General features: G+C 37.6%; 1 protein-coding gene and 1 pseudogene across 1 annotated transcript; both read left to right on the top strand.

The window, feature by feature from the left end:
* The first annotated feature begins 34,251 nt into the window (after positions 1-34,251).
* LOC104607621 (phenylalanine ammonia-lyase pseudogene) lies at positions 34,252-37,192 on the top strand (annotated as a pseudogene).
* A 6,419-nt stretch (positions 37,193-43,611) lies between these two features.
* Positions 43,612-44,879, top strand: LOC104607589 (chaperone protein dnaJ 11, chloroplastic-like). The gene has a single exon (XM_010273257.3). The coding sequence runs from the start codon at positions 43,673-43,675 to the stop codon at positions 44,207-44,209; it is 537 nt and encodes a 178-aa protein (XP_010271559.1). The 5' UTR covers positions 43,612-43,672; the 3' UTR covers positions 44,210-44,879.
* The last annotated feature ends 27,210 nt before the right edge of the window (positions 44,880-72,089 follow it).

Below are 72,089 nucleotides of genomic sequence, written 5' to 3'. Positions count from 1 at the left end.
TCTATTTTCCCTTCTTTAGTTTCTGACATTCTGTTCCTTTTCTTTTTATAAAATATCTTCATTTTTCCGATCTTTGAGCTTGAGATCTATCTTCATATAGCACTTTGCAGTTTCTGTTATATTATATGTATTCAGTTTCGGCTGGTTTGTTTGCTATTCTGATTTATTTATTTATATTTTTGAAAACGCCCTAAGGCAAGTACATTTCATTTAATCAAGAAACTTGAATTACAATCGGTAACAGTACCAAGTGAGAAAGTCGTAGACAAATTCTTAGAAAGAACAAAATATACATGATTAGTAGAGAAAAGAGAAGAAAAGAACTTCCGCAAATGACAAATGGTGAGTAAAGAATCATTAACAGAAGAAACAACAATCCAGTGCAACTCCATCCACCAAACGTGAGAGAAAGAGACAGGAGGGACGCTCAAACAAAATGGTGAAGTGTCAGTAATAGCGCGACCAAGAAAGCCGCAAAAGACGGCAGAACCCCAGCCCCAAATAACTGCATCCGTTTCCAACAATGCAACTGCCACCAAAATAGCCACCAAGAAACTGCAACCGGCGGCGAAAATAACCCTTGTACCAAAACTACAAGGATTTGGGCTTCAAGAAACAGCCATGGATGGCAACCAAAGTAGCGATCATGGCCATTGCCCAACAAGAAAAGATTGAATAGTGCACCCCCTGCACCAAGTTCCCTGCACAACAGAAGCAAAGAAATAACAAAAACAACAAAAGAACAAAGAAGAAAAGCATGTAAGGGGGAAAAACGACAGAGGATGTAAGAAGGATGAAGAACTGAAACTGATGGTGCGTAATCCGGCCGGTCTTAGCTGTCAATGACCTTGTCTCTGATTGGAGCAACAGGGGGGCCTGAAACGGAGAAGTGGGGAATTTCCGGGGAGGAACCCGGTGAGATCACTCCGAAGCTCAAGTTAGTATTCTCTCAAAGTCAAGATAAAACCAGATGGCGCAAAGTTCACATACCTTGTCCTCGGGGGGTAGAGAGCCTTTTATAACCACTTCGCGCACTCACTCCTAGGCTCTTGTCAGGTCGGGTATGATTACTTTTGTGCTTCTGCCAGTTCGGGTGTCATCACCTCTGCTGGGACAGAACCGCCACTGCTCTTTGTCGGAGCCGTCTCTATGACTGGAGATGGCGGTGGCAGGTGGCGGTGGTAGGTGGCCGTTGGAGTGCGGCTGTCAAGCGTCAGATTCCAAGTCAGTCAGGTGTGCCGCCCCTAGATATGGACTCTTTCGGTGTCAGGTACGGTGTGGTTTGCCTAGTTCGGCGTCCTGGGGGCGAAGTGCTAGAGTGGTGTGCAAGGTGAAGTCCTGAGTTCGGACAGAGGTGTGGCCCGAACTGCCGTGGGGTAGGCCAGTTCGGGTTGTTGCCCTTTGTGTTCGTAAGGCTCGGGGCCTAAGGGAGAGCTCGGGCTCCTTACTGGGAGTTCGGGCTCCTTGTAGGGAGTTTGGACTGCTGGTTCTTCCTTTAGGAGCTCGTGCCTTGGCGAGCTGTTGTGCTGAGCTGTTGCCTTTGCCATGTGTTGAGTGGTTACGAGGTCGGGCCAAATCTTCCTTCATCAATTGCCCCCCACTCCTCGTGCTAAGGATCGTGCCTTGGCGCGGGGAGTTCGCGAGGTGGCGGGTGGATTTGTCCCGTACTTCGATTTGGTTGACTGATAGCGCAAGGTGCGTCGTCAGGATTCTTTTGGGTTTCTCGAGCGCCCAAAAGACGGGAAACACGTCGATCTGCCTACAAATGCTGACAGACGTGACAGCGCACGCCTCATTTCAAAATTCAAAAAGCGCGCCGCTGGGAGACATGACAGCGCGCGCTTTATTTCAAAATTCAAAAAGCGCGCCGCTGAGAGATGCGACAACGGGCGTCTTTTCAAATTTGAAAACGTGTCGCTGCCACCTTTAATGTGAGGAGACGTGCTCTTTCAGTTTCGAGAGACGTGTGGCCAGTCACGTCTCAGTCTCAGGAGACGTGCGGTCAGCGCGACTGCGGGCCGTCGGATTGGCTGTGATCTGAGCCGTTGATTCTCGATCACTGTGGGTATAAATAGTGGGGGACCCCAGTCGTTTTGTCACTTCTGCGTTTTGCTTCTTGAGCTCGCGTCCAAGCCTTTAGTTCGCATCCGAGGTTTTAGCTCGTGTTCAAGTTCCCATAGTCCATTCAAGCCTTTTTTCCGGGTGAGTACTATCCTGGAATCCATCTTCTCCTCCCGATGTCTGGCTCAGATAGCTCAAACAGTTCTTTAAGGGGGTCAGATGCAGGTTCTACGAACCGAATTGCATCCCCTGATGGTCCTAGCGAACCGGAGGTAGAGCTCAAGGAAGAGTTCGAACCCGTAGGCCGAGTCGCCTTAGGTAGTTTGGCATTCACCTCTCGTCGAGGTCGGACGTTGGGACAAGTTTGGACCCTCGACCATGACGCCTGAGGGGCTTCAATCCCTTATTACCCAGTTCAACTTGCTTGGGGAGTACGCCTACTTCATACCTTCGGGTAGTTTCCCTTGGGAATACGGTCCTGATGAGATCGTGATATTCTGGGAGCAGCTTGCTGCGGGGTTGCGCCTGCCTTTCCACCCCCTCCTTGTCGAGGTCATGAACCACTTCGGCGTTACTGTAGGTCAGCTTCACCCGAACTCCATTCGTAACTTGGTGGGGACAATCTCCCTATTTTGCGAACAGGGCTTTCCTTTAGACTTGGAGATCTTCTCCTCTATTTTAATGCTTAAGAAGCAAGCGGGTTCCCTTCCCGGGCGTAGGCAGGCATATTACCTGTCTCCTCGCCCGGGTTTTAAGCTTTTACATGAACTTCCCAACAAGGTCCCGACATGGAAGCAGGACTCTTTTGGGGTGAGAAGTGTATTGGGGTTGGCCGCCCCTGACTCCGGTGTTACGCTTGATAAAGAGACGGCGAAGGGCCTCCGGCAATGGGCACAACTTGGGATAAAATGCCATCATTATCTGTCGGAGGCCAAGCTCATTGAGGCCGGTTTGAGTTCGGGTAGGTTCCTTACTCAGGTTTGTCTTTTGTTTTGCTTTGTTTCTTTCGTTTTTTTCTTGATGCCGAGCTCATTTTGTAGGTGTGATAGACTTAGAGAGGACTCGTGGTGGGCACCTGTTTCACGGCATGAAGAGGAGGAAGCGAGTTGCCAAACGAACTCGTGCCGAGATGCCCCAAGACGCGGAGCCCAAAGCACCAGACTACCCGTCTGTGGATCCGCCCAGGGAGCCTGAGATGGCCCCTTTAGTTCATGAAGCGGTAGGGGCCCCTTATGCCGAGGCTACTTACACGGGGCTCCCGCTTATTCTGAGTCCGCTTACACGCGAGCTGGGCCCTCAGGCTCGGGGGCCCAAGGCGAGTTCAAGAGCGTGTTGTCGCCGAACCATGCTCTTCAGAAGAGTAGGGAGGCCATCTATCCTGAGGAGGTCGCGGCATGGTCCGAGCTTCCTTTGAACCAGGTAGCTTGTCGTGCTGTCACTCATGCCATGGTGGTAAGTTAGATTTCTTGTCGAGCTCTTTGCTTTTATCCTTCTTGCTGTTGTTTTTTTGATCATTTTGTTCTTCCCTTTTGGTAGGTGAATTCTTCTATCCATGCCTTGGCGGCCCAAGTGGAAAGGAGCTCGAGGCAGGCGCGAGCTGCCGAAGAGGCTTTTCGTGCTGTCGAGGCGGCTTCCCGAGCTGCTGAGGCGGCTGCTCGCGCTACGCAGGCCGGGTAGGTGAGGTCTCAGAGAGATGTCGAGGCCATGGGAGTTGTGGTGAAGCACATGGCGGACCTGAGGCTGGATTTGCAGCATCAGGTTGAATACCTTCAAGAGGATATCAGGGAGAAGACACAGATCTTTTCTCAAGGCATTGAGGACGCCAAGAAGAAGGCCATCAATGAATACATCGCCTTGCTGCGCTTCGATGACCTGATGGTGGACTCGTACAGAAAGGGCTTTAAACTAAGCCGGTGGATGATCGGGAATACATACCCTGAGCTTGATATTAGTGCGATATCCACTTCGCGCATTACTCAGGAGATGGCCGACGCTGCTGATGGTGAGCCGGATTTTGAGGGCGAGGCAGGACCTTCGGGTGTTGTTGAAGTGCCTTCTGATGAAGAATAAGTACCTCCGGGCCTGTGAGCTTGATATGTTTTTTTTTTTTTGAAATGTACACTCCCTTATTTTGAAATGGAATGACTCTTTTGGTTAAGTGTTGGTTGTTCTTTCTTCGAACTGACCATTTTTGCCGAACTGACCATATGCCCGATTTGTTTCTTGCCCGGTTTACTGCACTCGCACGACCTGTTTTGGTGTTAATACTTAGTCTCTGAGATGCCGATGTCCCTATTAGTTCGTTGTCACCACTTCGCCTGAGCCTTTGGTTGACATTTTTTTTTGCTTGCCTATGCCGAGGTTTCTTTGTTAGCTCGGCATCCTAGCCCTTAGGCTTTGGTAGCGATTTTGTCCACTTCGCTTGGTGGTCTATAGGTAGTATCGCCTTAAGTTGACGATGTTCCACGCTCGGGGTATTTGTTTGCCCTCTAAGGTTTTGAGCTAGTATGCCCCCCCAAGCGCTCTCTTTACTCTATAGGGCCCTTCCCAATTTGGTCCAAGTTTGCCCACGCTGGGTTCGGGTACCATGATCTTACGGAGAACCAAGTCGCCGACGTGGAAGCTCCGCTTCTTTACTCTAGCATTGTAGTACCGAGCTACTTTTTGCTGATAGGCTGCTGTCCGGATGCGCGCGAGGTCTCTTACCTCGTCTCCGTTTGTCTGATCGTCATATGCTTCTAGTCGCAATGTAGGTATTTCGATCTCCGCCGGGATTACCGCTTCAGTGCCGTAGGTGAGGTTAAAGGGGGTCCTTCTCGTGGCGGTTTTTTCCGTAGTTCGGTGAGCCCATAGAACACTTGGTAGCTCGTCCGCCCACAACCCTTTAGCTCGATTTAGTTGTGCTTTCAGTCCGCGGAGGATGGCTCTGTTCATTACTTCTGTCTGACTGTTTGCCTGTGGGTGTGCGACCGATGTGAAGTTCTGACGAATTCCCATATCTTGAAACCATTCCTGGAACTTGATATCCTCGAACTGCTTGCCGTTGTCGGAGATCAGTACCCGAGGTAGCCCGAAGCGACATACTATGTTCTTCCAAAAGAAGTTCTGTATGTTTCGGGCTATAATTGTTGCCAGAGGTTCAACTTCTGTCCACTTTGTGAAGTAATCTACCGCCACCACTAGGAACTTCCTCCCACCTGTTGCTGGCGGGAATGGCCCCAAGAGGTCGATGCCTCATTGCGCAAAGGGCCATGGACTGGTGAGGTACTTGAGGTCGATAGCAGGCTGATGGTGGATATTGGTATGCTTATGACACTTGCCGCATTTTCTGACGAGCTTGACGGCCTCTGCCTTCATTGTTGGTCAATAGTACCCTTGTCGAAGTGCCTTTTGAGCAAGGGCCTTGCCTCCCAGGTGTCCGCCACACAGACCTTCATGAGTGTCGCGAAGTACGAGTTCGGCTTCGGTGGGTCGCAAGCAGCGCGGGTAGGGCAGCGTGTAGGATCGTCGGTACAGCCATTCGTCTATTATGACGTATTTGGCTGCTTGGCGCTGCACCCTCTTGGCTGCATTGTGGTCTGCAGGGAGGGCTCCATCTAGCAAGAAGCTCGCGAGTGGGTCGATCCAGCTCGGCTCTGCTTCAAGGACAGGAGCGACCTCCTCTGCCCCACCGAGAATGCTAGGCCGAGGTAAGTCCTCTATGTACACGGTTCTCATGGTGTTGTGACTCGTGCTGGCTAACCGAGACAGGGCGTCAGCCTCAGTGTTCTCTGATCTCGGTATTTGCCTGATGAAGTATGACTGGAAGTTGAGTAGAGCCTCCTTTACTTTTGCCAAGTAGGCGATCATAGTCAGCTCGCATGCTTCGTATTCGCCCGTAACCTGGTTGACTACAAGCTGGGAATCGCTACAGATAACTAAGTGTTTTGCCCTTACTTTTTGCGCTAGGTTCAGTCCGGCTTTCAGTGCCTCATACTCCGCCTCGTTGTTGGATGCCGCGAACTCAAAGAGTAGTGCATATTCCAATTTCATGCCACTTGAGCCGCGTAGTACTATTCCAGCCCCACTGCCTTGTTGGTTCGAGGAGCCATCTACTTGAAGGATCCAGGGCTCCTCATCCCAGTTTGCGTTTGTCCTAACCAGGAGAGATGCCACACTGTCTGCTACTTCACGGGGTTCAGACTCTACTGTCTTGGGAGCTCCGTGCTCACTCGAACTGGGGATCTCAGGCTCGACCAGCTTGGGGACTTCGATGCTGAACGTGCACTCGACGATAAAATCAGATAAGGCTTGGGCCTTAATAGCAGTTCATGGCTTATACTGGAGGTCGTACTCGTTGAGTTTGATGGCCCACTTCATCAGCCGACCGGAAACCTCGTGCTTGAGTAAGACTTGCCTCAGAGGTTTGCCAGTCAAGACGATGACAGTGTGAGCCTAGAAATATGGGCGGAGTTTCCGAGCTGCTATCACCAGTGCGTATGCTAGCTTTTCTATCTGCGGGTACCTTGTCTCTGCTCCCTGCAAAATTTTACTAACATAATAGATGGGTCGTTGGACCCGATCTACTTCTTTTATTAGTACTGAACTGACCACCTCGTCGCTTGCCGAGAGGTACAGTTCCAAGACCTTGCCCTCCTCGGGCCGGGCTAAGATCGACACACTAGCGAGGTAGCTTTTTAGCTCGTCGAACGCGAGCTGGCAGTCTCGGGTCCATTCGAACCCTTTGCCTTTGATTGCTTTGAAGAAAGGCAGGCAGCGGTCTGCTGATTTGGACATGAAGCGGCTCAGAGCGACTATGCGGCTGTTTAGCCTCTAAACCTCTTTTACTTTTCTGGGTGGTTTCATATCTAGGATGGCCTTTATCTTGTCTGGGTTGGCCTCAATACCGCGCCGGTTGACAATGTACCCTAGGAACTTACCCGAGGTGACACCGAAGACACACTTGTTTGGGTTCAGTTTCATGCTAAATTGATGCAGAATTTGGAAGACAGAATCTAAGTCTTGTATTAATTCCTGTGAAAACTAAGTCTTGACGACCATGTCGTCTACATAACATTCTATTTTCGTGCCAATTAAGGGCCGAATCAGCCTATTTACAAGTCTTTGGAAGGTCGCCCCAGCATTTTTCAATCCGAAGGGCATGACTTTGTAGCAGTACAGGCCGAACTCGGTTATGAAGCTGATTTTTTCCTCATCGGACTGGTCCATCCTGATTTGGTTGTAGCCCGAGTAGGCGTCCAAGAAGCTTAGCAACTCATGTCCCGAGGTCGCGTCCACTAGGCGGTCAATTCTGGGGAGGAGGAAGCAATCTTTTGGGCAAGCTCGGTTCAGGTCGGTGTAGTCGACGCACATGCGCCACTTGCCGTTTGCCTTTTTCACCAGCACTGGGTTGGCTACCCAGCTCGGGTAATGAACTTCCCTTATGAAGTCTACTGCGAAGAGCTTTTTGACCTCCTCGTCGACCGCCCTCCAGTGCTCTGGGGCTGAGTTGCGTTTCTTCTGTCTAATGGGTCTGACTACAAGGTCAGTATTAAGTTTGTGAGTTATAAGGCTGGGGTCAATACCGGGCATATCGGCCGTGGACCATGCAAAAATATCTAAATTTTGAAGTAAAAAACTCACCAGTTCGGTTCGTAGAGGTTCCTTGACAGAAGCACTGATCTGTAGCGTGCGAGCTGGGTCTGTAGCCGAAGTCGGGATTGCGACCGTTTCCTCTGTGGGCGAAGCTCATTCCTCGCTTTGCTCCGTAGGCCGCTCCAGTTCAAGGTCGTCGGCCGCCTTGGTTTTTCCCTTCAGGGCGACAACATAACACTTGCGGGACTCAAGCTGGTCGCCCCATGCTACCCCCACACCGAAGTCTGTAGGGAACTTCATTGCCAAATAGTAGGTGGAGACCACTGCCCGCAGGATATGCGTAATTGGCCGCCCTATTATGGCATTGTATGGGGAGGGGGTCGCGACCACCAGGAAATCGTGGTTGAGTCTGACCGCACAAGGCCATGTGCCGACTTCCATAGGTACTGTTATTTTTTCGAGGGGCATGACTTTCTCTCCGCTAAAGCCCGCTAGAGGAGTGTTCACGGGCTTCAGATCGCTTCTCTACAACTGTAGCTGGTCAAATGTTGACTTGAAGAGGATGTCTGCTGAGCTGCCCGAATCCACGAGTACACGCCTGACCTCGAAGTCGCTGATCCTTAGTTTTATGACAAGTGCGTCATCGTGGGGGTAGTGGACTCCTCGCGCATCGTCTTCCGTGAAGAAGATCGGTTCTTCAGTCTTCGGTCTCTTTGGAGGGTTCTGTTTTTCTCGGGCTGCTTCGCGAACTGACGTCCGGGCCGTTGCCGAAGTACACCCTACTACTACCGAACCTCCCACTATCACATGGATGGTTCCCCGAACTGGCCTCTCTTCCGGAGGCTGTCGTTGCAACGGTTCGGCTGGCCTACTGCTGGATTCGGGGGCATCCTTTCCGTGCTCTCCTTGCTGACCTGCCTTATTGTTATTATTATTATTATGTTGTACAAAATTTCTCAAGTGTCCGCGACGGATGAGTCCCTCTATCTCGTCCCGGAGATTATTACACTGTTTAGTACTATGACTGTGATCTCTATGGAAACTACAGTACAAGTTTTTATTTCTCTTGTTTGGGTTTCCCTTTAGGCGAGGTGGCCATTTTACGTATGGGGCATCTTTTATCGTCATCAAGATCTCGGTCCGCCTCGTGTTTAACGGTGTGTAGTCCGTCTGAACTGCTAAGGGAGCTCGTAATGGCTGGCTTGGCTTCGGCTCCCGGGCCAGGTTTTTTCTTTTGTCGACTGGGTTGGAGGGCTCACCTTCCCTCTTTCTTTTCTCGATCCCGCTTTTGGTCCTTTGGTTGATCTCTTCCTCTGTTCTCATGAACTTATCTGCGAGCTTGAGGAATTTGGCCACGGTTGCGGGCTGATTAGCTACCATGTGCCATTTGAGCTCCTTGTGGGTTACTCCTCTCTTGGCCACCGCGAGCTGCATCGCGGTATCTGCAAGCACGCGTCATTGAACCGCTTGATGTAGCCCCGGATGGACTCTCCTTCCCTCTAGACTACTCCGAAGATGTTTTCCTCGGTTCTGGGGCACCGCTTGCTGGTGACAAAGTGTGCGGTGAAGACCTGCACGAACTGGGCCCAGCATCTTATCGACCCGGGGGCCAGGTTCCTGTACCAAGTGCGAGCTACCCCTCTGAAGTTGGTGGTGAAGGCCACACACATGCACGGTTCACTGGCCCTAGCTAGGTGCATTTGGGACTGAAAAGCATCGACGTGGTCGTTGGGGTCAAAGGACCCATCATACTTGTCCAAAGGTGGGAGCTTGAAGTCTCTGGGCATGGGGACTGCCAGGAGTTCCGATGCGAGGGGGGAAGGAACTGAGAGAATCGGGGCAGCTTTTACCTCTTCTGAGCTTGTCTCTTCTTTACCTCTGAGCTCAGGCAGGACACAGGTGGCAGTTCGGCAACTTCGCCGGCGCCTTCGTTGCTGAGTGGGCCTGGTGTTGGCGCTGCTGGCCTTTGTGTTGTCGAGCTCGATGAGCCCGGGCTGTTGGTAGTCTGCCGCTAGGACGCTGAATCGATTTTCTGTCAGCGGGAGCTCAGACTTGGAGTGTCGAGATACTGACTTGGCGGGCGAGGTGCCCGACCCGTCAGCGAGCTGCGAGGCGGGGGTGATCTTTCTTTGCCCTCGGCCCGGGGATGAGGCCTGGCTCTTGTGGGGGTTCTGAGGTTGGGAGGCCTCTCCTCGGTGACAGCGTCCACCCTGAGGGGAGGGCTTAACCGGCTTTGGAGCAAGGTGCTGAGGTGGAAGCAGTGGTTGGTTCAGAGGCAGTTGGGGGAACTGCTGCTGATAGTGATACTGGGAGATGTGGTGCAGTACTTGGTGCTGCTGGAGCTGATGTTGCTGGAATTGTTGCATTCGGGCTTGCATTGCCCGCATGCATTGCATCAGGTCGTCCAACTAGTTCTGGCTGGTCGCCAGGGGGACAACAGTTGTCTCAATAAAGGTTGTTTCGACAGGGAGAGGAAAGGGGACGTTCATGGCAGGAAGGTTTACGGGCGCCACTGTTTGTGGCGCATTCAAGCTGGGGATCCCATCCACTAGAAGGAGGATGGTGAACTGTCCGATGCACACCACGGGGACTTGAAGTTGTTCCCCGATGGTGTTCACCTCCGTGCCACGTCCGGCATTGCTGGAAGAAGCCATGAGTGTTGGGTTTTTTGGAAAAAAGAGGTTATGAGAGTTTTAGAGGGAGGCTTTTAGAAGCGTTTCCCACAGACGGCGCCAATTGATGGTGCACAATCCGGCCGGTCCTAGCTGTCAACGACCTTGCCTCTGACTGGAGCAACAGGGGGGCCTGAAACGGAGAAGAAAGTGGGGAATCTCCGGGGAGGAACCCGGTGAGATCACTCCGAAGCTCAAGTTAGTATTCTCTCAAAGGCAAGATAAAACCAGATGGCGCAAAGTTCACATACCTTGTCCTCGGGGGGTAGAGAGCCTTTTTGAACCACTTCGCGCACTCACTCCTAGGCTCTTGTCAGGTCGGGTATGATTACTTCTATGCTTCTGCCAGTTCGGGTGTCATCACTTCTGCTGGGACAGAACCGCCACTGCTCTTTGTCGGAGCCGTCTCTGTGACTGGAGATGGCGGTGGTAGGTGGCGGTGGCAGGTGGCTGTTGGAGTGCGGCTGTCAAGCGTCAGATCCCAAGTCAGTCAGGTGCGCTGCCCCTGGATACGGACTCTTTCGGTGTCAGGTCTTGTGTGGTTTGCCTAGTTCGGCGTCCTGGGGGCGAAGTGCTGGAGTGGTGTGCGAGGTGAAGTCTTGAGTTCGGACAGAGGTGTGGCCCGAACTACCGTGGGGCAGGCCAATTCGGGTTGTTGCCCTTTGTGTTTGTAAGGCTCGGGGCCTAAGGGAGAGCTCGGGCTCCTTACTGGGACTTCGGGCTCATTGCAGGGAGTTCGGACCGCTAGTTCCTCCTTTCGGAGCTCGCGCCTTGGCGAGCTGTTGCCTTTGCCACGTGTTGAGTGGTTACAAGTTCGGGCCAAATCTTCCTTCATCAGAAACGAAGGATAGAAAAACAATAGAGGATGTAAGGAGGATGAAGAACTGAAACAAAGGAACAGAAACATTAGAGAGGAGTGGGAAAAGGAGAGAAGGGGAGAAGAGAAATAAGAGGACTAGAGAGAACAAGGAGGAAAAGAAAAGGGAGATGGGGGGCTCCCAATGAGAGAGAGAGAGAGAAGAAACCTCTGGAAAACCTATTCTGATTTATTTTAGTTTCACTGTGTCAGCTTTTACTTTATTTAGTTTGTTTTGTATCTTCATTTGCATTCTTCTCGTTTGAACTATCATGCATGTGTATCTGTGCAAGAGGGCTCTCACGAGGTTCTTCACACGAGTACCACTGCTCTCTCCCTTCTCACATGTGTGATATTATTTTGTTTTAATTATAAAAGCAACCCTTAATGTTTTTTTGAAGGCTTAAAGCATATTTCATTCATTCAATAAATTGGTTGAAGAACAAAATATAGAAACGGATGAAGGAAAACCGAAAGAACTTCTACAACCCAACAAATGTGAATAAAAATCACCAACAAAAATAGACAAGCACATCTCCAATCGACATGTTGATATAGCCACATGTTGGGCTATTAAATTCTTTTTCATTATTCCCTATTTACAAAGAAATTTATAATTGACAAATGGAGACAGTAATAGTCATTTACCGTGTTATTAATGTGTTTGCCTAGAGAGATTTTATTCCCCTAACTTGAACTAATTTCTTCTACCCAATTTTCCCTCTATTTTCTCCTACCCTCATCCGTTTCTCTAAACCCAAATTGGTAAGCCCCTATATTTCAATTTCTATTTAAATCCTTCCTTAATGGCTGCCTACACATATGCCTTTGTAAATGGATCATTACAAGTTGATATGTTTAGCTCTCTTAAATGTGTAAACACTCTCAAATGAATATGTTCTAACGCTTTTTCCAAAGCCAAGCTAATTTTTATGAGCATTTAATTTGTTTTTTTTTAGATTATTGGTTAACCTCACAAATACTTCTCTCCAATTGCTCAATTATGCTCTCCATACAATAGGGGTTTAATTTTCAACTTTTCATGGTAGAATATGTATTTTGATTTCACCCGATTCAACTATCATCAATTTCTACATGCTCTCGGGATTGCATGGGTTTCTCGCTAGTATGTATATATATATATATATATATATATAATATAGCAAGACAGTCCACGCTCCTTGCTCCAAACCCCCTTCTTAATTTCCTGTTTTTTTTAATTTTTAATTTTTTAATTCCATATAATTACATGTTAAACCATTAAGGAAATAACATACGCCTAATTATTTCTAACAACCATAATGAAGGTGGGATTTGTTTTTCTAATGTTTAGCCAATTGGCACCACTTCCCCCACTTTCTCCTAAATTGTCTCTAATTCCTATTTATCTCCTAAATTATGTCTTACTCCTATTTATCTCTTAAATTATCTCTAATTTAATAAAGAGATTATCTCCTAAACTATTTCTAATTCCTATTTATTCTCTCTCCCACTTTTTATCTAAATCTATCTAAAGGCAGTTTCAATTAAAAATTTTCAGAATTATTTAAATATTATAACGAAATTATATACTAACTTTAAAATATTTATTCAAAACACAAAAATTAATTATAATAGATTTTAGAATATTCATATTATTAATAATTCTATATTTTTACAAAATTCATCATGAAATTATGTAGTAACAATATAAATTATAATTTTATGAATTATTCAAAATAAATGTTATTCAAACAATAAGAAATTAACATTAAAAAATAAAATATTATTTTAATATTTTAACAACTAAATATCTTAAATAAAAAACATTAAAAATATACATAGTAACTTTTAAAATAAATAGAATTCAAATCCTGAAAAAGGATTTAAATATTTTAGATATTATTTAAATATTTAAATAACAAAATATTTAACATGACTAAATTTTAAATAGTTAAAATAAAGAAATTATGTAATAAATTAAAAAAAATCTTAATAGTAGAAAAATTATTATAATAGATTTCATATATTCAAATTAATAATAATTTAATATTTAAAAAAAAATCATAACGAATTATGTAATAATAGTACTAATTATAATTTTATGGATTATTAAATTCAACAAATAATTAATATCTTAAAAATTTAAATAATTGAATAATGTTGTAAATAACTAATTTCACTTTTATCAATTAATAATTATAGAAAATAACTTTCAAAAAAGTAATATTTATTAGTAATAACTTTTCAATAACAGTGTGTATTCATTATATGTTTATATATATATATATATTACAATTAATATTTATTGTATTTTTAGTAATTATTTATTTTATTTTTTCATAAATATGTTTTCAATAATAATTGATAAATCAATTTTTGTTTTGTTATTTAATAGAAAATTTTCAATAATCATTGGAGATTAAGAAACTATTATTTAACTTTTGAATATTTATTAGAGATTAAACTATTATTTAGATTACACTATTTATTGACTAATTTAATATATTTTCAATATTTATTATATTTTTGTGACTTTGTATTTTTATTAGATATCTATTGTATTTCCATTATAAATTTATTTTCAATAATTGTGTATTTTTGCTATAAATTTTCAATAATTATTGGAGATTAAACTATTGTTGTTTATTAGAGATTAGACTATTAATTTAGTTGAAAATAGGAGTGTTCAAGGATTGGTTCAGTTCAGTTGAAGGTTGTTTCGCCAACCAATTCAACCTGGTCAGGTTGGGAGTTTGTCACCTGAAACTGACTGACCGTTAGTGAAAACCTGCCAACTTGGGTCGAGTTCAAATGGGTTAGTTATTAAAAAGTTAAAATATAAAATAATTATATACTCTTATGTATTTCTATTGTTTATCTTTCGCTTAATAAAACTTGTGCATCGCACGAGTCCCTGCTAATACACACACACACACACACACACACGGAAACTCGATGATCTAGAAAATTTTTTCCTTTTTATTTTTTTATTCCATGTCATTTTTTAAACAACTAATGAGATGTTTGCCTTTCCCATAAAAAATTTACCTATAATTTCTCTCTCTCTTTCTCTCCCCACACGTCCCAATAACCTAAATAATATAATCTCCTAAAATTTCTCCTAAACTACCTCCCCATTATCCCCCACTTTCTTATAAATGATCTCTGATTCCTATTTATCCTCTCCCTACTTTTAATCTATATCTACCTAAAGAAAGTGATGAATTAAAAAATTTAAAAATTCTAAAAAAATTATATAATAAATTTTAAATATTTATTCAAAACATAAAAATAAGTATAATCAATTTAATAATGTTAATATTATTAATAATTTTATATTTTTACAAAATACATCACAAAATTATGTACTAACAATATAAATTAGGGTTTTATGGATTGTTCAATTTAAATGTTATTCAAATAATAAAAATTTAACAGTAAAAGGTATAAATATTTCAAGAACTAAATATCTTAAATAACAAAATATTCAAAATAGCTAAGTGATTATATAACTAAATATTTAATATTATGTAATAACTTTAATAGAAATAAAATTCAAATAACGAAAATTTTTAAATATTTTATATATTATTTAAATAATTAAATAACTAAATATTTTAACTAACGAAATATAACATATCTAGATTTTAAACAGTTGAAATAATGTAATTATGTAATAAATTTAAAAATTTTCTTAAAACTAGAAAAATAATTATAACATAATATTTAAATTAATAATAATTTAACATTTTACAAAATTAATAACGAAAATTATGTAATAATAGTATAAATTATAATTTTATGGATTATTAAATTCAATAAATAATTAATATTTTCAAATTTAAATAATGAGATTATTGAAATAACTAAATAATATTGGAAAACAATTAATTTCACTTATATTAATTAACAATTCTATAAAATAACTTTCAAACAATAATATTTATTAATAATAATTTTAAAATCATAACCTATATTATTATATTTTAATATATAACTAAAATTAAAAATATTGTATTTTAATTAATTATTTTTTGTTTTTTTATAAATATATTTTCAATAATTATGTGTAAATCTATTTTTGTTTTCTATTTAATAGAAAATTTTCAAAAATTATTGTATATTAAACTATTGTTGTTTAGATTTTTAAGTTTAATTGATTACACTTATTGTATTTATTGTATTTTTGTTATAATTTATTGATTAATATTTATTAAAGATGAAACTATTATTTGATATTACACTATTTATTTACTAATTTAATATATTTTTAGTATTTATTGTATCTTTGTAATTATTGTATTTCATTATCAATATATTTTCAATAATTGTGTATTTTTATAATAACTTTTCAATAATTATTGGAAATTAAACTATTATTATTTATAAGAGACATTATTAAACTATTAATTTAGCTAAATTTTTGAGTGCTCATGGTTAGGTTTTGTTTGGTATTAGGCTGGCTGGCCAACCAAATCAACTTGGTCAAGTTGGAGAGTTGGTCACCCGTAGCCGACTGACCATTAGTGAAAACTTAACAACTTGGGTTGTATCAATTTGGGTTGTTTTTTTCGATTTGGTTGGTCGGTTTAAAAGATTTAAACTTAAAATATTAAATTTAAATTAAAAAATTATAGTGGCATTTTTAAAAAAATAAAGTTTAAAAATAAAATTTCTGCTATAAAATATTTTAGACTAAGAAATATGAGAATTTTTCCACTTTTCCATACTAAAAAAATTATATGTATGTATGTATGTATGTATGTATGTATGTATGTATGTATGTATGTATGTATGTATGTATGTATGTATGTATGTATGTATGTATGTATGTATGTATATGGATAGGTTGTTTGATTTTGGTTGATTTACAAATGGCCAAAGCGAAATTGATCCAACCTAGTTAGGTTGGTCGGTTTCATCATTTTGATGAACAACCCTAGTTGAAAGTTATTATTATTATTATTATTATTATTATTGTATTGTATTGTAAAATAATTATTAAAAGTATTATATAGAACATAAGTATTTAAATAACTAAATATTTACCATAAGTAGATTTTAAATAATTAAAAGAAAGAAATTTCGTAATAAATTTCAAAAATATTTTGAAAAGTAGAAAAATAATTATAACACAATATTGAAATTAATAATAATGTAATATTTTTACATAATATTGTAAATAACTAATTTCACTTATATCAAGTAATAATTTGAGAAAATAACTCTTAAAAAGATTAATGTTTATTAATAATAATTTTAAACTCTTAATCTGTATTTATTATATAATTATATATACTAAAATTAATATTTATTGTATTTTAGTAATTATTAATTGTTTTTTATGATAAATGTATTTTTAATGATTATGTATAAATTTGTTTGTTTTGTTATTTAACAATAAACTTTCAATAATTATTGGTGATTAAACTACTATTATTGAAATTTTTAAATTTAATTTATTGTATTTTTGTTATAACTTATTGATTAATATTTATTAGAGGTTAAACTATTATTCGAGATTATACTATTTATTGATTAAGTTAATATATTTTTAGTACTTATTGTATTTTTGTAATTATTATATTTTTCATTATCAATATGTTTTCAATAATTGTGTATTTTCGTTATAAATTTTCAATAATTAATGGAGATTAAACTATTGTTATTTATCAGAGATGAGACTACTAATTTAGCTGAAATTATTAGTGTTCATGAGTTGGTTCGGTTTAGTCATATGCTTTTTCACCAACCAAATTGACATGGTCAGGTTGGGGAGTTGGTTAACTGAAACCGACTAACCTTTTGTGAAAACCGACCCACTCAAGTTGTATCGATTTGGGTCAATTTTTTGGTTTGGTTAGTTGGTTCAAAAGATTTATAGTTAAAAATTAAATTTAATTTTAAAAATTAAAGTGCAATTATTAAAAAATAAATTTAAAAATTAGATTTATGATATAAAACATTTTAAACTAAGAAATATAGAAAAATTCCCACTTTTCCATATTAAAAATTATATTTAAAAATATATAATATTAATATATGTCCATGGTTAGGTCGTTCGATTTTGGTTGGTTTACAAATGGCCAAAGTGAAACTGATCCAACTTGGTCGAATTGGAAAACTTTTGAACCAAAGCCGACCTAAAATACTAGAATACTGACCAACTCAAGTCGAGTTGATCGGGCCAAATCACCCTTTTTATACGGGGTGTTTTAGTAAATGATCCTTTCTATTATTTAGCTTTCGTTTAATAAATCTCATGCATCACAAAGGTCCTCGCTAGTATATATTAAAACAAGGAAGTCTAGAAAAAATTTCCTTTTTATGAATTTTTAAAATTTTTAATCCATGTCATTTCGAAACTATCAATTAGAAGCTCTACTTTCCCCAAAAAATCTTCCTAAAATCTCTCTCTCTCTCTCTCTCTCTCTCTCTCTCTCCCCACACACGTTTCAATGACCTAAATAATCTAATATCCTAAAATTTCTCCTAAACAACCTCCCCCACTATCCTCAACTTTCTCCAAGTTATCTCTAATTTAGTAGAGAATTTCTCTCATAAATTATCTCTAATTCTTATTTATCTTCTCCCCCACTTTTATCTGCATCTATCTAAAGAAAGTTTGAATTGAAAAAATTAAGAATTATTTAAATATTCTAACAAAATTATATAATAACTTTAAAATATTTATTAAAAATACAAAAAATAATTATAATTGATTTAATAGTATTCATATTAATAATAATTATATTTTTGCAAAATTCATCACGAAATTAGGTACAAACAATATAAATTATGATTTTTGGATTATTCAATCTAAATGTTATTCAAATAATAAAAATCTAACATTAAAAATGAAATATTATTTAAATATTTCAATAACTAAATATCTTAAATAACAAAATATTAAAATTAACATTTTAAATCAATTAATAATATAATTTAAATAGTCACCGAATATTTTTAAATATAATAAATAGATTAAAATTTTAAATATTTACTTAAATAACTAAATATTTTAAATAACAAAATTTTTAACAAAACTAGATTTTAAATAGTTAAAATAACAAAATTATGTATTTAATAGTACTATAATTTTATGGATTTATTAAATTCAATAAGTAATTAATATTTTAAAATTTAAATAATGATATTATTTTTATAAATAAATAATATTGTAAATAACTAGTTTCATTTATACCAATTAATAATTCTAGAAAATATCTTTCAAAAAATTATTGTTTATTAATAATAATTTTAAAAACTTATTCTTTATTTATTATATATTTATCTATACAAAAATTAAATTTTATTGTATTTCAGTAATTATTTATTGTTTTTTATGATAAATGTATTATCGATAATTATGTGTAAATCTATTTTTGTTTTGTTATTTAGTAGAAAATTTTCAATAATTATTGGAGTTTAAACTACTGTTGTTTAACTTTTTAAATTTAATTTATTATGTATTTTTGCTATAAATTTTTAATAATTATTGGAGATTAAACTATTGTTCACGGGTTGGTTCAATTCAGTTGTAAGTTGTTTGGTCAACCAAATTGACTTGGTTAGGTTGGGGGGTTGGTCACTTAGATTATATCGATTTGGGTCAAATTGTGGTTTGGTTGGTCGGTTCAATAGATTTGAACTTGTCAGTTTCATTAGTTTGAATATTTGATAAGCAACCCTATCTAAAAATTAATTATTGTTATTTTTGTATTGTAAAAAAAATTATTAAAAATAGTGTATAAAATATAAATGACTACTAATTATTATATGAAACAATTGTATACTTTTACATATTTCTATCGAGATATCATCATCGATCTTAACCCACTTCCTTTTATTGGCGCCAAAAGAATTTAAACCCTGCTCAAAATGGGACTGATTTTGTGATGGCTTCATCATCATCTCCTTGGATTCCTGCATTGCTCTGTTTGTTGACCAGACTCCAGAGTAGATTAACGTTATAACATATGCATAGTAAGCTTTCTAATCTTTCCAACCATAAAATCAATTCTGAAATGTTTTTATTCTGTTTGCTTTTCTTTCCGAAGTCCGAACCATTCCAGAGCAAAATCAGGCATTCTGCCAACCAAGCCTGGGAGAAGCTGATTAACAATTCATTGACTAGGTGTAAGTTCTAAACCGACTGCAACCTTCCAGGCCGGAGATACAAAGATCTGTATATGCAGTTTCATCTAGTTCAGGCCAAAGATAAGATGATAGTTTTTTAATAGATTATTTAAGAAACCATAGCTTTCTGATTTATTTTAAGAGATGGAGAGATGGGGAGATGCTGATTTGGATATTACTTACTGATGAGGGATGATTTGACCCAACCTATGAAGCGTTGATACGTAGGCACCAACTTAGCATGAGCGACAACTTAGCATTGAAGCCCGGAGCGACCAAGTGACGGGCCCCCGAAGCAGTCCGCTACGTTACAGCTCACGAGGGGAGGAGTCCGCCGCAAGGCGAACTCCGGGTTCCCCGTGCTATCTTGGAAGAGATCCCTCGAGGCAACTGTAGCTCGCGAGCTAAAGTTGTTAGCTCGCCCGAGCTCCCTAATAGAAATCATTCCGAGGACCAATTCCACTAAGGCAATCTTGGAGTATCCCAAGCTCGCTACGAGATAGCTCGCGAACGAGCCATGCTGGCGCCCTCCAGGAAGCTTCCGACTAACAGACCATACCGGTCAAACTGCGCCATATCCTCTACTGACGGCGCAGTCCTAGTCCTTCTGACAGTCTGCATCCACGTCTCTCAACAGGCGAAGGCGTGCCTGCCACTCTGGAAACGTGTCACTCACCCGGGCGAAGCGTACACTACAACGACCACTTGCGCAGCCCTGGCAGGTAACGGCTGTGGCAGAAGCCCAGTGGCGGTTATGCCCGACCTAATGCGAGTGTCCCTATAAAAGCCCTTTGGATAGAAGGGAAACTTCTTCTGAAAAAATCTTCGACCTCCTGAACATAGTGATAACGCACCATCCTCACTCTTAGCATTCGTTCTCCTTTCGCTTCTTGCACACAGTACTAACTTAAGCATCGGAGCGTCTCCGTTGGGAAACCCTTCGGGAGTTCTTCCTTTTTTTTCTCATCTCAGGTACCTCTCAGGAGTCACGTGAGCGCTAGGTAGGAGTGACCAAACCGTGCTACATCACTTACATTTGTAGCCGATTAGCTAATAGAAAAATAGAGGGAAATACGAGGATACATGGATTTACAATACCTCCCTTAATTATAAACTAATCTTTGTAACAATGAGGATATTTTAGTGTAAAATGTTTACGAAAAATAAGGATTTGTGAAAACTTAGGACTTACGGGTGCCCGATTTTAAAATTTTGCACTGCATTGGGCCTGGGTTTTCGGGCTGGGCCCTTGTACCGTACAGCTCAATACCATTATAATATTTAAGGGGGCCAATTTGTATGGTTTCTAAGAAAACAAAAACCAGCCACATCAGCAAAAAGTATCGTTTTACTGACCAGGCAGTAGTTTTTCTAGAAAACACATTGGTGAACACCCCCATAATCACTAAATACGATAGAACATAATTTATTAAAATCAAAATCTAGGGTTTACTTTCTAAAAAAAAAAAAAAATCTAGGGTTTAATTGCAAATAAGTTGGAGAAAAGTAAGTAAAGTAAGAAATGATTAGTAAACTTATGTCATATAATTATAAGACGAAAGATGTGTTAGTGCATCTTGTGAATTTTGAACATCCCGAACACCATTTTATGTTGTTCCAATGGCTTTAATTTGATGCTATCACCTTGGGTTTAATTTGGAACCCAGATTTTCTACTCACTCTCTACCCGCACCCTATCTACAGTACATTGCAGCAACACATCTTACAATAGAAAATGACGCAATTCAAAATGGGTAAAGTGCAGTGCTAGGAAATCTGATTTGCTTAATTTGGCTCCAGACCTCACCAATGCCCAAAAAGCCTGTACACAATAGGGCTGCAATTAGGGAAAATGACCATTAGGACCCAATAGCGCTGCAATTAACTTGGGCTGGGTTAGCTCTAATCCAACCTGAACCCAGTTCAAAAAAAATTAAGATTGGATTGAAGTTTGAGTTAGGGTTAGGATTGAAAGTATAAACCCAATTTAACTTAGGATTAAGTTTGGGTCGAGGATTTGACCAACCTCCAAGCAGAACCCAATTTGCATGTATAAATATATAGCTATGTATTTATGTATTTAAGTACTTTGTATATGTATTTCATTATTCATGAATGCATGTACAATTATGTATTTTTTTTTCATTGTGGGTATGTAGCTATCTATGCATTTATGTATATACATATTTACCTATCTATATATGTATGTATGCATGTATATTTTATGTCAAGAAATTTTAATTTAAAGGCAACTTTTTCACTGAGACATAATAATGCTAACATGAAGCCCATGGAATCTAAGAAATAAGTATATTTGGCAAAATGAAGCAGAGAAGTCGAACCCAACCTGATCTTAAAACCAACTAAACTTTTAGGGTTGGGGATTCAACAACTTGGGTTGGATTAGGGTTGACCTCAACCCGTCTTAACCTGGCCAGGGCAAGTTATATAATTTTTATTTTTTGGTTTACAATTATGGAAATGTTATAATAAGTCAATTGCATTGTAGAGGTTCACAATATAAACAATACAAATATTATAGAAAAATAGAAAAATGCATAAATGATATGAGGGATGAGAGGACAGCCATATCTTTAGGTTATAGGCTTTGTGGCAACTCCCAAATCTTGCAAGTATATAGCTTTATTAGAAAATTAGAGGACTTTTTTCTACCGTATCGTAACTGTATCGGGCATGTATTGGTGGGGTATCAATTGATACACTACAAAAAAGTTGATTGTGCAGAAGTGGCAAGGCATCATTTCTCTCCATACTAGGCAACTAGTATAGTTGTAAATCATCTTGTTCTCACTTCCTACTTCACCATTACCGTGGTTGTTTAGAGTCTATATATACTGAAGGATATGGATCTGCTGACCACAACACATTGTTGGTTAATATTCATCTAATCACAAATCAAGAATATAGGAAATATAAAATATAAGAAATATTCTCAATGTGTTGTTGGGTGAACGTGATGAGCAATATGTAGGGATTAGCATATCATAACTTTGGACTGAGCGACTGACACTACAAAAATAAATGACTTTTAGCAACAATAAAAAATCGTTGCCAAAGGTAAAGAAACAGTTGCCAATTGATTTACTGATGCTAACAAAGTTGTGGTTAAAAATATTTAGCAAAATAGTTTCTTTAGCAATTGCTTTGGGAAAAATAATTTTGTGCAACAGCTAGTCTGGATTGTTGGCAAAAGCTTTATTTCAACAAAAATTAACTAACATTATTGCCCATAGGACTTTTTAGGAACACTTTATTACATATTGTCTAATAGTCCATTTGAAACAATCATATGAGTATTTTTTTTCTTATAACTATTTTAAGCAACAACCGTTGTGGACTGTTGTTGATTGTTGCTAAATGTCAATAAAAAATAATTCAGTACTTTAAATAACAGTTGTTGATTGTTGTCAATAATCATTTTATTATTTCCATTAATTTATCGAATTGTTGCAAATAATGTATAGCCTATTGTTTAAGAATTATTCAGTTGTAGCCAAAGAGAAAAAATAAAGACATGAACGATGGAAATAGGAATGAAGATCCTCTTTGCTAGCAAGGTTTTAAATTTCAATACGATACATCTGATACGAGGCGTATTGTAATGCATCTTTAAAGTTCAATATGAGATATGGTGGACAATCAATGGTATTGTCTTTCTCTACCATATCATATCCATATCGAGCAGGTATCAAGGGTGTATTAGTGGCATATCGAGCATATTGGTCGATACACTACAAAAAAGATACAGACAAACAACTAAAAAATGAGACATAATAAGCTTTCTTTCACCCCCAAGAAACAAGTGTGAATCATCAATGTTTTTGAAGACTTTTCAAGTTTTGAAAATATTACAAAAATAAGTAAGTTTTTCAAATTTTCATATTATATTATAATTTCTTTTATTGTTTTTTTTTTTGCTTGAACGCTTAAAAATGTTCAAATCCATGTTGATCTACATTTATTATGTTAAAATCTCTTTATTTTTGTGTTATGAGTAGATCTATGAAAATTTTATGAAGAGATTTTGGAAAAATAGAAAATAACAAAAAAATGAAAATGTATTTCTTTTATTTGCCTATAATGACTTAGGCCCTGTTTGTTTGCTCTAAAGTCTGACATCTGAAAGTGCAATAACTACATTAAGAGGTATATTGGTATTGGTGAACTTTTCTTTCCTCTGAACTTTAAATGCAGAGAATGTTGTTCTGAATTCTGAATTCTGAAAATGATCAAATATCCATTTTGACCCCATATATGAGAGTTTTTGTTTGTCTTTTTGGGGGTATCATTAAAAAATAAAAAGTTGTATGATTGCACTTTAAGAGATAAGAGGAAACGAACAAACATTTTTCTCTTAAAGCTAAAAGATTCCTCTTAAGAGATAAGAGTTAAGAGGAAATGAATAGGCCCTTAATATGTTTTAGATTTATGGATTATCTATCATGCCCATGGAGTAAATAATAGTTAATTATATTTTATGATCTAATCACAAGGATTGAATGTATTTTAAATCTATGGATGATCTATCATATGTACAAAGCAGTTGAAAACTTTTCTTTAATAATTATTATTTTTTGAATATGTTGTATAATGTTTATTTATTTTAAAGTAAATAGATAATAGTTATTTAAATAAAAAATAATTAGTAATTATATTTTTACTTAGAAGTTGTGCCAATGCATGTTTTATGGTTGGATAGGGTAAGTGGATTATTTCCATCCCTTAAAACTTAAGAATTATAATTTATAAATTATAGTTAAATGTAGTGTTTTGTAATAAAATTATAATTGACTATGATGTATTTCTTCATAAAACCATTAAATATATATATATATATATATATATATATATATGTATATATACCTTAATAACACCTTATATTTAATATTATTGATATATTTTTAAAATTTATTAAAATATTTATAGTGCTTTCACATATATCTTAATTTTTCCCTGATACACATACATATTAAAAAGTATATATCTTAATATATTTCTTAAAATTGTCTTTTCGATATACTTATTTCCAATACTTTGAAGCTTACCTGCCGGTTAGCTAAATAATGACCAACCGTATCTTTACCTTCACAAATAAAAGTTAACATTCAATGAATTTGGATCTTGAATGCCGACTAAAGATATTTGTTACATCAATATGAAGGAATTAACTGATAACCGTCCAAGTTGCCGCTCTCCGACCTTATCCAAATTAGTATATTTCCGTGAACATCATGGAATACTGTCCCAGATGTCAGTAGCTCATGTTCCCAACTTTGCTTTTGAATAGGACACCTAGCTTGCTGGCACAGAATTATCCTAAGTAGCGTTGAATTGTCTAATCTAATTCATCCTGCAGGAGTTTACATCTCTGCCTCACAAAGGGCCGCCCCATAATACATTTTCGCTGTGTATTAAAAATATAGTTATCGGGGCCGATATTATCATCGGGTGATGTTTTGAATTTAAATTCTGAGCGATACAATCATACAATATCGGTTTTTTTTTTTCTTTTTTCGCTGAAAGTTGTGGCCAATAGAAGATATAAAACCCTTAAGTTTAATTGGCGGGTATGAGTCCTTTCAACTTGCCTTAAGCAAGGGCCACTACGACAAAGACATGGATTGGATCTTTGATTTTTTTTTTTTTTCTTTTTTTTTCCCGCTGATAGGGACCCATTTCATTTCCTGGATGGATCAGCCCGCCACCCCCGGCTTTTAAAATTTTCCAATTCGAGGGTTGGTTATTACTTTTCAACCAGCTGTTTGTTTTAATTATTATCTATAGAATGGGTCAAAGGAACCCTACCTAGCCCAACCCTTTCATTTTAGTTATGCTTTCAGGTGAGGAGTGAAACTGATGAAACTGAAAGGTGGAATAAAATAAAAGGGGTTCAAGTTTGCAACATAGATCTTGTTTACCACTGTGTATATTATATCTACAGGCTTCAAGTTTGCAAGAAAGCAACTGCTATGTGATGCTGGGCTCGTACTAACGTGACATTGGACGTGATCTTTGAACTTGGGTAAAATATTACTTTATAGAGTTTATGTTGGCTCATTAATTCCATGAAGGATAAAATAAAAAGTAAAATTTCCAGCTTAATTTGAAATTAATAAAGCTGATTATATTCCATGACTAGGGTGGAAAAATGGTTGCGTCGTTCATGGAATGAATGAATGAATTTCCTTTATATTTTAACTATACATAGACATCAAGGCCAACGCACTACTTGATCGATTGATAGAGTCCTTAATTACACAGCTATAGCCATATGTAATTCAAGTTTATATTAGAATAGTGCATGTTAAATACGTATGTGGTGTGGGATGAACGCGCACTAGCTGTTGAAGTGTGTTTGAATTGAACTAATGACCTCAATAAAAGATTATTAAGAAACCCATCGATCGATATCAGAGGGCAGGTTTTTTAGCGCTCCTAGTCATGCGCGTGTGACCCTTGGTTCCTTAGAAAGCTAGCCATCATATATAGAACCTTCAATTCAATTCATTGTTCCTTTTTTGTAGTTAATTAGAGAGAAAGGGGCCAGTAGAGGAGGAGGCCGGAGGGTCATGCATATATATATATATATAGGTCCAACACGTTGTACGTTGTGTGACTTTTGTCTCCTCCGTTCAAAATTCAAATAATTAAGCTTATACATTAGAAAGCTGGAAACTTTAATTAACCTGTCATATGAATGCAATTTTGTCCTATGTAAAGAGAAAGATGAGGAGAAGATTTGTTTGGCTCTTATGTGATGTTTGAGATTATGAAGGGAATTTATATCTGAACAATAAACAAATTAATTAAAAATCCCTATACTACATAAGAAGAGAGGGCAGACATGGATGGATTCCATCAACTTTAATTGATGGCAACTTTAACTTTGTTTCTTATTTACCGTCCATAATTTCATTGTCAATCTGAGGTAGACCACCCTTTGACGTGGGATCATCTCAATGGTTGGTATGAGAAAGTACTAGTGTGGATTTATAGAGCAGAGCAGCCGAGGTGAAGTGGGAGTGGGAGCGAGGTGTGCCTGCTTCTACAGTTATACTTATATGGTCAAGTTTGACTACCCAAATCCCATCACTGATCCAAAACTAAAGTAAAGTGCACACTGGATGATGACGTTGATAAGGTGGGTTGAATAAAAATAGTTTAAATACACACACTGATCCGTGTATGACACTCACACATATCCTGCAATTTAGCGTGACTCTCTCTCTCACTTCACCACATTTATGGACAACTGTATTACACTGATTAATTGTGCTTAATTAATTACCACCAGATCGATCCGGACTCTTGTTCATACTTATCCAAATTCATAGCGCCGTAGCCTGTAGCTGATTGATTGGATAGTTAATTTGGAAAACGACGTTACTGGTTAATTGTAACTCTGCTTATCTATTAATTGATCTCCAAAGTGCAAAAGAAATAAATACCAACTCATAAAAGTGAAAAAGGCAATAGAGATGGTCACTCAGCCTCCCTCTGAATATATATATATATATATATATAGTGCATCCTACTCTGTCCTCCATCACTTAATTCCTTGGGTAAAAATGTATCATGTGTAACATCAGATAGAAAGAAAAACATATACTTTTGTCAATGAATATGTTGAATTAATAGTGGATGGTGGATGGATGATTCAATTGCATGCATCAACCACGTCAGTGAGATGTTTGATTATGAAGAGAAGAGAGACGACTCATCCCACCAAATTGTGGATTCCAACTCTCTACAAATCCAAAGCCCATCAATATACGGTTGCATACAGAGCACGCATCTTTTTCATTAAGTCATCACGCAATTGAGTTTTCCACTAGCTTAATAATCTATTACCTTTTTCTTTTCTTAATTAATTTACTATGCACATAATCTAATACGTTTTGAAAACGTACTCTACATGACATGCGTGACAGTGATGCCCTTACTTCTTCAACCCACCAGCATTATCAACTCCCACATTTTGTCGCTCAGTTTGTAAGAAGTATAAATGCAAATATATATAATATAAATACATATAAAATAATACAAGACACAATGTTGTGCATTCTATATATTTATATTTGTACTTCTTCCAAATTAAGCTTAAGTTAACCATATTAAATACATTTCTATACGGTGTATGTTTATTTTATATCACCTGAGATGTTACTAAGTAATATTTAGATATATAGAGCCAAGGAAATTAATAAGACAATTATGGAGTGGTTTTTGGTTAAATTAATCCATATGGACCATATCAACAGCTGATAGGTTCGGCATTTCAGCCGGCCTGCAGGGGTTTTAAATTGCTGCTGAAACACATGTATGGTTCATGTGCTGGGTAGCCCGAAGGGTTGGCTTGGCCCGACTGTTATAAGTTGGGTTTGGTCATAATTTTAGGACTGTGGGCACGGGCTTGGGCCTAAAGCACCAGGCCCACTTTTTTTTCGGTTGGGCTCAGGCTTTTTCAAAGAGCCCCGGTTCGAGTCTGAGCCCGATTTGATACTATATATTAAATAATAAAAATATATTTTATTTAATAATATTTTTCTTTGTTTTTTTTTTCTCTTTTTTTTTCCAAGTAATAGTGAGATGTTTATTATTTTTGAGTTTTGAAGGTTTTTAATATAAATAAAACATTTTTTATTGAATAAAAAAAGAAAAAATTATATTTTCAAATTTCTGGCCGAACTCGAACTCAGGCCTAGGCCTGAGTGTATTCTACTGATACATATACAAAGTCCAACCCGACTATGAACAGGTCTAATGAACACGCTAATGTTCAGTACAGGTGGGGCTCGAATGGCGCCTGCAATTGTGTGTTCATTCATGATAAATAGCCGAGCTCAGTGTGCATAATTTATCTCCAGTTCATCCAGACTCGGTTCAAAGTTCAAACACATACGTTGATGAGCTAAATTGCACACAGAATCTTTTGCTCATCATCAACATCTGCAACTTTATTAGGCTCAGTTTGGACAGAGTACGAATACAACTTTGTAGAGTGCAAAACCTTGTATTTTGTATTATTTTGTATGTATTTGCATTGTATGTATTTATATTCATACTCCTTCCAAACTGAGCCTTAAGTGCAAATGTGACTATCCATGCAGGTTGCAGCCAATAGGCTGTGTTTGGTTTGAAAGAAAAGGTAGGGATTCCTTCCTTTTCCTTCCTTTTCTTTCAAACCGAACATAGACTAAACGATTCCAATTTTACCAACTTTAATCCTTCTTAGAAAGTAACGTAATCGTCGTTTTAAACGTAGTTCCATGGAATTTGTTAAAAAAATGTGCATGTATATTTGCTATATAGCATTAGTATCCTGTTAACCGTAAAGGGGTGTTCTTTTTCTGGATTTGAAGAGAAGAAAAGTTGGTCAATAGGATTTTGATTCTCATTAACCAAGAATCCCAAGTTCTTTTTTCAGCTTTATGTGGGGAGTAGAAAAAGTTTATTTTCCTGTGTATCACATACCCAGGAAAGTGGTACCCATCTCCTAGGTGGATAAACAACTTTCCCACATAGGAAGAAAGTTGTTAACACTTGAATGAAACAAAAATGCCCTTTTTAATAATAGATTTCTATGGCTAAAATGGTCATTGTCTTATTTACCTCGGAAACAAAAGAACATGGGCAAATAACTTACCAAAAAACAAATGAGGCCTAAGTATCATTTGAATGGACTTTGCATTTTTGTACTTTTGAGAGTATGAAAATATAAAATATAAATCATACTTCTTTTTTCATACTTTGATTGTATAATGTTTTTCGATGAAAAATTTTTAAAATAAAAATAAAAATAACACATGCTATTTAGATATAAGAAAATGTAATACATCATATGGTTTATCTAAATGCCATGTGGCATTTATATATATGCTTCATGTTGCATCATATATTCTTCATGCGGTACACAATCAAATGGCATGAGACATTTATATATGCTAATGTGTGCCAATAAATATATTAAAGTGTTATGTATATATTCAAATGCCACATAACATCCATATATCTCATGTGATGCACATGTATTATTAATGTCACATGGCACACATATGTCATTGAATATATTCAAGTGTTATACAACATGTCATTGATGCCAAGTGACACTATTATTGAATACATTCTAGTGCCAAGTGGGTAACTGAATACCAAGGTTTTAAAAACTGACCTCAAAAAGGAACCACTCTAGCTACCGGTTTCTGGGTCAGCAGTTTGACTGTTCGGGTTGTACGGTTCGGACGTTTACATTAGAGCAAGATAGCAAATGCCAAATAGTATATGAGAAACAAAGAATGGACTGGAGGAGTGGAGAAGAGTCTTTTGTCGGTTGAGAAAGAAGAGAAGAAAGAAAGAAAGAAAGGAGAAAGGAAAAGAAGAGAAAGAAAAGGGAGGGAAGAAGAATGAAGAGGAGGAGAATGATTTGACGCTCATTGGCGACGGCGACAACGACGACGAGATGGCGACGGCAATAACAAAGCAGGTGACTGATTTGAGATCTGAGATACAAGTTCTCGGATCTCAGATCTGAGATTGATTTTTCATTTTTTTCTCTGAGAAAAAAATGAAACTTTTTCTCAGATCTCTACAACTTTTTTCTTCTTCTTCTCTCTCTGGATATCAGATTTGAGTTCGTGTCTCAGATGCAGAGTTTCTCCCCACTCTGCAATTTCTCAAACCATGAACCACTGTCCGGGTCAAACGAATTGACGGTTCAACCACCCGGTTCAGCGATTTTCTAACAAAGTCAACGGTTTTTTATCCAAGAGCGGGTCGAGGGTGAAATGGAACCAGTTAGTTAGACGATTTCCAAGCGGAACGGTCCAATCGTTCGGGTCAACGGCGGTTCAAAATCATTGCTAAATACACTCAAATGCCATGTGACATGCATATGGCCACCACATGACATATATGTTAGTTACTGAATACATTCAAGCATCGTGACGTCGACATTCATATATATTGCCACATATCACACACATGTTATTAAATATATTCAAATGTCATATAAGCTATGTGGTGAAGTTTAAATATCATATGTATAATTGATGCTTAGATTTTATAAAATATAAAGTATTTTAAAAGCCTTGATATTTTTATATTTTAAATATGCAAAACAAAAACAAAGAAATCGTGTTTTTCATACTTTCGTTTTTGTCAAAAACATGCAAAAGAGGCACCTCTCCATATGCTTGTTTGGATAAGATATTCTTTTTTTTTTTTTTTCTTTTTTATACTTTGCTGCCAGGATGAAAGATGTTATTCGGGCAATAAACTAGAGACATTGAGAAGACAATGATTTATTGAGAGATTTTTTGTTAATGTATTCACAAAAAGAGTCGTATTCTACATAAACCTGTTGTTCTTATAGGAATAAGACCCGTAAGTCATGGCGTCAAACATAGTTTTCAAAATCAGACCGGACCGAACGGTCGGATCGGAAAAATTGGGAATCGATTACGTAATTGGTTCCGTTTTTTTTTAAAATTGAATTTTCTTCAAAAATCGTTGATTTAGTCAATAAACCACTGACCTGAACAGTTAACCATTTGAATGGTTTTGACCGTCTTTATGTTTTAATTTTTTTAAAACTTTTTATTAGAATGGACCAACTATAAGTTCATTCTCCGGATCAGTTTTAAAAACCTTGGCGTCAACCCGCAATACCATCTCCCCTACCCAAAACTTAATCTTTATTGGAGCAAGAAAATTGAAAGATTCTACGTTTTAGAACATGTCACGTAGATAAAATTGCAATTAGTCATCTAATATTTGGAGCCACAAGTTTGTAACAATGATTTTTTCCCACTTCATGGGGATACACATTAGCCCATCCCCCAAACCTAATTAATTAAACTCGATTGCATCCCATGGACTCTTTGGTCCACTGTTTACATGATCCCTCCTTCAATTTTTTTGCCATATCGTGCAATGCAAACTATTTTAAAAAAATTAATGTAAACTTGTTATTTAAAACCGTGTTTGGATTGAAAAAAAGTCAGGAAAGGTAGAGAAATTTATATAAAGTTGTATTGGCTTTTTTATCTTTCTCTTTTTTTCCCTACCTTTTCATACTTTTTCTTTCAATCAAATACAGCCTAATGTAAGCTTTTACATTAAGACTCTCAAAAGTAAATATTTTTATTTCAAAAATCAAATAATTTCTTTTTCTCAAATTCAGTATATGTAAGACAAAAGTCATTGGCCTCTAAGACTGCATTTGGCATTGCTTATTTTAAGGACTTACCTCTTTTTTACTGTTAAAAACTCATTGTTCATTTTTCATACTTTATAGGAGCATTTTAACAGCAAAAAGGAGATAAGTCCTTAAAATAAGGAATGACAAATACATTCTGGTATGAGGCTAGAAAATTAAACCCTTGCAAGTTGCAACCCAAGGAGCGGTGTCTCATTAGTAGGTCGAAACTGACAAAGCCCATGAAAATTATTCTCTAGTAATATTCATGGCCTCATGGGAATTAGGGGTGTCAATGGACTGGGTTTGGGTTGGATGACTGGATCTATCTAAATCAAAATCAATTTGAATAGATTGAATGAACCTAAAAGACATTGAATTGGACCAGTTCACACTTAATGGTCCAAAATATTTATTGGATTGGATTGAACCTAGTCCATTTGCATATATTGAATTGGATCAGGTTGAGCTAAAATAAGATAAGAGCGCAGGGGTCAATGGACCAGGTTTCAATTGAACCCAATCTAAATTAAAATCAAATTGAACAATTTGGATGGTTCAAACATTAAACTGGACCAATCCAAAATAGTTCAAAATATTCATCGGATTTGATTGGACCTGACCCATCTGTAATGATTAATGAATTCATAGGATCAGATTGGATTGGACCAATATCTGGCCCATTGACAGCCCTAATATTCAGAATCGATCCACTAAGCATATGAGGGTAGTGGTGAATGTAACGGTGTAGAGTGGGGGACCAATCCAGACCATGGTCTGGATAGGTTCAAAACTTCGAATGTAGAAGAGACGCCAAGACTTGTTGTTCACAGGTATAATGAGGAAGGACAAAGCCCTCTGCTAGGTCAACATTCCATTTCTTCTTTCAAGTTGTTTCAGTACTACTTCAGTCTTGAAACTAAAGCTCTTTCTTTCCTTTTCTTCAATCATAGAGGTAGAAAAACTTATATAAAATTTGTAAAAACTTTCTTAACTTTTTCTTCCTTTCCCTATTTTTTCCTTCAAACCAAACACAGCTTAAGCGTTTCGCAACCTGAAACTTATTAAAGAATTTTTTTGTAAATTTATAGTAAAGATTAGAGGAAAGCAGTTCAATCCATGATTAGTTGATTACGAATTATAGCTTTGGCAGCTGGCAGGTATAGATTGAGACCAGAAACTTCTACTTGCGCAAGAGCGGCGGTTATTACATGTTCAGTTGATATATAAACCTTGAAACGAATGGCTTAGGAGTGAGTATTGAATTGATTATTTAATGGACGGGGCAGGTTATATGACAGCGTTAGCCATAAAGGTTCCAGGTATTAATTGGACCTCAAATTAAAACTGACCCACCACAATATACTCCTTGTCTGCTCTATCTTATCCAAAAGGCTTTCCATCAGATATTCCTTAGCTACTTAGCTTTTCATCAACCCTTCCTAACCGTAAATCTTCATACTTTAAAAAGAATTTTAATTTCTTATCGACTCAAACGGAACCTTTGAACGGTAGTTGGTTCCTGCTGGTACACCGCCCTCAATGAATACAAATTCTTGCTGCTCGTAAAGTCTATTATTGGACCTACGTACCTGTTCATCCCTCCCCAGACATTGAATTGAATTGTTGATGGGGCAGCCATTTGGATCCTACGAGTCTTTAAAGATTTATTGGACCAAAATACAGCTCAATTTTTCTTTTTTCTTTTTTTTTTAAGTTAAAGAAAATATTGGGGCCATGGACAAAATGGTGGGGTGATAGGAGGTGGGTCCATCTGACGGTTTTATTTTATGAAATAGTGCCCTGCCCTCTCAAATGGATAATCCTGTTGGGCCCACCTCTAGCACCACCATCCTTTGGATACACAACCGCTGACCACAAACTAACGGTCGTGTACATGTAACATGCTTCCAGATACCAGAGTTGCCCAAACATGGAAATCCTCCCTCTTATCGTGCTTAGAAACAGGGTCATTTATTATAACATTCATTGTTTACTAGTTTGATTTTACTAGAACACTCCCCATAATTTGCAATCAATTTATTGAACTTTGGAAGTGGAAATTTACAGTTTTGACCTTGATATCCCTTCAATCAAACTTAATCTATAAAACCAAAAACGGAAATTAATATCATTCTTCTCCCTAGTAAAACGCAGATAACAATTCAATTTGGTCAAATTTGTTCTTTGTTTCAAGAAGAAAAACCACGTCATTGCTAACTAAGAACCTTGGATGCATATTTTCTCTCTTTTTCATTCTACCTGAAGTCGATAGATCTGAAAATCAAACCTTGTTTCCTTTTAGAAGCTTGAAATGAAGATTTAAGAGTATTTTTAGAATAAAAGGGCTCATGTCTTTAAACACTTTCCAATCTTTTTATATGGTAATATGTTATCATTTTTAAACAAAAATACAAAGGATTCTTAACAGAAGGCCGATTAAGTCATTTGGTTGTAAACTATAAGAGTGTTTTGGTATGAAAACTATAGAATAGGATGGAGCATTTGTACTTAACAGAGGATGGAGCATTTTTCCATAGCCAAAGCCAAGATAAATATTTGTACAGTCAAATATTTTAACCCTTCTGATTCCAAATGGATCAACAGGAGAGCTGACAACCATCATTGAGCTGTTTGTTTTTCCCCATGGCCATTGAGTTTAGATTTCTTTCTCACATAATCCTTACAGCATTTTGCAGTCACACATTGGAAACATCTTCAGTACTTGTATGCTTTCATTCATATCCTCAATGCATGACTACAAGTGCAGTGACGTTACTCTCGAAGAGGATGTGGCCTGGGACCGTGTGGCAAAAAGTGCCAATTGGATTGCAAAGAACATTACTCATGGAACAGATACATATGGCATCACCACTGGTTTTGGTGTCATCTCCCATCGGCACACCAACAAGACAACCGATCTCCAGACGGGAGCTCATTCGGTTCCTCAACGCCGGTGTAATCGGAAAAGATAATCTCCCACCAATTATGCCAAAGCAGCTATGCTTGTTCGTACAAACACTGATGCAAGGTTACTTTGGTATAAGGTGGGAGATATTGGAAGCCATGTCCAAGCTCATGAACAAAAACTTGATTCCTAAGTTGCCTTTGAGAGGGACCATCACTGCGTCCGGTGATCTAGTTCCCTTATCATACATTGCGGGCTTGTTGACTGGCCGACATAACTCCAAAGTAGTCTCCCGAGAAGGCGAAGAAATTATGTCCAAAGAGGCATTGGAGTGAAGCTAGGATTTTTGCTCCTTTCGAGCTGTAGGCCAAGGAAGGTCCAGCTCTCGTCGTTGGATGTTTGAGGGAGATTCAAAATTTTAAGAATTTTTCCTCACTTCTTTTGTTTATTGTTTTGGGAAAGGAGTTGGTTTGAATACATCTATAGACTTTTTTTCTCCCAAGTACTATAGATATTCACATGCATGAGAGAGGGGTTGGGGGTGCTTTTCACACACGCGCACGTTGAGTCGGGCTGGGCTGTGTATGTGTATGCATGCACTATGTTGAATCTTTTTGGCTTTGACCGGTTTAAACAATTAGACTTTTGAAAATTCAAAGTTTATTTTTTAAATGTTTTCTTCTTCTTTTTGTGTCTTCTTCTCTATGTCTCTTTTAACAGGTACATTGCTCTGAAGAGACATCTCTCTGGAAGAACACTTCTGTGTAAGGGTGCCAATGGACCGGTTTTGGATTGGACTCCGTCTAGTCCAAAAATAATTTGGACGGACCAACAAGACATATTGGATTGGACCAATTCAATCCAAAATATTTATTAGATTGGATTGGACCTGGTCCGTTCGTAATAAATTTGTATTGGATTGGGTTGGATTAAGCCAATATCTAGTCCATTGATATAAGATAAGAATATATGTGTCAATGGATCGGATTTGGGTTGAAATCAATCTAAATCAAAACAAATCTGAATAGATTGGATGGTCCAGACATTGAATTGGACCGGTCCAAAATGGTCCAAAATATTTATTGGACTAGATTAGACCTAGTCTATTTATAATGGATTCACATTGGACTGGATCGGATTGGACCAAATCCAGTCAAATTGACACCCCTACTTTTGTGTCCATTCGGGTGACTGAGAACTCTCTATAAAGAGAGTTTTGGTCGACCCAAAAAAACACACTAGTGCATTCATCACAGTCTTTTTCTTCTTTGTCAATCGTTATTTTTTGAACATCATTCTTTGTGGTTTGTGGAGGTTTGGTAAGCAAGTGCACGCCTAATAGTGGCCTGTGGGCTGTTTTATTTTGGCAACCGATTTACATTCAGCTGGTTGCACCATAGGTGGAAAATGTGGTTTTAAGGAGAGTGACCAAGTGGCACGACTCAACCCTCATTCTCTCTGCAATTTCTCAAATTCACAGTTCTACAATTTCTCGGTTTGAAAAACGATTACTGATAAGTTCCGTTGTGCCTTTCTTATTCTTTTTACGACAATGGAACTACAGTCAGCTCTACTATGGTTGCCACATTTTGTTTCGATGCCAACATCTTGGATCCGTTTGTGGAAATCCTCTCGGCCTTGTTTTGTGAAGTCATGCACGGGAAGTTGAGCCTCGTCTGTGATTTCTACGACAATAGATTGCTTTCTAATCTGAGCGGCAGACCCAACCCAAGCTTGTAGTACGGGTTCAAAGGTGTGGAGTTCGCCATGGTGGCATATTGCTCAGAGCTTCAATACCTGGCAAACCCAGTCACCACTCATGTTCGAAGTGCTGAACAACATAACCAAGACGTGAACTCGCTTGGCTTGATCTCGGCCAGGAAGAGCGCGGAAGCAATAGAAATCTTAAAGCTCATGTCTGCAACACACATGGTGGTACTTTTCCAAGCAATTAATCTCCGACATTTGGAGGAGAACATGAGGTAGGTAGTAAAACACATCCTCAACCAAGTTGTGAGGAAGACCCTATACACAGCTTAGGACAGATCATTGCTCAAAACTTGTTCATGTGAGAAGGAGCTCTTGTAGGTTATTGAACACCAGCCTGTGTTCTCCTACCTCGAGATCCCACCAATCCATCCTATGCTCTACTCCTCCAATTACAGGAGGTCGTCTTGCAGAAGGTGCTCAATTAATCTTCTAAAGTAGAAGAAGAGAGTACTGAAAGAGGGTACTCCATATTTAAACAGATACTAGTCTTTTAGGAGGAACTCAAGGCGAGATTAGGCGAGGAGATAGCCAAGCCTAGGGAGAGATTCGATAATGGTGATTTCCCAATACCCAACAGAATTAACAAATGCAGGACTTATCTGATATATAGGTTTGTGAGGACAGAAGTGCGAACCGAGCTTCTGAGTGGTGCAAAGAAGGTGAGCCCGGGAGAGCACATACTGAACAGTGGTTCCCACACGCAAACAAAGGTTATTATAGTGGAGGTCATTTTTGTCATTTCAAAAATGATTCAAACTTGATTATAAAAAATGAGGTGGGTATTTACATCTTTTTATGTGTTGATTGACGATGAATTAATGCCAATTACTCGATTGACGGTGAATTAATGCCAATTACTGGATTAAATGATCACTCAAACCAAAGTATAAAGTACTAATCAGGAATTTGCCATTTTTTTGTAACTGCATCAGTATTACTTATTTATCTAAAACCCTATTTGTCCTTTACAGAGTGTGGTTGAGAGTGTTAGAAAAGTTGGTGAGCGTTCATGAAAAGACAGTGTACGGTATTTCCTATTAGGAAAGAAAAAGCATCTTTTACGGCTGATTTTGGTGTTGGGATTTTAAGAGCAAAAACATCAGTAGAGAGCTATTACCCAATATATGGAGTCTTAGTAGAGATAGATTAGATATAGAACTAACCTCTGACATATATATTTTACACCAGCTGACACTTTCAAACTTGAAGTTGTCTTTTCATGCCGGTTGGCCTAGATTTTTTTTTTTTCTTTTTTCTTTTTGGTACTGAAAGAGGAAGCTTGTTGGCCAAGATGAATCATTAACGTTTCCCATTGTATTTTTGATGAATAAAGTTTAGCATCCATTAGAATATGAGGTCATTAATTAAAGAAATTGATTTTAATTTAGATGTCGTTTGGTAAGTATATATTGTTAGGAAGATCTTCTCACAGCCCGGATGGTCAAAAAACACATTGAACTTTTGGGGTCTTGTCCTTAAAGATCTAGGCCATTTTGTAAGTATCCTAGTCTACCATGGCCAAATGAAAGATTTTAGGCAAAGAAAGACAGGGAACTTATTTTGAAGCTTCTAGATTTTTGGCCAGTTTGGGCTTCCATGATCTTTTTATGGCATATATTTTTTCAGCTTCCTGTCTTTTATTACCAAATGGAGAAAGACCAAACTTAATCTTCCAAGCTTTGAAAAGCTTGAAAGACCAGTCAAAAAGACTTGTCAAATGCTCCCTTATTATATTATAACTAGCAATTAAATCCATGCAATGCTTGGGTTAAACAGTTTGTTGGTTAGGTTTGGGTTGACAAATTTGGTTTTGATATTTGTTAGGGTCTAAGCTAGTGCAGTCATATTTTGGGTTGGTATTGGATTGGCCCCTAACTTCCTAATCCAATTTATCTAATTTACACCCCTACTTTATTAGAAAGAGCTATATATATATATATAGAGAGAGAGAGAGAGAGAGAGAAAGAGAGAGAGAGAGAATTGATGGAATTTATCAAAACAATTAAGACCCTGAGGGTTTTTATTTTGACTTCTTATATTTTAAATGATTTAATTTAAAAATAAATAACCATATGTATGATGATACTAGCCCAATTAATCATTCCCATATTAGAACTCTAACTTAGAGATTCCATCAACTTGTAACTCTAAAATCCAATTGCCTACTCGTGAACACAGTCTCAACTAGCTAAATGCTCGAACTTAGCTTAGCTTGAAGTAATTGAATTTGAGTCAATCTCAACTTGAGTCAAGTAGTTGCTTAAGCCAAGTTTGAGCTTCGCAATACCTGGCTTTAGTGGCTTGTGAGCCAAATCGGTCTCAGAATAAAATACCATTTTTTAATATACTTGTATTTTTAATATAAATAAATATTATTTTTTTACATTAACTTATTTATAACTGATTTTCATAATATATTTTTATTTATAGTATTTATAATATTAATTTATCTTTAAATATTTAATATATTTTATCTTAAATATTTTTAATATAATATTAATTTATTTATAATTTTTAATCTTATTTTATGTATAATTGGTTTGAGTTGAATTGAGCTCAAGTAGCTCACGAGTATCGACTTGAGTCAATATCAAGCCAAATACATTAAGCTCGATTGAGCTCAATTTCATTTTCAAGCTCTATATTTTTGAGAAATTGTCAAAAACTCACCATGAGTTTTTAGCATTTCCTTAAACTCACCACAACTTTTCAAAATGTCTAAAACTCACCATGTCACTAACTTGACGTTAAAGAGACTAACGGCTATTAATATATTACCATTTTAACCTTCACAGAAAAATATAAAATATAAACATATATAAAATATATACATATATTTTAATATTTAGATATGAAAAAAAGGAAAAGTTCAAATAATACTTTCGAATATAAAATACATAAAAACATATAAATTGCAAAAAATATAAAAAATTATAGAAATTGTACACAAAATAAAAAATTATTTTCAAATTATAGAAACTATAGAAATTGAAAAACAAAATGAAAATAAAAATTGTAGAAAAAACACCAAAAATTATAGAAAAACACAGAAATTGCAAATAAATAACAAAAAATACAAAAAAAATTATAGGTTGTAGAAAATAGAAAAATAGAAAAAATAGAAAAATGTAAAAAACAGAAATTATAAAAAACATTAGAAATTATAACAAAACACTAAAATGTAAAGAAAAAAGAAAATTGAAAAATGAAAATGTCCCTTTTCCTCTAACTCTCCATTCAAGGGTGATTTGGTCATAAAAATTGCTATTTATACTGACGTGGACACCTCTGTTAAGAAAACTTACTGACATGATGAGTTTTAGACATTTTGAAAAGTTGTGATCGGTTTAAGAGAAATGCTAAAAACTATGGTGAGTTTTAGACAATTTCCCTATATTTTTTAATCAAGCTCGAGTAGATTGATAATTGACTCGACTTGATTACACTTGATTACACCACCACTTAAGGCTTAGTTTGGAAGGAGTACAAATGCAAACATGTAGAGTCCAAATATGTACAGTGCAAATACATACAAAATAATATAAAAATATAAGGTTTTGCACTCTACATATTTGCATTTGCACTCCTTCTAAACTAAGCCTAAGAGTCTAAGTAATTTGTCACTTCACTAGTCACCCGTAGGTATATCCTTAGTCACTTGTTTGATCCCATACAACTCATCCCTACAATTGTAAGTTACAAGAAATAAATGTTTTTAATTCGTCTAAAACTCTTAAATAGTTTTTTTTTTTTTTAAAGAAGAAAGTTCATTTAACTAGGGGTGGATTTGGTCCAATTCGATCTAGTCCAATGTGAGTCCATTTGAAATGGACCTGGTCCAATCCAGTCTAATGAATATTTTGGATCGGTCCAATTCAATGTCTGTACTGTCCAATCTGTTCAAATTCGTTTTAATTTAGGTTGGTTCCAACTCAAACCTGATCCATTTACACCTGTATTCTTATATCAATGGACCAGATATTGGCTCAATCCAGTCCAATCCAATATAAATTCATTATGGATAGACCAAGTCCAATCCAATTCAATAAATACTTTGGACCATTAAATCTGGACTGGTCCAATTCAACATCTAATTGGTCCGCTCAATCTGTACAAATAGATTTTTATTTGGATGGAGTCCAACCCAAAACTATTCCATTAACACCCCTACATTTAACTAGCTCTCCTAAGCTTTGTGTTTATTTTACTAAATAGTTCTTACATCACTTAAATATGTTCCTTGGAAACAGATTATGGCTGTAAATCATCAATGAAAACTACCAAAATTAATGTCGTTAATAAATTTTTGTTTCCCTATCTATTTTTAATTTTCCTTCCTTCCCCCACCTTTTTCCTTCAAACCATACACAACCTAACATAAAAATTAAGGCTGCTGATGAATCAGATTTGATCTGACCCAAATTTGAATCTGATCCATTTATTATCGGTTTTGGTTATTCATTTACTCTCTATGAATCGAATTGGATCGTGAAGCCTGGTTCATTAAGTAAGGGTGCAAGTTGGGTGGGTTGGGCTGGGTTTATAGTCAACTCAGGCCCAGCCCTAAAATTTGGGCTTAAGGCCCGAGCCCGAGGTCAAGCCCAATTTTCCCAACCCAAGCCCAGCCCACCCTGTAATTTGATACACTCAGGTTGGGTTTGGGCCTGGGCCGGGCTTGGGTTGGTCAATGAATCCATTCTAAAATTACATATATAAAAATGTATTTATGCAAATATATATTCATATATTTATCTATGTATGCAAAATATCTATACAAATGTTATATATACAAATATGTATATATATATATATGTAAATATGTATGCAACATTTACATATATACACATATATATGTATAAATGTATATAATTGGGCCGAGCTCAAATCAGGTTTGGGCTCCCCAGGGCTAGGTACGAACCCATCCGAAAAAAAAACCAGACTTCTTGGGCCCAACCCAGCCCAAAGATCGAAAATCCAAGCACAGGCCATGTAAAATTCCAGGTTATGCCAATTCAGACTCAGGCTGGACCCGCCAAAGTTGCACCCGTACGATTAAGTAATTATACAATCCAATCCAATCCAATCCAGCAGTTATTATATTTAAGTATAATTCTATATATAACATGTGATATATTGTTATGGCTTTTATACCCTTGTTTTGTTTTATTAATTTTGTTTGCTTGTTGTAGAATTTTTATTGTTGTACCCAAATTTTCAGTTGCCTTAATAATAAAAAGAGAAACCCTAAACACTCTTTTTTTTTTCACTCTTTCAACCTTCTAATTATTGGCATCATTGAACTAGCTGTCGTTGAGAGAGAGGTAGGAGAAAGGGGGCGGAGATAGGGGGTGGGGACTGGAGGAGGGGGGCCATGGTCCCCCATGCCTTGAAAATCTTCACAATTCCCATTTAATTCTTACCTATATTTTGGTCCTCCTAACTATGTTTTACTAGCTTTTGGCCCCTGTTATTCATATTTACTAACTTTTGGTTTCCAGCCCTCAGAAAAAAAATCCTAACCCCACCTTGCAGAGAGGGAACTAGAAATCATAACACCATTTACACTAGATCAAGATTTAAAATATTGACATGGTCGATACGCCAACAGGAATCAATTTAAGGCCTGTATAGAAGCTCATTTTTCTTTTTCTTTTTTTTTTTGTTTTAGTTTTTTAAACCTGGTTCAGAAGGATCGATTTAAGGCATTTCTACCCTCTGAACGAGGTTAAACCCCCTATAAGGGAGTGTATTGGGAAGCCCTTGATATAATATGCATTGGCCGATACTTATAAAATTTTAAACCTTGCACCAGACACTCTTCTTCTCTTACATAGGCATTTTTAGTTTCCTTCGATTTTCATCTTGTTGTATTGTTTGTAAGGATGGTACATGGATGAAGTTCTCTTAATTATGTTTTAAGTTTTTAGAATTTTTTTTTTTTAATCATTGAAAATTTCAATGTAATCCAATTTAAATTGGATTTCCAATAATAGAATTATGAAATTAAATTTTACTTAATACTAGAGATCCGTTGGATTCTTATTCAATGTCATTCTATCGGATCTGCAAACTTTTTTAGCCTTCCGAAGTAATGCATTAAAAAAAAGAAGTGTTGCTCAAGTTCGTTTGAAAGTCAACTGTCAACCAGTAGAAAGGGTTCATTTCTTGTAAGGTGCGTCCCAACTCCCAACTCCCAACTCCCAAGCGAAGTAGGACCTTCCTCCCCCCTCCCTCCGGATCCGGACAGAATTCTATTTCAGTCGGTAGAAACTGTACAAGTGTACATACCGAAAAGGCGAAACCGTCCCAAACCTCTAGAAAGGGGGTTTTAAATGCTGCAACTATGATCCAAATTCCAATGAAAAATGGATCACGTGATGACTACGTGTTCGTATTTATTCATTGCCGGGTCGCGACGAAGCTGCAAATGTACTCTCGTGCTCTTGGCCGGCTGTCTTCCTTTTTCGTCGTCGTACAAAAAAAAGTGAGTTAATAATGGCAGTTTGACACGTAGTCCAACGCGTAAAAAGTACCTTGATGATGTGGCACATTGATGAAAGAGTGGTGAAAACGTTAGGGCTCACTGATCAGTAATGGGATTCAGTCACTGCAAATCCGTTCAAACAACCATTATAACCTTTTTGGAATATCTCCTCATTTGAAATAAAGCATAAAAGTACAGATATATTCGAAAAGGCTGTTCGAACAGTGTTCGAACGGGCCTTGCAGTGACTGAAGCCGATCTCCACTGATCACATGGTTTCTTTGTTGAGGCACCAGAGTCAGGGCGATGGGTCACACCTCCACCACCTTACTCCTCTCTCACCGGATCATCACCCATAACCATTCATATTCCCGGTCTTCCGGGAAGAGTCAATGTGCCATCTCACCTTTGTGAACGGCTCTCGTTCAATTTTAATACAAAGTAAGAAACAATGCTTGACCAATCTAGTAGGGTCTAGGCTGTCTGTGATGGAGGGTCTCCGAAATGTTTGCTCTATCCTATATTCCTATTCGTATCGTATCATGAATAGTTCATTTGAATTCTTTTGATTGGCCTCTGGGATGTGCGTGATCAGACAATTTTTCTTGTTGAAATTGAATAGTTCATTTGAATTTTTTGATTTTTTTCTCCTATTTTAAAATTAATAAAAAAAGGAAAATCACAAACTAATAGCTGCGGTTTTTATGGAGGACGGGAGAGAGATTCGAAACAGTGACAGCCCTGATCTGTGACTCTGTGAGAAGCTATCTGTTTCTGTCGGATGAATATAATCCACACAAGTTGCAGACCTCAAGTTGATGAGTCAGCAAAGAACAGAGCCAACGGATAAGCTTTGTCATAGCAAACTCAAATCACTATTAACCCAACCAACTAGGAGTTAACCATGGTTAACTCCTACCCCAACCTCTCTCTATAAATAGAGTCGCTCTTTTCCCCCCCGTCCTCCCCCCTCTGCATCCTTTAACTGCACGAACAAGCCAAAGAGATCATGATAGCTGCTTCCTCCTCTTCGCTCTTGTGCTCCTCATCGCCTAGCTTCCTTGGCACCACCATCACTCTCGACTCTCCTCCTCCTCCTTTCTCTTGCGTTAGATTCCGGTCTCCTCGTTTCTCCGCTGCTTACACCTCTTCCGCAGAAAGGACTAGGCCTCCGCGACTCTCTTCTACCAAGATGGCTTCCTCTGCGTCGTTTTACGAGATGCTCGGTTTACCCATGGGCGCCACTTATCAGGAGATCAAGACCGCTTATCGGAGATTAGCGCGTGTTTGTCATCCCGATGTCGTCGCCGTCGATCGAAAGAATACTTCCGCCGATGAGTTCATGAAGATCCACGCTGCCTATTCTACTCTATCCGATCCCGAAAAACGTGCTGATTACGATCGCAAACTCTTTTTCAGTACGCAACAACGGCCATTTAGATCTCCGTCTTCCACCTCAGCATCCACGGCCTCGGCTGGGGCTTCCTCTATGTCAGGATTCTCCGGCTTCTCTCGCCGTACTTGGGAGACCGATCAGTGCTGGTAGGGAAATGCATCGGCTCGCTCGATGATTTTCGTCTTCGCCTAAACTGATCGACAAGATTATTTTGAGAAGAAGGAGACTTGAGGAAAAAATAAAAAACAATCTTGAGTGCTAGGTCTCTGTACATTGAGCTCTGGATGCCAGAGTCATAGTGATTGGACCCGGGGCTAACATGCGCTGGGAGTGGAGGTCTCCTCTAATACGGGGCCTCCGCTCCGTGCGGTCTGACCGCAATCGTGTATCATATTCTGATATTCTTCTCCTGATTCCGGGTTATGTATATGTAGATGAACATGAACTTGGACACACCATACCCGGAAATTTCGTCCCGAGTCCTGACAATCTGATTAAGTGCGAAAAATAGAAAAAGAAAACTGTTAGCTATATGGCGCCCCTTTTTCAGGCGCAAGTTAGCACGGATATTTACAAACATCTCCTGGCTGGGCTTTCGAGTTCCAGGCAAGGATCACTGTGAATAGAATTGTCATAACTACGTTTTGCAAAAAAAAAAAAAAATATGGATTGTTAATTTGTTTGTCTGTTTGATTTCCCACTTCTTTACTTTTTTGTTTTTAAAATTCTTTGTTTTATCTGGAGCTAAGATGTAAAACCTGTGAATAATGGTAATATAGATAGATAATGGAGAGTAGACCAAATATATACTCGAGAGTAATTCCTTATTTATCGAAAGAATATTCTTTTATCTCTTATATGCTTTTTAGGAGTTGAGATTACTCGTTTAAGAAAACAAACTGAGTTCTGAAAAACAAATGGAGGGACGGACGGAGGACGAAGGATGATGAAAGGAATACGAGCAAGACATCAAGAGAGAGATTGGTAATGGTAGTGGAGCAGCACAAAACATCTTAAATTCAAAGTCAACTTAGGAAAAATAGAAATTTGAAGGGAAAAAGCATAATCGGTGGCTGGGTGTCCACTAAAAACAAGAAAGAAAAGACTCCATTAATTCCGGCGAGCTTTTTCTCTCTTTAAATTCTATGATTTTTGGGGGGAAGTGATAAGGGTTGCCCGCCTCCACCCTACGCAATTCTGGTGTGTAATCCGCGTCGGCAGTTGTGGCAGTGGTAGTCGACATCGTTGCTATACTACTATTTATTAGTTTTGTCTAGCGATGAGGATTGGTCGCTACATGGATTTTGTTGAAAGAAATTTCATGTTATGATTCGAATGGGTATTTTTAGAACATTTGCAAATATTTAATTCATGTAAGGTATTTCTTACACTAGAAAAATAATAGGCACTAGGAGTGGATTCTTTCAGTACTTGCATATTTGTGTAAGCACAACGTGGTTGATGCAATCCCCATTTTGGTTAAAGATTTGAGATAATCTAAAAATACCCATTTAATATTAAATTGTGGAATTGTTATAATATGTTATATGTATTACCGAAATTAATAATTCTGCAATGCACATGTAATGGAGACAGGTTCTAAGCTTCTACATGTGTTGTCTCTTTACATAATTTTTGGCCAACAATATGTCTATATTCATTAAGATAGGTTTCCTTTCCATACGAGGCCAGATTTCGACGTCCGCTCACCTAACGACATATGGCATCCGTTTTCATCTTTTGATAAAAATGTACGTTTATCTCGCGGATATATGTACGTGTATCTCGCTAAGTTAAGGAGATGCACCTTAGAATTAGTCAAAAACATTTTATATGCAGTTTGGGCACCTCGGTTGGGCGGCCAGCAACACATTTTTCAGGGCCGATCTATGGTACTTCATCGTCATCAATCCAAGGGATTTCGATGTGAGGAGCGATTTTCACAAGGGTTTGCCGATCTGTGGTATCTCGTCATCAAACAATACCTATATAAAGGTCTCATTTTCAACTTCAAGAGGTATGCGCAATTTAGCTCTCGAAGCTCTCTAACTCTTCCGTTTTCTAACTCTCTCTAAAATCTCCAATTCACTGACTTAAGCATTGAAATGCCCACCCTGGATAAATCAACTGAGACACTCTAATACTGTCTCTTTGTAGGTCGCCCCGACAAACTAGCTAGTTTGGCATCCGAGTTGCCTTCCAGTAGGGAGTTGCCAGATCATGCATAATCAATTGGCGCCGTCTGTGAGAACCGCTACTTAAAAACCAGGTTCTCAACTCTCATTTCAAATTCGCACTCAATGGTAATAAGCACGAACAAGCCTCGTGTGGGAGTTGGCGGCCTACGAACTGTGCAGACGCCCTTGCGTGTTAAACCTTTCAAGGCTCCCGTGCGAATTGGCGACCTATAGTTGGTAGAGCCACCCTGTAGGTTGAGCTCCTTGTGGCTATCGTAGGATTAGACGACCAGTGCTTCCGAGGGTTGACACAGTGTAGCCGTGGCACCGATCTACCATCCAACATCGATAGTAATGCACTTATCAATGATACTATCATAAGGGGGGTAGAATCTGAACGAGCAGCCCAGGCAAGCTTCAGTGATCTGGCCCAAATAGTCTCCAATCCCTAACGACAAAGCCTCAGTGCTGATTAAGCCCTCCATGGCTCCTGTGAGAGTTGGTAGCTAGCTGACTATGGAACCGACCTCACAAGTCGAACTTTACATGGTTCCCTTGAAGATGGTGACCCACAAACAGTAGAACCACCCCCTCAAGGTGAGCCGCACATGGCTCTAGTAGGAGTAGATGACCAGCAGTTCCAGGAGCAGGTGCAACACATGTGCGGCATTAACTTGCGAATGCAAGCCCAAGAGCGTCACTCCCTCATGATGGCATAGATGCAACCGTGCAGGTCCACTCGCACCACAACATGATTGATTAGCTCGCAGGGTGAGTGTAATTTTGACCTATACATATCTATTTGAAATCGAATGATAAAAGGTACATTGAGCAGAAAAGCAACTACATAGTGACCATCTGCTTCGGCGACCTAGTCAAGCCAAACTCTACAGGGAAGTTAAACCTCTTTTAGGTTAACGCCCCCTCAAGCCAATCTCAAAAAATGTCAGCAACAGGTAGACCGATCTAAGTAGGTCAGCCCATCATCTATCTACCTCGACAGCGTTTTGACATTGCCACCACCACACTCGAATCGGTCTCAAAGGACGTCAGTATCTCATTGCCGATTTGATAAAAAAGAGAAATGGAGAAGAAGGGAAGACTTCAAAATTTCCATTCAAGAGGATTTCATAAAACTAGCAAAGTAGAGCTCATAGGCTCGGTGTGTAGAAGTTAAAAGGGGGGGGGGGGGGAAGGGGAGTTCGCCACTAGTCATCATTCTTATCTCTACCTCTTCCTTAACCTCTCGAGTCAGATCATATGGGACCGACCTAAGCGAGATAGAGCTTAAGTCAAGGTCCAGGTACTGGTGTCGAAGAAAGCGGTGGCACAGTTTGAAGCCCCGCTTTAGAGAAGGGACCACCGCTTCAATCCTATCCTATTCAAACTCTAGTGATTGGCGAAAGTGCTCAACAACAACAACTTCGACTCGGTGAATGTTGTTAGACTGCTTGGCCTGTTGTTCCTATTGTTCCTAAAGCTCACCGCTTAGACTGACAATCGTCCCCTTAGCTTCTTCTAGCTTGCAGTGAATACTCGTGCTATGGGAACATAATCGTTGGTGGTCCTCCTCAGCGCTGAGACTGATTGCCTCTAGCTGAGATTGGAGGGTCTCTATGTTGGTTCTCATCTCGCGGGACTCATGCCTCAAGGTGGTGGCCCGATCTAGCATGACTTGACCTAGATAGTTGATCGGTAGACATGAAAATAACTCGGTAAGAGACAAATAAAGCAGCATAGCAAGTGTCTCGAGGACGCCTACTTGCATGGAATTTCAAATGATACGAGCATCAAGTTTAGAAGGATCCAGCTCATGATAAACGTGGACATCTTCGAGAAGGAGAATACCCCTTCCCATACGAAGCGCCACATATGGGTCATGAATTAGGTGATCAAGCAATTTACCTTGGGAATGAACAGAGAGGCCTCCAGGTCGAAAGGAGTCATTGCTTCCTCGAAGTGAAACGTGCTCGCCGGTTGTACTAGAGTGACGTGATAAGGGTTGGCCTAAATCGGGTTGCTGCCCTCCTCCAAGTCAACCGTAGCACGACGACCTTCCACCAAACTCTTTGGCCTCGCAACTAGACTCACCAACCGAAAAACTAGTAATCCCTGTAGTCAAATAAAAAAGAAAATCAATCAAGATGCTAAGGGCAAGAAATAAAATTTGGAGGTAATAAATATAGTGCAACCTACATAGGGAGCTAAGGCTGGCCTAGTTGAGCATCGGTTCAACCAGGAAACTCATCTACCAAGGAGTGCTATTAAACAAGGAGTCTAAGGTCGTTCAGTAACTCCTCGTCAAACTCGACCTCATACCTATTTGCCTCGACCCTCCAGGTCATTGGCATAGGGCAACCCTCCTCGCAGCTCAAAAGAAGAACTTCGCCTTCTAATTCGCGATGTTGGATGAAAAATTGCCTATAAGCCTAAACCCAGGTTGGTAGCTGATGTAGAAGCAACAATTTTTGTTTGGCACTCTCTTTATGTGATATATCCCGCTAAAGATCTTTATCTCTAAGGGGAAATTGAGGTGATAGCTAAGAGAAATGGTGCCTACAATGGTCCTAAGTGAGTTTGGATGCAGTTGATCTAGTGCCAAATCATAGTGATAGAGGACTTCACAGATGACTAGATGAAGGGGAAAGCGGAGCCCGACAATGAGGGCCTCCTTGAAGACACAAACCTTGGTTTTTCCATGGCTCCATGGATATTGTCCATCCTCGGGTTGGATACATTTTAAGCTAATTGTGATATGATAGGTGTTAATCAGATCCACTATCTCCTCGCCGGACAATTCAGAGGGCCCGAAACCTGTTCTAGATGATGCTTGTTGAGAGGTCAAGGAGGAGCTCCTCCATGGGAACCTTTTCTCTCTTGAGTCGAGGTCCTCACCTCTGCTCGGGCGTTTAGGTAGCAATCCCTCATTGACCTGCTAGACATAACTAAGAAGAGACTTACTGATGATAAGAAGAATAAAGCGATTTGCTGGAAACTATCACAACCGAGTTGGAGATCGTAAAGATCGTCAACAATCTTCACTTTAGCGCAAGTTTGAAATCGGAAAGCAACATGGGGCCCTTGAGGGTCCTCCCAATTTATAGATAGTAGTGCGGATTACCAATGGTCCAAATTCACCCAATCCAATGGTCTAGGAAGAAGCTTGCGTTTGAAATTTTGGAAGGCATGTGTAGAACAATTTCGAAAGTGCTCCCTGTTTTGAATTTTGAAATCATGCCCTGTTTCAAATTTCAAAAGGTCACACCCGCTCAAAATTTTGAAGGACGTGTGCCATTTGAAGGCACACCCTATTTCGAATTTTGAAGAGTGACACTCAGTTTTAAGGGCACGACTTTGCGCCAACAAGTAGGTCACCTTGAGCCTCATCTTCAAAAAAAGTTACACCTTTCATCGAATTGACCTTGACTCGAGTGTGGGGGGAAATTGATGAGGGCAGATTTGGCCCTCCATTGACCTAGCGACATGTGGCATTTGTCTTTGCTGCTTGACACCTCAATGCCATGTGGATAGATGTGTATCTTGCCAAGTCAAGGAGACGCACTCCAAAATCAATCTAGGACACCTCATACGCAGATCGGGCACCTTAGCAGGGCGACTAGAAGCACCTCGTCCAAGGCCAACATGTGGTACGCTGTCGTGACCGGTTCAAGGGACCTCGACGTGAGGAGTTGCCGACCTGTAGTACCTCGTTAGTTCTGGTCAAAGTAATCTCGGTGTGGGGAGTAACCTCCCTCGAGAACGTGCCAACCTGACTGAGGTCCAGGTGGTGACTTGCGAGATGTGCTTGTCGTCCTCCTCTGTAGGCACTCCATCATTCTCGGGTCTTCTAGAAGTTAGCTCCCATATCGAATGTTCTAGAGGAAGGCATAAAAGCCTATTTTGCATGTGAAACTACCTCCGAGGACTTCAGACCGGTCAGCCATGTCTTCTCAGAGATCTCGGATGCAGTGCCTGGAGCTCATGCCAAACAATACCTATATAAAGGTCTCATTTCCAACTTCAAGAGGTATGAACAATTTAGCTCTCGTAGCTCTCTAACTCTTTCGCTTTCTATCTCTCTCTAAAATCTCCAGTTCACTGACTTAAGCATCGGAGTGCCCACCCCAAGTAAAGCAACCCAAGCACTCTAATACTGTTTCTTTGTAGGTCGACCCGACGAACTAGACAGCTCGGCATCCTAGTCGCCTTCTTGCAGGGAACTGGTAGATCGCACATCATCACATACACATACACATATAGATTTGGATTTGCTCCTCATACCAATATCTCTCACAGCATGTTATTGTTATGCATAGGGTTTCAAATTTCGACACAATACATTCGATACAGGGTGTATCATATTGTATTTTTTAAATTCTAATACAAGATATGATGGAAAATCAATGATATCAATTTTTTTCTACCATATTGGATTGTATTAGAGGTGTATCGGACGTATCAGTCAATATGCTACGAAAAAGATATGGGCAAAAAATGAAAAAAAGGGGGAAAAAAGCTTCTTTCCCTTGAAACAAGCATTCTTTCACCTCCAAATGACTCTAAAACTCCAAATCTCATTCACAATAAAGTGCTAGATATGCAAAAAAAACACAAAAATTATTATTATCATATCCATAGAGAAATTGCAATTTCTTCTTTAATTATTATTTTTTTATTTTTGTAATTTTAGAATTAAAAATAATTAATAATTAATTATATTTTATGATCTAATCACAAGGATTGATTATATGACCTATCATATTTATAGAACAATTGAAATTTCTTCTTCAATAATTATATTTTGAATATATTATATAATGTTTATTTATTTTTTATTTTTATAATTTTTGGAAATAAAAAAATAAATAATAATTATTAATTATATTTGCACTTAGAAATTGTGCAAATGGATGTTTTATGGTTGGATAGGATAGTTGGGTTTTCCCATCCCTTAAAACTTAAGAATTATAATTTATAAATTGTAGTTAAGCATAGGGGTTTTTAATGACATTATAATTGAATACAATGTATTTTTTTATAAAACCATTAAAATATACTAATGTAATGTATGTACACCTCATTAAGGCCTTATATTTAATGCTATTTATGTATTTCTATGATTTATTGAAGTATTTATAATTGATGGTGCGCGATCTGGAAGCTCCTATTGGAGGGCAACTCGGACGTTGGTCTGCTTTGCTGGCCGATCGAATTGCAAGAGAAGGGATGCTCAGAGGACTCGGGGTGGCTTACTCGGTGTGGTCGCTCTGATGCTTAACTCAGTATCGTAGTGTGAGCTCAATGCTTGTATGCTAATGAGCTAGAGAGCAAATAATCATGCATACCTTGTGTTACTGGAGTAGATGCCCTTATATAGGTGAGCTGTCGTAAGTCTCACGAAACACCACCAAGATCCTTGGCCCGTGCTGTTAGGAGTCTGTTCCTCACCAGGAGGTGGACTTCGTAATAGTCGAAAAGGCTTATCGAGTCCGTCCGATTTGGGCGGGATATGGATAAGTCCTACAGACGTGCGACGTGATCTAGGAGAGCTCGGGAACAGCTGGACAACTTCTAGAAGTAGGCTATGTGTCAATTTGGCAGGTTGGGCCATCACAAGCTACACGGACCTCGGTCTTGGCTGAGGTGCCCGAGGGACCCGAGGTGACCTAGCCTAGTGAGGTGACAGAAAGCGCCAAGTCAATGTCTAGTTAGTTGGTCGCGTCCACGTGTCTACTCATTAGTAGGTTGGGCCAAATCACCCCTCATCATAATGTTTCCATGCATATCTATGTGTATCTTAATTTTTTTCTCCGATACACATGTGTATCCAAAGCGTATCCCGATACATCTCTTAAAATTGCCTTTCCGATACTTTGAACCTTAGCCGTGTATTGAGATGAATATCTCCCATAAATAATAACATAAAAGTACGAGAGATATTCTCAATGTATAGTTTTAAATCCTTTGGAATCAAAATTAGAATAGTCTATTCCAGTCTGTTTGGTTCAAACAAAAACCAAAATAGGAATTGAAATGGGATTTCATTTCCAAAGGAAGAAGGGGGAATGGCAATTCCCTCAAATGAGAAAATATTATTCCACCAAGAATGAGAATGAAATTCCAATTTCACCCTACCAAATAGTTGGAATTACAATAACCCACTCCCATTCTAATTCTAAACCCCTATTCCTGCAGACCAAACATTTTGAAATTGGTGTCATTCTAAACCCCTGTTCCTGCACACGAAAGATGTTGAAATTGGTGTGAGACGCACTCTACGAGGAGCAAACCTAAATGCCACACACACATACCAAGTGCAGATCATCCAATCTCTGTAAATGATAAGTGGCTCATCAGCATAGAGTTGGCCCCAATTTCTCATTCATAAGATCAGACCAGCTTAGAAACGACAAAAGAGTTTACATTAACCACGTCACGTTCTCATTGTGCCCTGTTGTCTAGTTCTCATGGGAAGAACTCAATGCCTTGTAGGCATCTTCATAACCTCTATAGACCTTCTAGCTTCTACCTTATTTATTTTTTAGATAGTCAAAGACCTTCTACTTAGTCCGATAGACAATCCAATAATCCATCCATTGGACTTTCTTTTTTTCCATTTTATTCCCTCCTGCATCTCCCTAGAATTACGGGTAGATTACGGTTGTTGGTGTAATGTACACATCACAGTGTCACACCCCTTCCAAATATACTCATTACGTGGCAAATTTCAGCCTGACTAACTCTTCCAATGTCCAATAAAAAATTTCTAAATTAAAATCTTGAATTAAACTTGTCTGGTACACGCAACTCGAAAGAGACAAGGAGGTTGCTGAGAAAACTTGGTTCTCAGACTTGCGGCCAATCCAATGGCTTCTTCAAAAGCTTTATTACGTATTGATTACATGCACTGCGTCTGCGTTCGTTTCATTGGTCGAAAGATTTAGCTGATTTGTAGAGATCTTTCATAATCCGAAGCACTAGGAGAGGATGATGAAGGGATGCCGTTTCTAAGTTAATTGGTCGTTTTCTTTATTAGTAAATAAATACAAATATAAACGATAAACCTTCAGTCTCCGTTTGGTCCGTGGGATGGGATGAGAAAAAGGGAATATTTTAAAAATATATATATTTTTTATTTGATTTGAGAGAAAGAGGGATGGGTTGGGAAAGACGTGGAATGTCAGATTCCTATGGAAAAATTGAAAAATCACTGTTACCACTTACCATTACGATGAACAGAGGAGGGAAGGCTGAGAAAAGCGAACCAGCGACAACGAAGAGGAAAGAGAGAAACATCGTGACTCCATCTCTCTCCCTTTCTCAGCGACGACAAACAGACGGTAGTCCCGTCTCTGTCCTTGGGTTCGTCTTCCTCTTCTCTCTGTCCCTGTCTCCCTTTCTCAGTGTGACTCCGTCTTCCTCTTCTCTCTTCTCCCTCGTCTTCTTTAGCATATCAGAAAAGTTAAATTTTTATACTTTCCGATGCCTCTAAATGGTGGTGAAAGCATTATTGCTTTCTTTGATTAGGCTCAAAATTAATGTTATGAAACTTGAGTCAATAGGGTGGTTTTTTCTTTTCTGGTAAAGTGGTAACCACTCAAAAGGGTTTGGGGCCCAAAATTGGGCGGTACAGGAATCACTCTAATGGTTTGGACTTTGGGGCCCAAAAATTTGCCACGAATAATGTTTAAAGGAATCATTCTAGTGGTAATCACTCAGTATAGGAATCATTCTAATCTTCCTCACTTAGAAAACCTTTCCTTCCTCATCTATGATCATATCTTTCATCTCTTTCTTGCTCATCCAAGAAGTTGATCAACATTAGCATTTTTTGATTGCCCAACACTCTGCTTCATATATGATAATTCTTGAAATTTTCTGTTTTATAAGTGGTGCCCTCTTGTCACATAGGACATCAAACACACTCCTTCCTCCATTTTCTCCATCCTGCTCTAATTTTACGCTAACCATAAAGGTCATATGGAAAAATCTCTTGATATCTGCCCTGAAGTATACAGTAATTTTCACATCTATTAATAATCCCACTTATTATTAAATTCACATTCGATTAGTTAGTGCCATATTAAGACCTCCTCTTAAATGTGTTTGGTTAATTCATCCATAACCAATTCAAACAACTGAGGGCTCGTTAGTCAAGCTCGAAAGGTATTTCATTATCATTTGTCAAACAACAAAGGTGTTGGATGGTGGTGATCCATAGAACTAGACTCCCTGCCTGTTGCACCGGTTGAAATTTGGAAGAAGATAAGAACTATCCTGTTTCCTACCCAAGAGAGAGAGAAGATGAGATGATTTGGTTCCCTGAATCGAAGGTTACATTTTTTTACCAAGGAAAGATATTCAGGAAAAAGATAATTTCAACATTATTAATGACCTTGTTCACAATGAGATTTGGAAACTAATCTGTCCACCCAAGATAAAATATTTCATGCTTTTATTGTTAAGGAAAGATATCAAATAAAGTAAGGCTAAACCATCCTGATGCATATCAGTCCTTGTGTTTTTGAAACAGACAATTAGGATTATTCATCGATTCGATTCATTTCTGTCAAATGAAAACCCCCTGATGGAGATGAGGTCAAGATCAACTTTGATGTATCAAGAAGAGAGAGAGAGAGAGAGAGAGAGTGGTAGCTGTGCAGTGGTAACAAGAGATGACACAGGCAAGGTTCTGTTCACTGTGTGCAAGAATGTTTGGCTTGTGCTCTATTAACATGGTGGAGGCTTGGGCAACATTGCAACTTGTAAGCTCATTATGTTGAAAGGAGGGTCAAGCTGAAGTGTAGCATAACTGAGGGAGGTTTGAAATTAGTAATTAACTGTTTGAAGGGAATTAAAGACCCACCTTGGAATATTAAGAGTATCTTAGAAGCTAGAAAGCTCATTTGTTTGTCAAGAGTACTCTCTTAACTGTAACTTACGTGCATGCGCATAAACCAACTTTTGTTGCTGAATGCTGAATGGTTGGCAAATCAGGGTCATACTTTTGATGTTGCCTCACCAGTCTTATTGGACCAGCATCTCGATTATTTGTGTTTCCCTCATGCTTGGGGAAGGGTTTAGGCTTACCCCCACCCCTCTGTGTGTAGGCCTTTTTTTAATATTTTTTTTATCCCTTTATTACCAAGAAAAAAAAGAAAGATTCCCTGACTGTTGCCATCGACAGTGACACAATGGGAATCCATTGGCCTGAAACACCAAGCAAGCAGAAGCAGAAGCAGATGAACTAGTTGAAGGGTCCAACTCCATGTTTCCCATTTAATTAATAAATTCCGCTGCATGCCAATGTCTATCATTGTTGGGTATCAACTCATTTTTGATTGAGAGTGGCTTTTGGTGATCCAACCGGTGCACCATCATACTTTGATTCAGCGCTAAGAAAGGGCTGGCCGGGTCAGGTTTCAGCTATGTACTGGTGCGTGAAGTTGAGTGTTTGGGCTCATGTTTTGTTTTGGTAGAAAAGCATAAGAAATTCATTCCAACCATAATAATAAATTTCCTACTAGCAACAATCGAAAGTCTGGTTTTCTGTCACATTAAAAGAGAACAAGAAGCTGAAGGATTTCTTTTTCCCCCACCAACTGACGTTCAACCTGTCGTTAATCGATTTAAGGAGCGACAACAGACTCGTTGGCTACAAACAAGGCGTATTCACCAAGGAATCACTTCATAACATCACGTTGATCTATTATTGTTTCTAGAGAATGAATGCTGACTTTGGGGCTTGGTGGACCTCCATGTCTCCATCTCAACTCTCAATGTAGACTCACCTAGCTACGACAAAAAGAAATCCTTGATTCCAGTAGAGTATAAAAACTCGCCAATCTTTGATTTTAGAATCTCTAGTGTTCCTTGGAAAGGTCTCGTCTATCATGGATGGTTCCATACATTTTCATTAGAATGGCTTGGACGATCGACGTTTATGACAAGGATGAAGGAGGTCCGCAATTAGTCGATTAATTATATTTTATATTTGGCTTTCTTAGAATTCTTGAATTCAAACTTTTGAATCTTTGGTTGAATTAGCTCCACTTTATTTGTTCAACTAAATCTGCCCAATCGATTACCAAGGATTTATTGAATTCAAATAAATTAACAATGAATTAAAAATCACTCTTTGATTTCAAGGTTCAACATACAGAACCTTCTTTTAAGCTGAACATGGCGACCTTCTATTCTTGTTTCATGTGTCATCTCCACGTAGTCCTATATATGTTTAGCCAAAAAATTATAGAAACAAAAGAAAATTCGCACTGCAACTATGATGGAATATTATTATAGACCTGACTCCTGCTACATAGGAGAAAGGCCAATAATTTGGTTGGCATTCGGTTACATTTTCACAAAAGTGATGGTACGTGTCAACTTCAGCTGGTGGTGGTCGGTCAAAATCTGAGCTGGGCTGGGCCGGGCCAGTCATGCCGTGTTGTATAATATCGATCACCTCTCTTTAATTACCAATATCTGTAAGGATATCTGATTTTCGTTTTCAGTAGGCTAGGTTCTGGATTTTTGTTTTTTTGTTTTGTTTTGAATGTAAGTTAAAAGAACAAATGCAATACCTTCTTCTTCATAAAGAAACTTCCGAGAAGAAAACCATGGTAACAACTACTTTAAATAATATTTTTAGTCAATAATAGAGCCTCTTTCCACCTTGAATACTAGCTAGTTCAATGCTGTAACTAATAACTAGTCAAAGTTAGCATCTTTTATGCATGTTCTTGATTTATGTTTAACAAAAGTGTTTCTTTCTCTCGTTACGATTTAAGGTACTAGAAAAGAAAATTTAGTCATTAATTAGCATTTATGCTATAAAAACAACCATGGTTTTCAATTTTTTAATTTTATATTGAATTTTATTTCAAGAATAGAAATTCGATGAGAGGTTATAGAAAAAGGATTTTATATTAGGGGTGCGGGTTGGCCCTAGTTAACATTTTTACAGTGATTCAGATTCAGGCCTTCAGAGTTCAGACAAGTCCATTCAAATTTGGGCAAAAGCCCAACCCAGCCCTTCACACCATGAAAAAGTATTCGAGACTTCTAACCCGTGAGTTGAGCTAGAAATGTAGGCCCAGGCCCAACATTACAAGGTCCTTGGTTGGACTTCCTATAACCTTGAATACATTATATTGAAAAATGTTTAATGCTACTACCAAAAAAAAAATGTTCAATGCCAGGTTGGGATAGAAATGATCATCCTCATTGAAAATACTTTTAGAACAATCTACTGAATCCCAACCAAACTCACCCAAGCCATCATTAGTTGGTTAGGTTTAGGTTTTGTGGGGTGTATGGCCTGCCCAAGGTCAATGTCAAGATAATGGATTTGGATTGATCTTTAACTCTACCAATTCATCCAATTTATATCCTTACTTTACTAGAAAGGAAGAGGAATATAAAGAGATCAAAATAAGAGAGAAGGATTTGATGGAGGGCAGAGGTTACAAGCATTCACTACTATTAGACGAGAAAGATTTTATTAGATATAATTAAGACTTGAAGTAGTTCGGTGATATTTAATTTAAAAATAAATAAATATGAAATAAGAAAGGAGAAAAAAAGGATGTGCAAGCAAATCATTGAGGTGAAAGGACTCTGGGCCTTCCTCTTTCCACTATGTAACATAGAGAATTGAGGGTTGTGGGAATGAATCATTGATCTATGGAATAGTTAGGGGTGAGCATTCGGTTGATTCGCTTAAAAATCAAATCAAATAAACTGAATTTTTTAAAACCGAAATATTAAAATAAAAACTAAAACTGAAACCAATTTTCAATAAAACCGAAATAACTGAACCAAAATTTTTGGTTCGGTTTTCGGTTAAAAACTGAATTTATTTATTATTATATATAATATTATATATTATAACCTATAATATATATATTGTTATAATATATTATAAAATTTAATTTCATTTAATAGATTTTATATAATATATTAATATATAGATATATAGCATATTATATATTAAATATTAAATATTATATAATGAATTTTAGCTAATTCGGTTTTTTCGGTTAACCGAATTTCTAAATCTGAAAACTGAAATCGAAAACCGAAATTATAAAAAACCGAATGAACCGAACCGAATTTCTCAAAAACCGAAACCAAAATTTTCGATTCGGTACTTTGGTTTTAACCGAATAATGCTCACCCTAGGAATAGTCATTATGTTGAAAACTCATTTTTGAAGTATATAAGAACTCGTTTCTCATCTTGTCTCAGATTGATTTTCCATTAATTATGCTAGGCCATGTTTCGTAGGCCACTCTCTTCTTTTTTTTTTTGACATAAATTAGCAAATATGTCAATGCAAGTAGAAAAGAAAATCATCACCAAAACATTGCTATTTATACTAGAGATTAATAACAAATATTGTTCTTTTTTATTCAAAGTAGTGTAGTTGGGCTTAATATTAATATTATCATTACTGATTAAGACAATAATTCACATTTCACATTTTCATTGGATCAACGAACCACTGTAAAGTGGCAGGGATGACTAAATAGGTATATATTTGGCATCGATACTGCAGATACAACACCGTTTCCTGGTGCAACAGTAATGTTTTCTGTTTGGTACCAATGCTCCAAGAAATGTTTTCAGCACTGGTACATATTCTAGTGCCACATCATGTCCCTGTCACTGCCACCTCATGTCCTTGTTGGCAGCAATGAGCTGCAGCTCCAGGACACACCAAATTCAGCATTGCTCTAAGTCATGCCTTCTCAATTTCCAAAGCATGACTTGAAGCACCATTTTTTATGGAAAAACGGTTCCAAACAAGCAGGCATTTCCTGGAGCACCATTTTTTCTGATGTGGCACTGATGTGTCGCTGCTTTTTGGAGCAACGACATCGATACCAAACAAACGCTAGGTGTTTGACACTGGAGAGTTTCACAAGTGTTCCATTTTACAAGTTTTCCACATCAAAAAAAAAGAAAAGAAAAGTAGAAAGCATGTTGTTTCTCAAAAACTGTTACCACAATCAAGGATCAAAGGACCAAAGTGTCCAATACACTTTAAAAACACATGGATATGAATGAAAGATATTGGAATGTTTGGATATACTAGGAAATGCATACAAATCACATAAATCCATTAATAATACTAAATCCAAAAGCTGAATTATCTATGAATAAGATACAAAGACATGAGAAATGTACACTTTAATAGGTTATATAAAGAGGAAACGTTACAAACAATAATACCTGGGCTCTAAAACATGTACACAACAACATACAATAAATATCTTTTCTAATTTTAAAATTTTAATAATTTTTGGGAAAATTTACTTATTTAGTATTTTTATATAAATCATTTTTTTTCAAATAATAAAAATATGTTTTCATTTTAAAATATAATTGAAGAATAAAACATATATCAATTAAGGTAGATAAAATAAATTATTTTTATAATTTTCAATTGTTATTATTTTTTTGGGAAAATTAAATGTTAAATTATTTTGTTCAGTTTTGTTATTATAAATTTCAAATTTTATTAGTTTTGTTAGAAAATTTTATTTATATAGTATTTTTATATAAATAATCTCTACCATTTCGAATAATAAATATATTTTTACTTTTAACATATAATTTATATGTAAAATAAACATATAAATAATTTAAGGTAGATAAAATAAATTATTTGTATTACTTTCAGTTTTTATTAAATTTTTGGGGAAAATTAAATCTTAGATTAACTATTTCAGTTTTTATAACTATAAATTTCAATATTTATTAAAATTCAACAATAATCCAAAAGCGATCAATACATAGTTTCATTGAACTAGGCATTGATACACTTTTGTATCCGTGTATCAGACCCTATCCATCAATATGATGCGATACGACTATACGGAGGTATATCGTGCTGATACACATAATTCATGGGATATGTATCTAGTCTAGTCATAAGTAACATATCTTGTAACCATGGCCATGGATATAGATACAGTATTCCTACATTGGAAATATTGTATTGATACTTTAATCCTTGGATACAATGATTAGCTTCATGATACAGGAAAGAGTTGTTTCTTGGATGTTGAAATTTGCAATTCTAGAATCACCTTAGTGATCTTGAATCAGTAAGGTGATGTAGAACATTGAAATTTGAAAAAGCTAACACCTTTTTTGAGATGTCATACAATTGTCATTATAAGTATATTATAATAATAAGTCAAAGTCTTAATTATTTTTTTTGTGTGTTTTTCAAAAGAAAGTATAGATGAAATGAAATGCTTCTAAAACATTATAGTGCCCACTATAGCATTTCACTTCCGTTTTGTTTCACAAGTGGGCCCTGATTCACAAGTGTTTCATTTTATCTATTTTTGAAAAACATAAAAAGAAAAAAATCGAGATACAGGCTGACTAAGCGTTTAAAGTGACTTGGTTTATTATTATAATATATTTATAATGAGAACTATATGACATCTCACAAAAGAAGCCAGGTTTTGCAAATTTCAATGTGCCATGTCACCTTGGTGATTCAAGATCACCAATGAGATTCAGGAATTGTTAATTTAACGATTCAAGAAACCTTTCATTTCACGAATCCCAAAGCTAATAACTACAAAAGCATCTTTTTGAAAAGTAGAGTACCGAAATGTGATTTTCTTATTGATTCATTTATTTGCTAATGTGGCATGAATGGCACATCAACAAAAATGAAACACTTGTAAAATGCTCCAACCCCAAACACTTATTAAGGCATGTTTGGGAGTGCATAAAAATAAGTGCTTATTTGGGCTGGGACCACACCATTAAGCACTTATTGCTGTTTTGGAAATAAGCCTGAAATAAGGGCTTATTTTAAAAATAAGGACTTATTTTTTAAGCCCAAATTTCCAGCTTTTTTAAGTGCTTATATAATAAGCACTTATTCAATTTTTTTTTCTTCCAAAATTATGCCCATTTGAATTTTAAAATGCCACTTATAAAATTATCCCTAATTGGACTTTATAAGCTTTTATAAAAGTATTTTCCTAAAAGTGCTTTCATAAAAGTACTTTCATAAAAAGAACTTTCACAGTGTTTTCGTAAAAATATTTTTATAAAAGTGCTTCCGTAAAAGTACTTTCATAAAAATATTTTTATAAAAGTAATTTAATAAAAGTAGTTTCATAAGGATATATTTTATAAATTTAAAAGAAAATAAAGGACAAAATTGTCACAAATGCTTATTAGAGAAAAAGGCTATGAAATGCCCAATATGAAATAAATGCTTATTTGGATGCCAAATGCAAATAAGTACTAATTCAATAAGCACTTACTTTTAACATAAGCACCCCCAAAAAAGGAACATGAACTCCAGCACTAGCATTAGCCGAAGGCCTTAGATCAATTATGAAATTTGTGAATATTGATGGTAGTCTTAAGCACAGCTACTTTAGCTTACAATGTATCTAAGCCATAAGAAAGTCCAAAATATCTCTATGGCAACAAACTGTGAACGTCAAAGTTGTAAGCTTTTTGGCTCGGTTAAGTATAATTTTATTACAGGGCAATCCTGTCCAGGGAACGAGAACTTTGGGAAGATAAGGCCCCATTTGGCATTAATTCTGAAGATTCTATTTCTCAGAATTAATCCTTCAAAAAAGAATTAATGGATTCTAAATTTTTCTAATTGTAAGAATCTATGTAAGCGTTTGGCAAACATTCACAATTCTTATTTCTCAGAATAAGAATGGTTGTTTGGTATGAATCCAATTTCTTCAAATTAATTCTGTAAGTGACAACACATAAATGCAACTTGTAAATGGCTATCCATCACATCTCATTGCCGTTCAAATAGCCTTTAAATGTAGCTAAGCAGAAGTAGAAGCAGAAATAGGAATCAGATCAGCCTTGATGGATTTGGTATCCTCATCGTAAATGGAGAAAAAATCCAGGCCTAAACCATTCAAGAGTTTTTCGAACTAGACTGACCTCTAGTTCAAGTACAAAACTCTCAAGCATAAGCATGTTGTTTTCAAGATGTAGCTCTGCATCCCATCTCTCAACGCAGCAACAACAGCAAGAAATGAGAAACATCCAGTGAAAAACCGAATCACAACCATTTAAATTAAATTAAACAGCGAAATTTAGCATAAAACAATTACCAATTAGATTGGATTTTCTAACAGAAAGGAAAATGAATCAAAACTATAAGCCACATAATCAAATGTAGAGAGAGAGAGATCGCTCCGGAGGAATAATGCCAAACGGGGCCTAAAAGTCTAAGTGGATCACCTAGGCATGACAAGGGTTTTACCAAGCCTTAGTTTAAAAGGAAAAAGTTTGCATATTCAAGCTAAATTGGGCGATGGACATAGCTCAATTCAGTCCAGCTCATTGACATTTAACAAGCTTAAAATTAACCTACACGTGTATGGTACGATCTTAGGAGAGAGATGGGAAATAGAATTTTTTATATATTCTACAAATCTTATATATGTTTTATGTTTTCTTAAAGAGAAAAAAAAAAACAAAAATAATATAATTAATTAAGATTTACTTAAGACCTTGGGTGGGACACATGATTTATCTACAAGATATATACATTAAGAGCAGTTACTATAGTCAATGGTCTTAAAGTATCACACTCTATCTTCACAAAATTGGTTTCCATGAAAAAATAAAAATTTTATGTACCACATTTATCATCATAATCCTTTATGCTTTATATTGATTATAATCCTTTGCCTATTTCACCCTTTACCATGCTGGTATAGTAATAGTAACCTAACCTATGAAAGCAAATCGAGAAAAGCATTAAATATGGAAAATAAAATAATCAGGACTTAAATGATCCCTACTTTACTTGGAATACTGGAGTTGGGCCATGCATTAAGAGTAACTGCGGTCTGCCAGACCCAAAAGTTTTAACGTGGGCAGAGCTGTCCAGAAATAATAAAATTTGGTTTTCCACTTTTCCTATTAACATGGAATTAAGGATATGCATGGATGATTAACTAACACACACGTACACTATGTAACAGTAAAATGTGTGATTATCATTGTGTAACGAACTTCCCTGGACGACCTATTCAATCCATACACTGAACAGCAAATCTCTTGTTTACCAAAATTTATGTCGATAATTGATGTAAAATCCATTAAATATAAAGTTTTACATCGATTACACTCTTCATCCATCACGTTTTTCAAAAAGCAATGGTCATTTTTACGGTTTAGTGTAAAATGTCATCGATGACAAATGTAGCCTAAACAAGTTTGTAAAATATACGAGGGAATTATAGCGCCAGCTGCATTGTAATTTATGACCATTCATACTCTTTCTTAACTCCATCTCCATGATTAGGGCTGCAGATGGATCAAATCGGATCCGTATAGGTAGATTCAAATTTGATTCATTTATGAGATCTCTCCCCTTGTGTGAGGTTTCCTTCTTCCCCCTCCCCACCCCACATCTCTCTAGCTCCATACTCTTTCTTGTTCCATCTTACTTTGCTTACTTTGTCGTTGCTCTCTCTAAACACCATTTAGGGCAAATTTTTTAAGCTTTAGGAAACTGACTAACTATACCTTTTGGCTCTGTTTGGTTTGTGGGAAGATTTGGGTGGGATGGGATGGGATGAAAAAGTGTAAAAATTTAACTTTTCATTGTTTGGTTTATATATGGGAAAATAATAAGAAAAGCACTGTCACGACTTGGTTCTTCGTCGGATTCATGTAAGATGAAGAAGAGAGCTGCATGACTGCAACTCTTATCTTCGACAAAGAGAAGAGTTGCAGTGGCCTAACAATGAAACAAAAAGCACACCAATAGAGAGGGGGAGAGGGAAAATGAGGAAATGAGAGATAGATAGGAGTGCTGAGAAAGCAGATCGCCACTACCGAGAGTTGCAGTAATGATCAGAGAAAGAAATAAATTAAAAAGGGAGGAAGATGGGAAGAATAGGAAGAAGAATAAGGTGAGGGAGAAGAGAGAAGAGGAAGATGGAGGGAGAGACAGAGAACATGGAAGGTAGCAGATCGCAGCTGGCCCTCACACTGGTTCTCTTGCCACTGCCGCCTCCTTTGTTCGAACGGGGAAGGCAATGAACAGTGTCTGATTTGATGGTAGCAGTGGTTCCTTGTCAGCATCTAGTGAAGAAAACAGTGGAGAATAGATCAGGTTGCACAGTTCGTCGTCGTTGGTTCGTCGCCTTACTCTAGTTTAAGAAAATAGTGGTTCCTCTATCATTCATCGTCACTAGTTCGTCACCTTACTACAGTTGAAGAAGGAGGCCCATCCCGTGAATGATGAAAACTCGAGTTTTCTCAAGTTTTTCCACCTGGGTCGCACTATTTTGGTGCGTCCCGAATTCTACGATTTTAAGAAAAATAAGAATATTTTTTGGAATATTTCCTTTTTTTTATCCCCATCCCACAAACCAAACGGAGCCTTACTGTCTCCAACCATTTACACGTGATTTCAATTGTTTGATTTAATTTTAAATTATTCCCAAAATAATACCCTTTGATTTAAAATTACATTTTTAACCTTTCATAATTTCATTTAATACATACAATTATACAAAGCATCGCTCCCTAAACAGAGAAGGATCACCATCGCCTGCAATAGTTATCTTTATAACTACGGACCGGTGGTGCGATGGTGGGGGGAAGCCTACAGCCAAAGGCAAGACAACAGCTGCTAAGCCCATAACAACAACCAAGAAAAGAGGACCGGCAAACATGCAGCCGTCACTGTTGAATCCAAAGCTAATTACAAAGGTGCTAAAGGCTGTTTGGATCTCACCGGAGAAAAAAGCAAGGAAGATGAGAGCGCCCCCATTCAACAAATTTAGCAAAGGTGACCTGATTGTCCAATATATTCTAAGTTGAAAGCGTTTGCCTACGCTATGTTTGGTTTGAAGGAAAACGTAGGGAAAGGAAGGAAAAGGTAAGGAAACCTTTACAAGATTCCTTCCTTTCCCTATCAAACCAAACATAACCTTAAGCAAATATGTCAAATTTCTATCGAAGGAAACGATCCAATCCTGCTGCAGTCCTCAAAGAATACATAAAGCGTGAAACAAAGAGTGATGGTACATAACAACTCAACTTAGAATAGGCCAACGCTCAACATGTATAGACAAACTAATGGTTGAAGCACGTTATAATCACTTAACTGAAATTTCAGAAATTTGTGACCGACACTTTTAAGTACAGAAACAGGAAAGCGAACCATACAATATTCGCCTTTCAAAACCGAAGGTATAACAGTACCCAGAACGCTATACGGCCATACCAACTTTTTGTTTAATTTAATATATAATTAAATTGGAGTAGGATGCATCCATATGGTGTGGACAAGAGAGTAGTACATTGCTTGGCAGTTGGCAAATATGCTATACAAGCTAATCCATTGGATTGAAGTGATGTGTACATCGTATTCAAGTTGTTTTCCCAAACTCGTGGCACTAACCCAATTTTCCTGTTTTCTTTTTTTAATTGTAAGAACATCTCAAGTCAACCATATCCAGCCCAGTCCCTTACCTAGCTTTGCTGGACCAAGACACTGTTTTGCCTGGTTTGGGTATAGGGTGGCGATGGGCTCGATTTGGGCCAAACTGAACACATGCAGGCCCAGCCTACCCTTCTATGTGAAATGATAGACTTATGGGTCAAATACAGTCCAAGTTGCAATGTGAAAGTATGCAGTAGAATGAATAGATTAAACTAATACTAACTAATGGAAATTAGCTATAAAAAAGACTAACTAATGAAAATTGGTAATTGAACTCTGGCCAGGGAGGGTAGGACAATGAGTTGCAAATCCAAATTCTTTCTTCGAATTCGGCACGGCTTGGGGAAATTGGGCCTAGTTTAAAAAAAAAAAAATCTAGATTCTACAAAATCCATTATAAGCCCGCTTCTGTTCAGAATAAGAAAAGTAATAGTTAAAATGAAAAAAAAAAAAAAGGAGACGAGAAGGCTGATGGCTCAAGTCTTGAGGAGGAGGAATCGCAGAATTGAACACAAAGTTAGCTAATGTGGGCTCTCTTCGTCTGTGGCCCAATGCATTTTGTTCACGTGCAGCATTTTTTTTTATTTTTTTTTGTTCGAACGTGGAGCATATTTTGATAATTGATAAGATGGAAAATGTTGTATATGATGAAAATCATGGGTGAAGCATGCATGCTAAATACCATCGAATTTCAAATTTCATTGATGAGTGACAATTTGAACATGGATAGAAAGTGACTGTGCCCTACACCTTGTGGCTCATACGGCACAAGGGTTCAATGTCAATTGGCTTGATTGATAGAAATGAATGGACGGAAGTCCCAATTGGTTATAACGTCTAATCATGTCTTAACTCGTATTATGTCATATTAGATGCTAGAAATGCACAGTGAAGGCAATTTTTTTTTTGTTGGTTTTTCATCTTATTATGTGTACAGTATTTCCATGTAAGTAGAGGTATGTGTTGTAAGGGATGATGTTGAAGTCTTAGGTATCTATTTCCATATTAATGATCTCCCAAATAGGTTTGGAAACTTGGTCATTTCAAAATTGAATTGGTTTACCAAATGCTAGGATCATGTGATTGTTCTAATTTAGGTTTGTTTTTTCCAGGCTTATATGGGTTTGGGTTGAGAGTGTGTGTGTGTGAGAGAGAGAGAGTTCTGTAATCTCAAGATTAAGGGCGTGGGTATGCCCTCCCCTATATCTTTTGATAATGGTTAATAAAGTTAAGGTGGTTGCTAAACACAACGTTCACAATACTTTTACACTCTAGATCTTCTCACAGAGCGCTCCTCACATCAATCTTACAACACATTTCTGCCATACATTGAGAATATATCCCGTATTTATATGTTATTATTCATACAGAGATATTTCCAATACATGGTGGGATGTGCTGTGAGGTTGGTTTGGAGTGCACTCTGTAAGGAGCAAATCCCAATTAAGAAAAAAAAAATCACAGGGCTATGTTTGCTAACCTGTTTTGGCCATAGATGGCCTATAAATGGGCCAAAAATAGTTGAAATGTTTAAAAAATGTTTGCCCTTGTATGAAAAAAGATAAGGATTGCTTGCACACTCTTGCAAATATCGTGTAGAAAAACACTACTTAGCCCTAAAACTAGGGACTACAAAATTGAACAACATGCCAATTGATCAGACGACTAAGAACGAGAGGGGTCGCCCATGATCATTAATCTGATTTCTATTGGGCTTAAACCCTTTGAAGTGTGAACGATTTCTCGATTATGACGTTCCTGTTGAAAGTTGGACTTGGATGCCAAATGCTCTAGTGCTGGTGTTGTCAACAGAAGCTAATCTATACTTTGGACTGGGGTTATAACAAAGGCTTTACTTCTATGAATAGTGACGACAATAACATCTTTTTCAGTCACGAGCTGAAGTCAGATCAACTAATCCAAACTCTCATATTGGGCTTGCTGAGGCCCAAGAATTGAAACCTTAGAAACTTTCACAACATAAAACCCATTTCCCTGGTCGATCAAATACGAAAAAAGTAATAACAAAGTATATGTCTAAATTAAGTTTAAACCAGGCGGCATTTTTTTGGCTTGGCTTAGCCTCGTTTAGATAAATGAGAATGGCTCTGTCCCTAAGCACTGAATTACATAAATAAGACCAAACTATATGCTCACGCAAACTGATTTATCTTTATTTCATGAATTTGAGTATAAATTGTAGAGGTACGTGGACCTTCGATGTTGAGATCAATCACCATTTACTTTTGTACCGTTGTTCTTTGGCTGGATCTATACTATATTCTAAAATGCAATAGTCTACATCAGATCCCTCAAATTGCTTCCCAACCCCGTTAGAATTTTGTGATTTCTTTTTTAAATAAAAAAAAATTAAATATGAGACTATTTAAGCTCACCCACAACCAAGTCAATTAAGAAACTGATGGTAACGTGAAGATTTTTTTAACACTGGCCTATGCATCCCATGGATTCATAGTGTTAAGGGGGAGGGAAAATCTATGATGTGGAAAAGATATGGTATGAAAAGAGTTTTGACCAATCAAAACTCACTCATGAATTTTGATAAAAAACACCTGATTCGCTACCATGTTTATAATTCCGGTTTATTGGTCAATTATTTTTCAGATATCATATCTTTTCCATATCATAATCGAACCCGGGGAGGGGGATGAAGGGTGGGTCTACAAAATGCCTGCGCTGTAGTTTGGTCATGTTTCCAGGATCCATGAGTAAAGATGTCCTCCACCTCCTCTGCTTAACTTAAAATTTAATTGAATTAAAGAAATAAGAAAAACAGATAAATGAAAAGCAGCATAACTTCCCATGAGACTGTCTCATGACTTGGAGAATTGAATGGAAGTGTTTTGATCATCCTTTCCGTAGCTTCTCTATATCTACCTTCTCCTGCTGGGGTCTCGACGTTTCGTCTGTGTTCCATCGAGGCAATAAATTAGAGTAATATAACAAGGAAGAAAGTTGCAGATCACAATGCAGGGCATATCCAAATTCGAATCCATATGGCATATGCAATGAATCCTCAAAAATGCCAGTTGAATTAATTTGAATTCAAGTGGGTATATATAATCTATACCTTTTATCAAATAATGAAGCAATCACCATCATAATTCCTGCATTATCCCAGCAATACAGGGTGACCTATAATATAATTTTATTATAAAGAAAGAAAGAGTATTTAGGCATTCTCAATACAGTAACAGATGTTTGGATGTTTTATCAGATCAAATCAGGCCATAGGAAATCAAACTTGTTGATTATTTAATTACGAGGCTTTCAATATAGAGTGTCGAATTCAGAAGTTGTCCACATGGGTTATGGAGGTATGCTGCCGAGTGTCTGACAGAAAATGAATGCTTGGTAGGCGAGGAAATTTCCTCAATTGCTTCAAAATTTTTCTGGTGTTGCAATACAATTCAAAGCCTGGCCCAACTTGTTGGAGCTATTAGTATTAGACGTGGCCCAACTTGCTTGTACAAGACATGAAGAGCTATCAAGCCAATTTATATGCATCGGTGGTCTCGAAAACGCCAAGGCGTTTTTAATACGACGGATGCGAAAATCTATTCTATTTGCACAGCAGGAGTTTTAATTAGATTGGCAATCCCACAGATGTACCCTGCATCAGCATCTCCATATATAGTAGGACTGTAGCTCGTAGGAGTATTTGTTATTTTGGCAGCCGAGATAGGACGTCCCACAGGTAAAGGGTCCACCGATGACCTGTCAGCTACGTACTAGGAGTAGGACAATTGTCAGCCCAACTTCCTCTCCTTCACATCCTCATCCCCACTGAATAATAATAGTAATTTATTATTATTATTACTATTGTAATGTGGGCCATAAAGCCTTTGTTTCCTGGGCAGACATGTGGAGGCACAATCTGTACCGGACATCTGATGGAGATTTTTGGGATTTGCCACGTGTTTAACCTCTTTTTGGCGTAATGCCGTAATGCGTATGCTTCTCTAGAGTTGATGATCAGTGATCAGTACCATGAACCGGAAGAGCCAGAGCTCCGAGAATGTGAGATTCCCCTGGGAAATGCTTGTCTTATTTTCTCATTAAAGAATCACCACATCTCTTGAATTTTCAGCACAGATCGGCTTTTAGCTTTAGGGGACAAACTTACGGACAGGGCTAACCCAATTATATATTTCCTCTTTGGCTTAGCAAAATGTTCACGCTTGTGGACCACTCTAAGAAGTCAGCTGCCAGGTTCATTTCTCTCTCTCTCTCTTCGGGAGGCGTAGTTGAATTTCTTAATTTTTTCTTGGAATTCTGAACACAGAAACCCAGAGCCGTGGTATAGTTGCTGAATTGGCTGAATTGATGAATTGCTAATTGGGTTGTCTTTTTGTAAATAATATGGCCACGTAATAATGTAGTGGTAAAGATGCACCTTTCAGCAATCCATCCCTCCATTTACTTGGATGCAAATTTTACACTTGGTTCAGTTTTGTATGTTTTTGTTTGACAATGTGCAAAAACATTCTTGCCTAATATAATATTTATTTATTTATTTTTTGGTCTCATCTTGCACTATTGGACAGTGCAAATTTTGCATCCCAAAACTTGAAGTAAAACTTGCATCACCTTCCTCCCACCTTCATTTTCTCCTAGGGACCGTTTGCACTCCCATGCATTTGGATTTGTACCACTACAAACAAATGGAACCCAAAGGAATTCACACCTTTATGGTTTCTTCACTAGAAGACAAACTGATTAACAATTCAGTTTGGCCGATTCAGCCATTATCAGGAGACTTTTTGTTTGCAAAATCCTTGTTGCTCTGGAAACTGTTTCCAATTGAAACCATCTGATTGGCCAATGATTAAAGCAAATTTTGATGACTTGGAGGAAGAAAATGGAAACACCTTTTTCGAATCTATCCTTATAACAAATTTGGATGTCATATAGGGAGCAAAGTCTAGGCCACAGGTCAAATAAGTATTTTAATGTTGCTGAGGCATGGGTGGGGAGAAGCAATCTTATGACTCTTCAATGATTCAATCATCAAAATACATTTGGCTAAGGGAGATTTGAAGATAGTGATCGACAATATCTTAAGGGAAGATCAACTACCTTGGAGCATTAAAACTGTTATGGAAGATATGGTATCGATCATCACTTAGGATAATAGCCACACATGTTTCGAAAAGATAACCAAACAACAAATTGGTTAGATTCTAGAAGTAGATGCCTATCTATTGAATGAAGAAAAGACAGCCAAATTGATAACGAGTTGCTGAGAATTTCGCTTAAAAAACTCCAGGGGTCCAACAACCCCTTGTCTCTTGTAATTTTTTTCTTTTTCTTTTCCCTTGATGTAATAAAAGGAAATGCAAATTTTTTATTTTTATTATTCCTGTACCAACCAGTATACGCTGCGATGCCCAACATCCAAATGAGAAGTTTAATGAACTTGGTTTTGTGGGTCTAGTTTTGAAAATAAAAAAATCTACCATGTCAGAAACATATGGTACGAAAAGAGTTTTGTCTGAGTTTTTATAAATTCCATCTGATTGGTTAAGAGTTAAGACATTTATGATACCGGGTGATTGGTCACAAATTTTTCGGACATGCACAGTCTAATCCTTGCAAAATATAAGAAACCAACCTCGTGAATAAGGACTTCCTAGGAATTTCGCTTTGAAAGAAAGGCGTCTTAAGATATCCATATGGAACAAAGTTTTTGGAAGCGATGACCCTAAAAACAGAGACCAGATCTGTGCCTCACACCGACCTGAGAGGTACATCCCACCATGCAATGGGAATATCTCCTGTATTTATGTGTTGTTATTTATGGGAGATGTTTTCCAATGCACAGTGGGATGTGCCAGTGACGTTGTTGTGAGGCGCTGTGTGAGGAGCAGAACCCAATTTCTAATAACGATCATAAAAATAGTCACACATGTTCTCGCACCGGATCCAGACTCATTTAAAGCTTGGGTACAATCGGTCATGGATGAAGGGTTTGGGTTTTGAAACAACCATCCTCCCCAACTTGGTACCTAATACCACGGATTGATCATAGTTATGTTGAATGTTGGAGCAACAGAAAGGTTGCTGACATTAAGGCTCAATTTTGAAAGAGTACAAATGCAAATATGCACAGCATAAATAAATAGAGAATTGATGAAGGGTGATTTGACCCGACCCTCTAACTAGGTGACACGTGTATGTGACTCAGTATATATGACAGCTCAGTATAGGCGGACCGACACGTGGACATGATTCGACGCAAGTAACAATTAACCAAGTATCAACTCGCCACAAAGCGAGATCGAGTGCCCTGGTGTCCCGAGCTGCACTCCGAGCTAAGCTCATCCCAGTCCACGAACTGAGAACA

This window comes from Nelumbo nucifera, chromosome 5, assembly GCF_055504915.1.
Source record: "Nelumbo nucifera cultivar China Antique chromosome 5, China Antique-T2T, whole genome shotgun sequence".
Classification (NCBI taxonomy): domain Eukaryota; kingdom Viridiplantae; phylum Streptophyta; class Magnoliopsida; order Proteales; family Nelumbonaceae; genus Nelumbo; species Nelumbo nucifera.
The sequence above is the reverse complement of the archived record's forward strand: the minus strand, read 5'-3'. Positions and strand labels throughout refer to the sequence as shown.

What these genes read in the sequence shown, in the direction of transcription:
- LOC104607589 (XM_010273257.3), top strand. Translation starts at nt 43,673, where the DNA reads ATGATAGCTGCTTCCTCCTCTTCGCTCTTGTGCTCCTCATCGCCTAGC.